General features: G+C 35.7%; 7 protein-coding genes, 2 long non-coding RNA genes and 1 pseudogene across 16 annotated transcripts; 5 read left to right on the forward strand and 5 right to left on the reverse strand.

Moving 5' to 3' along the window:
• Nucleotides 1–11782: 11782 nt before the first annotated feature.
• On the forward strand, nt 11783–13898 carry LOC147488309 (receptor-like protein kinase ANXUR2 pseudogene; annotated as a pseudogene).
• A 297-nt stretch (nt 13899–14195) lies between these two features.
• LOC147488310 (uncharacterized) lies at nt 14196–14706 on the reverse strand. The gene is made up of 3 exons (XR_015201357.1): nt 14604–14706; nt 14367–14517; nt 14196–14280 (listed from the first exon to the last, which is right to left on the reverse strand). It is a non-coding gene; the product is annotated as an uncharacterized LOC147488310 (long non-coding RNA).
• Nucleotides 14707–15094: 388 nt separating this feature from the next.
• On the reverse strand, nt 15095–15571 carry LOC147488311 (uncharacterized). The gene is made up of 3 exons (XR_015201853.1): nt 15446–15571; nt 15281–15362; nt 15095–15163 (listed from the first exon to the last, which is right to left on the reverse strand). It is a non-coding gene; the product is annotated as an uncharacterized LOC147488311 (long non-coding RNA).
• Nucleotides 15572–18433: 2862 nt separating this feature from the next.
• Nucleotides 18434–24804, reverse strand: LOC147488312 (uncharacterized). Of its 7 annotated transcripts, none has more exons than XM_086574908.1 (6): nt 24483–24793; nt 23562–23685; nt 23111–23224; nt 21785–21968; nt 21606–21702; nt 18434–18502 (listed from the first exon to the last, which is right to left on the reverse strand). In XM_086574908.1, the coding sequence occupies exons 3-6, from the start codon at nt 23126–23128 to the stop codon at nt 18499–18501; spliced, it is 303 nt and encodes a 100-aa protein (XP_086431034.1). In that variant the 5' UTR covers nt 23129–23224; nt 23562–23685; nt 24483–24793; the 3' UTR covers nt 18434–18498. The 7 variants fall into 7 exon arrangements, 6 of the variants coding, with proteins under 6 accessions (XP_086431034.1, XP_086431033.1, XP_086431030.1 ...); XM_086574907.1 differs by having other exon boundaries at nt 18443–18498; nt 24483–24795; XM_086574904.1 differs by lacking the exon at nt 18434–18502 and adding an exon at nt 18595–18694 and having other exon boundaries at nt 24483–24798.
• Nucleotides 24805–26563: 1759 nt separating this feature from the next.
• LOC147488313 (F-box protein SKIP23-like) lies at nt 26564–27382 on the reverse strand. The gene has a single exon (XM_086574342.1). The coding sequence runs from the start codon at nt 27380–27382 to the stop codon at nt 26564–26566; it is 819 nt and encodes a 272-aa protein (XP_086430468.1).
• A 1100-nt stretch (nt 27383–28482) lies between these two features.
• On the forward strand, nt 28483–32863 carry LOC147488314 (Nucleic acid-binding, OB-fold-like protein). The gene is made up of 4 exons (XM_086573240.1): nt 28483–28911; nt 29026–29252; nt 32014–32114; nt 32550–32863. The coding sequence occupies exons 1-4, from the start codon at nt 28639–28641 to the stop codon at nt 32627–32629; spliced, it is 681 nt and encodes a 226-aa protein (XP_086429366.1). The 5' UTR covers nt 28483–28638; the 3' UTR covers nt 32630–32863.
• Nucleotides 32864–33352: 489 nt separating this feature from the next.
• On the forward strand, nt 33353–34755 carry LOC147488315 (Cyclophilin-like peptidyl-prolyl cis-trans isomerase family protein). The gene is made up of 2 exons (XM_086572575.1): nt 33353–34356; nt 34461–34755. Exons 1-2 carry the CDS (start codon nt 33500–33502, stop codon nt 34561–34563), a joined length of 960 nt encoding a protein of 319 aa, XP_086428701.1. The 5' UTR covers nt 33353–33499; the 3' UTR covers nt 34564–34755.
• Nucleotides 34756–35538: 783 nt separating this feature from the next.
• Nucleotides 35539–44465, reverse strand: LOC147488316 (putative histone acetyltransferase HAC-like 1). Its single transcript, XM_086572576.1, has 16 exons — nt 44296–44465; nt 43727–43838; nt 43009–43103; nt 42773–42881; nt 42511–42628; nt 41465–42333; nt 40490–40783; nt 40125–40403; nt 39840–39968; nt 39553–39753; nt 39305–39447; nt 38849–39134; nt 37678–37814; nt 36667–36745; nt 36345–36537; nt 35539–36251 (listed from the first exon to the last, which is right to left on the reverse strand). Exons 2-16 carry the CDS (start codon nt 43823–43825, stop codon nt 36181–36183), a joined length of 3102 nt encoding a protein of 1033 aa, XP_086428702.1. The 5' UTR covers nt 43826–43838; nt 44296–44465; the 3' UTR covers nt 35539–36180.
• Nucleotides 44466–46875: 2410 nt separating this feature from the next.
• Nucleotides 46876–55303, forward strand: LOC147488317 (protein LEO1 homolog). Of its 2 annotated transcripts, XM_086572626.1 has the most exons (11): nt 46876–47126; nt 48432–48769; nt 49551–49686; nt 49792–49974; nt 52095–52271; nt 52658–52789; nt 53465–53644; nt 53933–54067; nt 54599–54709; nt 54797–54952; nt 55063–55303. In XM_086572626.1, the coding sequence occupies exons 1-11, from the start codon at nt 47013–47015 to the stop codon at nt 55129–55131; spliced, it is 1731 nt and encodes a 576-aa protein (XP_086428752.1). In that variant the 5' UTR covers nt 46876–47012; the 3' UTR covers nt 55132–55303. The 2 variants fall into 2 exon arrangements, with proteins under 2 accessions (XP_086428752.1, XP_086428753.1); XM_086572627.1 differs by lacking the exon at nt 52658–52789.
• On the forward strand, nt 55254–59466 carry LOC147488318 (uncharacterized). The gene is made up of 2 exons (XM_086572628.1): nt 55254–56100; nt 58620–59466. Exons 1-2 carry the CDS (start codon nt 55352–55354, stop codon nt 59275–59277), a joined length of 1407 nt encoding a protein of 468 aa, XP_086428754.1. The 5' UTR covers nt 55254–55351; the 3' UTR covers nt 59278–59466.
• The last annotated feature ends 10938 nt before the right edge of the window (nt 59467–70404 follow it).

Below are 70404 nucleotides of genomic sequence, written 5' to 3' on the forward strand. Positions count from 1 at the left end.
TTACGATGCAATCAACTAATTTTTTATTTTTAATTTTTTCTTTATCCCGCTAGTCAATGACTCTAATCATAGCTGATTGGGGTGGTTAGCTATCAACTGATAATGTTTTTTTAATAATAAATTTATTCTCATGTGATGTCGACATCTACATATGGGCTGATGTAAATTTAGGTCTCATCCGTACTAATACTGTGTATGGAAGAGTTGAGTGAACCCACTGTCACTATACAACCAACCAATTTGGTTTATTCTATTTTTTTTTTCTCCCCTACAATCTTTTCGTTGTCTTTTGGAATGAGTTAGCGAGGTTGGTTTGTATCAATTGTGTATGATATATATGGTCGACAATAATTTCATTTAATATAAAATAGCATTATTTAATGTGTTACGCACATCGATGTCTGTTTACGTTGTAGCGACTTTTTATAGTAAGTTTTTTGTAGTTGGTGTCAAAATTCAACTATTGCACATTATTGTAGTTATTTAATTTAAGTCTAATTTAGTCAATCTATAAAGGTCAGACGAATTATCGAGCTACTAATTTTAAGTGATACTAAAAAAAAATTAATAACTAACGGAGCTTTGTATCTTTTTAGGGCGTTTTAACTATTAGTAAATTCTAATTTGGTGATGTTAAGTTGTGAACATGTAGGAAATAAATCTACATTTGAATCACATTAACAATAATAACATCCACGTAAGAGCTATACTATACTCGACTGGTATTTTAACAACGCCAAAGTCGCATTTTATTTTTAAAACAAATATATAGTCAATATACATTATTATTTTTTTAAAAAATTAAGTCTAATTTGGTATACCCGTCAAGCGGAGCTTAAATGTCTTAATAAAAAGTAACCTTGAATAAAAAAACAATTAAATGTATAACGGATCTATGTATTTTTCTAACTCGTGTAAACTATTAGTCAATGCTCATTTGGCGATGTCAAAATTTGAACACGCATTTAAAGGAACCCAAAATGTGCCCCATAAAACAATAGTAAGGTGCGCGTAAAAGAGTATAATTCAACAAGTGTCTCACGTGAGCTCCGGTTTAATATTTTAACAAAAAATTACCTATAGCACAATTACTTGTGTGGCCTCATAGAATGGTGGAGTTGGTTTGGGCTAAGATGAGCATATATCGTAATTGTTGACATTTTACATAATCGACATTGATTTGCTTTATGAGGGTTTCAGGTTTGGGTAATCATTTTGACAACCTAATCCCTCAATCAGTTTAATTTAATTTCTTAAGGACTGTGATGTTTATGGATGATGTGTCTCCGATAGTTAAGCTTCAAAAGTTGAGAAATTGTCCAAGTTAAAAATAGCAAGAATATCTTATGAAATAAAGTTTTTACAATCTCCTTTTAGAATGTAGTCAAGTTAATTAGTCTAAGTTGCTCACCATGAAGAACATCATATGGATCAAACAAAACAAACCAACTTGTTTTTTTTCAGTGTTTTTGCTCATCTATACTATTATTGTTGGTTGTTACCATGAATGAGTGGGGAGCTGCTTTGGGTAACTTGTGCATGATAGAATTGATTGACACTAATTTTGTTTGATACTGTGCAAGCATTATGTAATGTGTTATTGACAGGGATGATGCCTTACAAATGTGGCAACTTTTTAACAATTTTTGTTGTCGAAAGTGGAAAATTAAGAAATTTACTTCATGTATGTAAAATTGACTCCTGCCGCCCGTCAAGAATATGTGGCTCGTGAGTCGCTTGGGCGTGTTCTTACGATGCAATCAACTAATTTTTATTTTTAATTTTTTTCGTTATCCCGCTAGTCAATGACTCTAATCATAGCTGAGTGGGGTGGTTAGCTATCAACTGATGATGTTTTTTTAATAATAATTTTATTCTCATGTGATGTCGACATCTACATATGGGCTGATGTAAATTTAGGTCTCATCTGTACTAAAACTGTATAGGGAAAAGTTGAGTGACCCCATTGTCACTATACCCAACCAATTTGGTTTATTCTACTTTTTTTTTTCCCCTACAATCTTTTCATTGTCTTTTGGCATGATTTAGCGGGGTTGGTTTGTATCAATTGTGTATGATATATATGGTCGACAATAATTTCATTTAATATAAAATAACATTATTTAATGTGTTACGCACACCATGTCTGTTTACGTTGTAGCGACTTTTTATGGTAAGTTTTTTGTAGCTGGTGTCAAAATTCAACTATTGTACATTATTGTAGTTATTTAATTTAAGTCTAATTTAGTCATTCTATAAAGATCAAACGAATTATCGAGCTAATAATTTTAAGTGGTACTAAAGAAAATTTAATAACTAACGGAGCTTTGTATCTTTTCAGGGAGTTTTAACTATTAGTAAATTCTAATTTAGTGATGTTAAGCTGTAAACATGTACGAAATAAATCTACATTTGAATCACATTCACAATAATAACATCCACGTAAGAGCTATACTATACTCGACTGGTATTTTAACTACGCCAAAGCCGTACTTTTTTAAAACAAATATATAGTCAATATACATTATTATTTTTTTCTTTTAATTTAAGTCTAATTTAGTATACCTGTCAAGCGGAGCTTAAATGTCTTAATAAAAAAGTAACCTTGAATAAAAAAAAACAATTAAATGTATAACGGATCTATGTATTTTTCTAACTCGTGTAAACTATTAGTCAATGCTCATTTGGCGATGTCAAAATTTGTACACGTACAAAAGAAACCCAAATGTGCGCCCCATAAGCAATAGTAAGGTGCGCAGTAAAAATATAATTCCACAGTGTCTACGTGACCAACCTGTTTAATATTTTAAAAAAATTTAACTATCTCACAATTATTGTGTGGCATAATAGGCTGGTGGAGTTGGTTTGGGCTAAGATGAGCATATATCAGAATTATTGACATTTTACATACTGACATTGATTTGCTTGCGTAGGCTTCAGTTTGGGTAATCATTTTGACAACCTGATCCCTCAATCAGTTTAATTTAATTTATTAAGGAATGTGCTGTTTATGAATGATGTCTCTCCGATAGTTAAACTTGAAAAGTTAAGAAATTGTCCAAGTTAAAAAATAGCAAGATATCTTATGAAAGCAAGTTTTTACAAACTCCTTTTAGAATGTAGCTGGTTAATTAGTTTAAGTTGCTCACTCATGAAGCACATCATATGAATCATACAAAGTATCATTCTAGGCCATTTCCAATTGTTGATAAGTTCTGAAAAGTAACTTAATTTTTTCGGAATCACTTTCAAAATATATTGCAAGGATAAAAGCGTTGTGGTAAATATAAAAGTTTCAAATCATATCTAGAGCAGGAAAAAAAAAATGTTTAATGCATGTAAAAAAATGAGTAAAATCATTAAACTTGGTTGTTGGATTTTTGACTGCTCTACGTACACAAGCAAAATAAAGTGATGTTTGGTAAAGGATGGTTCTTCTTTGGGTTTATATTGTATAATAATGAGACTTGGTCGCTATATAAATTAAACAATATACATAAATTAATATATGTGTATAAAAAAAGTAATATTTAAGTTGACAATAGTAAAACGACTTGTTACTAAACACCTGCAAGAAGCTAGGATGTCGATTGTAGACGACATTTCGAAAGTGTAAGTTCCGGAAAGACCCTTGATTGTCCCTTTTTAACTAAAACTTTTGTTGTCGCCCGTGATACTCCTCTTGATAAAGCAACATAGAGTCGACCGCGGCGAAAAACATGATCGGACAAATAGACCCCAACATTTGGAATGGTTTGACCCTGTGATTTGTTTATTGTCAGAGCAAAACTTAGCTTAATAGGAAATTGTTTCCTAGTCATTTCGAATGGCAACTTTGCATCCTGAGAGGGGCACAGTGGAATGCGAGGCAGGAAAATTCGATCACCAACGGAATTTCCAGTGACAATTTCTGCATCAATTACATGTGTGTCAAATCCTATGCATATTAGTCTTGTTCCATTACATAGGCCATTTTTAGGATTCAAATTTCTCGTCAGTATAATGGGAGCCCCCAACTTTAGCTTCAATTTGTGAGGAGGTATACCACTCGGACAGATTGAATTCAAGTATTCTTGCTGGTATAGACCACGAGAGTCATTCTGAACTGAATCAAAAGAGTAATATGTGACTTCTTCACCGGGAAATAGGTCAATTATTTCATCATTCAACAGTTGGACAGTATCATTCTTAGGAGTTACTATCGCCCTACTGATCATGTAGTCTTTGTTACCAGCATTTCTATCTAATCCTAGAAAGATTTCATTTATAAGCTTAAGACGTGAATGTTCATTCTCCCACGGAATGACAATATCTTTGGGCAGTTCAATGATGTCAACATCACAAATAATTGGCTGAATCCTATCGCCGATGGCCATGAGTAACTCTGCAAAGGTTCGGTCATTTTTAGCACGCATATTTTCCTGTAGACGTAACACACAAACTTGCTCCCAAAGTGGAGAACTTGTTATACATGCATCAATAGTCCGTTCCTTTGTACCACGAGGAACAATCGGCAACACCGACGAAAAAATCTCCACCCATTACAAAAACTTTCCCTCCAAATGGTAAATCACCGTCTATAATATCTCTTAAAATTTTCTCTAACACTTCAAACGATAACGATGTGCCATCGTAGCCTCATCCCATATCGGTATGCTCGCTGTCAGAACAAACTAAATAAATTTCCTTAAATTGCCAGTGGAAGCTTATTTTTTGTGCAAGTGGAAGTGGATGTAATTGAATTGGGATTTTGAACCTAGAGTGGTCGCATCGACCTCCGCATCATGATAGCAGCAATTCCCGAGGTAGGCTGTTGCAATAGCAATCATCCCGCTGCTACGAGAGTCTTGCTAAAATTGACTTATATAAGTATGTTTTACCCGCCCGGCCAGGCCATCAACAAAGTATAGACCACCATTCTTCTGCTGAACAGAACTAAGAATTTGGTCAAAAGCAATCTTTTGTTCTAGGTTAAGCTGACTTATAGAAGAAAGATCTTCTAAAGTAACGGGAATAGAAAGTTCCTCTGTGACCAAACTTGATATATCATCTTTGTCAACCTGATTAGAACGCATCTGGGGCAAATCATAATCTGAAATTGACTGTCCATATTGTTCCAACAACAACTTAAGCTCGCTTAGCAAACGATTTGTCACATAGGTTGTGTTAAAACTCCCTAACGCTTCGGCCATACAGCTATTAAATTCATTCCACAAATCACGTACTCCGATAGGATTACAATAAACCAGAATTGTAACAAATAATTGCCGTAGAGAACATGGCATCTGCGCAGCCGGATGCTTCAAGCAAACATTGACGAACGCCATCGTCTCTTTCTAGCAGCCCCAATGCCTCGCCAGCTTCTTTGAATGTAGGGTATAAATTAGATCCAACAAAGGCGCAAATGTTCATATGATGTTGGGCCTTTGACATGGTTCAACAAAGATCCTCAAGTAAAATCTTTCACCTTCCATAGGGAAACCGCAAATAGCCTTCCAATGACACGATTATGGCCAGCTTTGGTTGCCAATGCTTAGTTGACTTATCCCACACATAATGCTCAGGAATTTCATGATAAAGATATTGTCTAGCAGCAACGTCCACGCTATTCAGACGGAAAAAATCGGTTAACATCGTGCGAGAGTTCCTATCATCAGCCAAAACATCCTCAATCAGCTGGTTACCTTGATAGGTTATTTCATGCATATTTTCCATGTGGACTTGCAAAGAATATACTGACGGGTATATTTGACTTAGTGGAAATTCGAAGATTCTCCAAAGGGCTTCTTGCGGGCAAATCCAACGGCTATCTACAAACTGCTTTATTTCATCTTGTTCATTTCTATTTGTCGAGATAACTTCCATCGCTACTCGGTCTGACCCCTTGTAAATATACTTGTACAAATACTTGACGCTTTTAATACTCGAGCATATTTCGACATTGATATGGCAGTTGTACTTTTTCAATAACCATGGATTATAAAGAACAACCCAACGATTATCTACACGATAATGCCGACCATGATTCTTAACAATAGCAAAAGCGTTGTTGTCCCGCCTCATATATGTAGCATAAGAATCACTGCCTTGATTAGTTGCTGGAATGAATTGTTTTGGGAAATTTTTTGAACACTTTCGATCTCTCATGCATACACAATTAGGATTAACATTACCGCACGGACCATGCATCATGTGTTTAACAACAATCTCATATAGTTCCGCCTCAATAGCCGATCCGAATTTCTGCTCTAACAATCTTATCGTAAGCATCCGCAGAGTTAACTTGTCAGCCTCATCAAGGATTAGAAGGATGTGTGCATGCGGCAACCCTCTTTTTTGGAATTCGACTACATGAACATGTGCTACCACTTTTCCAAGGATTCCTTTAACGAACAGATCATTTTTCAACTCTTCCAGCTTGGCACGGAAAATCCTGACTATCAAATCTGGTCTATCATTTGGAACCTGGCCTTCTAACAACTCAGCTTCGATCTCTGACCACGATGGATTGCATGTCATTGTGATAAACAAATCTGGTCTCCCGTACTTTTGAACCAATGTCATAGCATCATGATATCGACGATGCATGTCACGGGGACAACCTACAAAAGTGGCAGGCAAAATTGTTTTGCAACCGACATTGCCTTCAATTTAAAATAAAAAATGAATTTAAGGTTTTCCATTTGACTAAATTTTAATAAGTTTTTAAATTCAAAGTGTACCTGAATGAAGTTCCCCCGAACTTAAAGAGTCTTGCAATCCTTGATAAAGTTCAGCCCTTATTTCTTGCTGGTGATCACGTATCCACCTCAATCTTAAAGTTGATATTTTAACATAGTTGTCGACTATGTATTGTTGTAGAAGACGACCACTACGGAGCAAAAGAGAAGGATCATCTGGGCGAATCTAATAAGGGAATTAGAAATTAGTGGCATCTAATTGGGTCAAAAAATATGTATATATAACATAATATTATAAAATGTTAGTAAGATGATTACTTGTAGCAAGTAACAATAAAATTGTTAACATGTAAGTCGGGCCTTATTGGAACGAAACATATGTAAATTTCATCCTGGACTGCCATGAGGGAGTAGAAGAGGGTACTGAAGTGGATCATAAAAGCCTGCCGTGTCTGGCACATTTTCAAATTCACCAGAAATCCTTTGGGCTATGATGTCGGGTTCATTAAGGTTACTTGGATCTTCACTACCAACTAAAATCGCAGCTACTTGAGAAGACGTAGGAATACTATATTGATGATTTCCGGTTGGGTTATCTTTAATAACCAGCCGAACATTTGGTGATGCTAATCGCTATGCACACCCGGCCGGAAAAATTTGGACGATGGATTCTCTTTTAAAACGTTATGGATGATAGCCAATACCCGTCGGTCTAGTACTCCATTTTCAGCCATCTGATAATCAAGTTCGTGATCTATGTCATATATATACATTTGTAGAAATCTGGGTCTATGTCCTGGACTTGGTAATAGGCCACCAATACGGTGATAAATAGCACCCCGAGCTTTATATGTGTAAATTCCTTCCCTACCATCAACGAGCGCATCATCAATGTCAACGCCCATAGAAGTGAAGGAAAAAACATGGTTGTACGCACATATGTTTTTCCTAAATTCAACGCCGATTGTTGATTGAGATGCATATAAATTAATCAAATCAGTTGGCGTTACTATAGGAGGTAAACTAATTGTCCCATTCGAGCAACATAAACTGGGTGGTTCAAGATTGAATAATTTTGCTCGACATTTAGAACAATTCCGAGGTGGTGGCAAACGATGTGTTGCTACAATAGAAGAGTCATCATAGCCTCGAGCACAGTTATGATTACGCCTTCTTCTAGTCACAAAGCATGTTTGTCGACTATTCTTAACGTCACATGAGGCAACATGCTTTCAATAGTTAATATACATATTACATAAACCAAGTAACTTAATGCAAGTAAATCGCTTATATAGATATTCTTAATTTAAGTAGTGAAGCCAACCTTGCACAGCGACAGAAGGTTCTCTTAAACACGCGTTGTCGCCTCCAATTCCATCAACATCTATTACAGCATAAGCATTTCTTAATGAATTAGTTGTAACCATGTCTCCATATTCGTGGTCAACATCTGTTTATACAAATAAATAAAAAAGTTATACGCGATACCATAAGTTTATCAACGCAACCATAAGTTTAGATGTATAACCTACGAAAGGCTCGCCATCACTGTCACTAATGTTATTAATGTTATTCCGATCTGGATTGATGGTATTGATATCATATTCGTCAGGAATTTCATCAGCATGGATTCCTATAACTTAACAAAGTTACATTTTATTTTGTAAGTACCACGGTATAAATGGAATAAATCTTTTATCAAGACATAATGAAATTGAAATTGCAGCGGAGTAGTTGGTAGAAGGGGGTTTAGCATTACCGTCATTGCTTGCACTTTGCGGCTGCAGTTGACGTTGCATCGATAACGCTGGAACCAATGCTTCCCAAGTTCTGAAAGCATATTGTCGATATGAGTCAACCTTCTTCATGTAGTAATGATCCACGATCCACCTGAGTAATTGATCGGAAATATTTCTAGGTTGAGGTTGCAGGCGAGTTACCCTCTGAGTAATGCACCTGTTGGAGCGTAATGATACATTATAATTACTGCTTGCACTACCTGATCTATTTGGTGCTGCTTCAATAAATTCTGAAACTTCGTTTACCAAGTTGCGAGCGTAACGCCTTATATGAGTTAAACGACTTCGTTGCGTAGGTCGACCATCACAAACCAACTGGTTTGACATATTTCTTGTTTGGTGTTGTACCTGAGTAACCATCTGAGGCATTAAATTGTTGGAGTGCAATGATTCCTCAGTGGGAATCAAGCGAATAGCTGCCCACGCTATACGCATGCGGTCTCTTTGAGCAGTTATTGCTTCATTTCTTTGTCGTTGCATTCGTTGGTAATAATTTCTTCATAAACGATTTCTTCTCTCGGCTACCTGTGTTGAATCCATATTAGCTCGCCTCTCTCGTTCCCTAATCTGCCGATTTCATTGTTGTTGTCGTTGAGCACTATCATAACTTTGGAGATCTAAATTCAAATTACTTCCATTCAAATCTATATGCTAATGCTAAACAAACGGCAATACAAAGTAGAATGATTCAAATTTCACCGTGTATCTATTTTGCTAATGTTTAAAAGTGGAATACGATTAGAAATACTTGTGTACCTGAAATTGCGTTGGAAACAAACTTCAAAGATTTGGTGACCCAAGCATATGAGTTCAGTTGTTTCTCGTTGAAAACAATCTCGCTCTGATTATCCACAGGACAGTGTATGACACTAACGTTGGCAATAAAAATCCTACAGGTAAAGGGCAACAAAAATTTCATTACGTACCATCTTAAAGCAAATTTCCCAGTTGTTAACGTAAAATAGTCATATGAAAATAATATAGCATATCCAACTAATAAATAAGTATATAAATAATTAATGTCTCATAATGCATTTGATTAAAAAAAATAAAGTCAAACTGTAACCAGTATGTAGAGTGGTTAAGGTGAACATGTTAGCTTTAGCTATTCATCATTTTTTTTGCGTGCAATCTGTATGTGATGTAGTGATACAATTTAATAACATGCCAATTTTAAGGTGCTACATAGTCAATAAGGCAAAATGCCAAAACAATATTGTTGCCAAAATTATTATTGAAAAATCCTTTTAAGCTATTGACTGAAATATTGTTAATGGCAAGTCAAAAAAAAAAAAAAAATCAATCTTCAAACAAAACCCAATATGCAAAGTAGCTAAGTTTGATATGATAGTTCATCAATTTGAAGCCACAAAATACAATTTATCAACGCCCACACTCTAATTTTTTTTTAGGAACAAAAAAAGCTATGGTCCTATAACACGTTACATAGTTCATTGTAACATAATAAACATTTTATTGTACCTGATTAATGCACTATGATCATATACAGTTTTTTTTGCCACAATATACTATAACGTTTTTTGTACCACCTTTGTATTGCTGGGTACCAAAATTCTGTTCAGTAAATTTGGGCAAACGAACCGAAAATTACTTGAAGACCACAGAGGTCAGTAGTTAGTTTAAAAAACAGTAAAAAAAATGTTAAAACAACAAATGTCAGGGATTAAGTCAAGTAATTTTCCGTTTCAGTTTACCTATCTCAATGGTTTTCAAAGTTGATGAATTAAATTTGGGTAGTTCAAATCGACGTCAAACTGTATTGAAATGGTGGTAAAAAGCGAACCAAAACTGCAAAAATGAATTCATTACAATTTAAATAACAAAAGAGCTAGGGAAAAAAAAACAAAATAAACAAATTAGTAGATACCTGGAGTGTTTGATGATTACAAACAAACATTGTATAGCATCAAAGGTTTTTTTTTTGCTCTGCATAAAGCAGTTTAACGATTTTCTTATCAAACACTTATTACGAATGCTGTGCTGAAGTGAGGCGGAGGCAAGTATTTAAAGAGGAAAGAAAATAATGGTGGGGATATTAGAAAAACTTTAAATGTAAAGCAGGTTTGTTGTTTAGTGATGGTGGGGATGAAAATAGTATGCTGAATGAGGTGCTTCAAATTTGGGGAGGTTAGATTAAACATTCTTTCCACAAGAGAAGTTATAGCCACAGAGTTATGCATTTAAACGGGTCCCACAGAAGACTTTTAGAAAATTAAATAGCCACTTATCGGAACAAACAAATAGACTAAATAGGAAAAGCAGGTAGGACTCAAACTCATGTCTAATTTGCACTGCTCAGATGCGTTAAACCCTGTGGAGTGGAGCCAAGCATAAAAGAGGCGTACATTTGATGATAACTTCGAAATACATAAAAGCCCTCTATATGCACTTAAATTTTACTAAAAGCACGGGCTAGAAATGGAAAGCAAAAATAAATTACAATGTTGTCCCTTTGTTCGCCAATGGATTTTTTTTTTCTCAACATTTAGTAAGGGCAGCACGCGGGTCTAAAAAGGCTGATTACTTTTAACGTGCCAGGTTATTTATAGTAGCAGTGATAGTGTTTCTTTTGAAGGGCATGTAATCATTGGGCAGTCACAGAAACAGTAAGTCTAACATCTTTGAATCGTCTTAATTTGCTTATTAATTTAAAATTTTCATGTTCATTCGATCATGGTTGTACTTGATAAACAGTCAACCAACTATTTTGTGGGTACAAGTGGTGGATGAATCCAATTATTTCAATGCTAGGGTGCGACGGATGTATGGTTTACAAACTGATTTCTATCTCTCGCTAACACGATATGCAGCACATGATCTGTCTTCTTCTTTCTCAATCTTTGTTGGATTCATTAATTCATTAATTCGTTTTCAAATTGTGTTGATTCAGAAATTCAAGGAGCGTTATTTGGTTAATTAAATATGGGGAATTTAAAACGCTTAGTTATGTATGTTCAATGTGATAAGGATGCTCAAATAGGACTTTGCCATCAATTAGTTGTAAAACTGTTCACAGTTCTTTCCATCTTGATTGACACCTTGCTACTTTGGCCGTGGAGTACTTGATCAGATTTCATATATACATGTAGGAAGAATCAAATGATGTTGTTGAGTTATTCACAAATATTTCTTTTTTCTTTTTATCTCAACTATATTTTAGTGAGGAACCATGTCATGTTATCAATTATATGAAAATCCATATTCATGTTGCCTTGCATTCTTTTGTGTCGAGAATGAAGAATTATGTATTAATGAAGTGAGTCAAATATTAACAAATAGAATATGGCAGGATGGCCTTTGCAGGGAAGAAAATATTGTTTGCAGCTGGGCTTGACTGAAGATATATACCATAACCAAGTTGAGGATAATTTGAAGCTTCCGGACTTGAGGGGAAGTTCATCTCTACATCTTCTTATGGTTAAATTAGACATAGAAACATTGCCTTGGCATTGGTTAGTGTGTAGCATGCATGCACCCAACACATGGTGCTAATGTGTGGAAACTTGGTTATAAATGTGCATCTACTTATCAAAAACAAGAGAACAAGGCAGGAAACTAGTGTTAAAGCTTTCTATGTTGCAAGCAAAAGCAGGGCCACTATAACATTTATATCAGAGAAGAGGAGGAAGGCAGACTCCTTGAGTTGCAAGATGTTATTACCAACAACTTTTCATTTCAAACTGGTAGTTATAGTATATATATATATATATATAGACAAGTTTTTTACTAGCCATCTTTAGAACCAAATAGTTACTTGATACTGTTTGAATATTCCTTGGAGTATAACTATCCATTTCAAATGTTTATATATCTCTGTCAATAGTTTTACTTTTATCCCTTCTGAAGTTTGTTATTATATATACTAGTGGAGGGCACGTGCTACGCACGTGAATGATAGCAAGTATATTGTAATTTGTTATGGTAAAGATCGCAATTTGATTATTATTATTGAAAGAACTAATGTCCAACACATTCGAAAGTATTTTTAATGCCACAAAGTTAGAGCACCATCAATCATACACTCTTTCACTGGTGCAGTTCTTTATTCCATTTCTCATATGACTTCTCCAAAGACTCACTACACTTTGAGATAATCTCGAACTTAATAAACAAATAAAATGGTTGGAAATCTAGTTTGAGTATCTATCTAGGTTCTATTACAATGGTATTGTAATATATGAATTGTATGCGTAATAGTTTCTAGGTTCCCTTCTTTGCTTTGCAACATCCGCGATTGAAATCATCGGCCTCTCGCAATGTATGTGAGATGCACCAAGACGCGGTAAAGTTTTTGGCTGCCCTCTTCCATCTTGCTGTTAAGGTCCATGGAATGGTAGTTTTTCTAAATAGGGAACTGCCGACATAGAGATGAGATTGAAATTGAGATCTTTGTCGAAGTTGAGACACCGCATTTGGTCTCTTTGATTGGGTTACGTGAAGAGAATGATGAGATGATCTTGGTGTATGATTACACGGGCAATGGCACTCTAAGGGAGCATATATATATAAGAGCAACAACCCTCAACTCTCATGGAAGCAAAGGTTGGGGATTTGCATTGGAGCCGCTAGAGGACTTTACTACCTTCATACAGGTGCCAAGTACACCATCATTAACTCGGATGTAAAGACCACCAATATTACGGTGGACTACATTTGGGTCGCCAAGGTATCAGATTTTTGGACTCTCAAAAACAGGTCAAAATCTCAACCGCACCCATGTTAGTACTGTGGGTGAAAGGGAGCTTTGGTTACTTGGATCCCGAAAGTATTTCCGACGGCAGGCCAGCTTGACGGACAAATCTGATGTATACTTTTTTCGTGTTGTCCGCTTTAAGGTCTTATGTGCAAGGACTGCACTAAACCCTACCCTTCCAAAGGAGCAAGTAAGTCTAGATGATTGGGCTCTGACCGCCAAAGGAAGGGAATTCTCGAGGACATTATCGATCCTCACTAAAGGGAAAGGTGAACCCCGAAAGTGCTTAAACAAATTTGCGAAAACAAATGAGAAATGATTATCCGATCAAGGGAAGGATCGCCCATCTATGGGTGACGTGTTGTGGAACCTTGAGTTTGCTCACCAGTTGCATGAAAATCCAAATGGTGCAAGCCTCATTGCAGATGAAAGGTCAAGTAGAACAACTGGAGCCATTAACAGTGGGACTAATGGAAGCAATGGAGGCAAGAGCTCAATAGATGAACAACATCACTTTTTATTGAAATAGTTTACATTACTGAACCAATTGACATCACATGACCACCAAGGGTTCTAGATGTCTGTTCAGACATTTATTGAAATAGAAAATATTTAGAGTCATCATCTCCTAAAATATATAATTAATTAAGTATATATTACAAAATCATTTCTTTTAATCTTCTTCCACTTAGCACGCACCAAGCTTGATTCCTGTAAAACAAAGCATAAATATTAATATCAGTTTCAAAGGGTAATAGATAAATATTTAAGGTTGCTATTTAATGCATTTAATGGATGTCGAAAACATGCAATACCTTAGTCATATTTCTTCCGCATTCTCTTATATTTATGGCGCTTTGGTGGTTAAACATTCTCAAGTATTATCCTCTTTTTTGTAGCAGGAAATTCCTATCATACGTTGTAATAAAATGTGAGTATAACAATATGTATACTAAATTTTTAAAAAGCATAGGTGGAATAGAAGTGTGACAGTGAACCTAACCTCACATTCAATTACTTCTATGTTTGAAGTACCACATTCCAATTGTGTACTAAGATCTTCATTTGCTTTCAATGTGTTTGTACCCTATATATACACAATAATGTATTTGTTTAAATATATCGATATCTTGATATGCACATTATAATACAAAATGTTAGAATATATTTTACCGTTTCAAATTGGTCTGGAAACACTCTAGTAGTTGTCAATGATTGCCTCACTTCACCCGAAAAGTCAGTATTCATTGACTTTTAGTTCAAACACAAATGAGCAGCCAATTAGCTTGTTCAATATGTCTTTAACAACTTGAGATCCATTTGGCTGTCCAAAAAAAAATGAGTTAAAAGGAATAGAGTTATTTTATTATGCAATACACTATGTGTTAAAAAGGATAAAATTTGATTTACCGATTGATTGATATCTTTCAACTCAGATGCAGATTGTTGCACTAACGACTCAGCCTCATTTCCAAATACAGTCATTTCTGAGGTATCCGTATGATCCTTAATTGCATTTAAATGAAAAACTCGATGCTTTTTTAGTAAGAAGATTGCACTAAAAAAGATTGACGCATTGAAATATGTTATTATTTATACCTTGGTATTGGAGATGAGACAAATTTATTGCATTTGTTGCACCATTGATCAACCAGTTTCTTCCGACATTTATTCTTATCGCACGAGTCGTAATAAGGTTCATATGCATGTATTACTTCACAAATTGTTGCTGCACATGTAAAGCTTCTTCCCTGCATATCGCAATTCTTATAACTCACACACACCAAGTTATTCTAATATTAATGTATACTAACCTTGAATATATTATAAATTATATATGTACGCATAACTTTTAGTGGTTTCAAAGCAAAGAATTTCTAAAGCGTCTTTCTATTCCTTACGATCTCTCTTCCACATTTGATTGAGTTGATGAAGAACCAATCAACAACTCAACTTTTCCATCGTCAGAACTGTATAATCATGAAAACCAATCATGAAAGGATTTCATGTATCAACAACAATACACTATCAATGTGAAGACCATGTCTAGAAATTCATCGAAAAAATAAAGAAATAAAAATGAGCACCTGTTCATGATACTTCTAACTTCTGGGATTTCCAAGTTAAATAACAATTGAGTTGAATTTGTCGATGAGAAATGGTATTCATCTGTATTAACAATAATTATTAAATTATAAGCAAGAAGGGGTAAATTTGTTATATTAAAAATAAATGATAAGCTTGAACATTACCAAAGAATTCCCTGATAATCAGTGAAGTGACAACCAAAACAGGACCACTTGTAGCAGTTTCAATCACATCTTTGTCTATTAAATTGACTGTATTTCCCCATAGGTTAACCTTAGCTTCGCTTTCGCTGGTTGTTATTGTAGTTGTTAGCATATAGGTATATTTAAGAAAATAGACAAAATATGCTAACAAATTATATAAGCAAGAAAGGAGAAATGAATACCGGCCGTTGTCCAAATAAATTTCTCTGAAAGTGTGCCACTGTGGTCTCCATTATTTCTGAAATTTTTGTTAATCTTCCATAGGCATCTGCAACGAAAAAGTTGTGTTAAAATAATGATCTAAACCGATAACTTTATAAATAGACAATGATTAAATACCGAAAGCAGTTTCTAATATCACCGAAACGAAGTCGCTAAATCGCCAAATTCGAGAAAAAAATCAAAGTCATACATTGGGATTTCGAATGTATTCCATTAATTGTCTTAACAATTGTGTCCCAATTGAAAAAAGCCTACACTTGTTTCAACAGACGATAGTCATTGAGAACTGATGTAACACTAAAGTTTTCAATGTGAAGAACCCGTCCTTCTTGTAGAAGAGGCGATAGTGATTGTGCATGCCGTTTCGAAACAGTAGCATGTAATTGAACTCCCTGTAATATTAATACAAAAAGATCATAAGGTTTAAGTTGTTTTATCATTATGTATTAAGAAATGATTAAAAATAATAGTTTAACTTTTCCTACTTACAGTTTCATCAATTAATATCATATCTATCCTCATGTTGCCTATTTGTTTGTCTAACGGAATGTTTTGATCAAGAAACATTCCATTTTCTAGATAGTCGAACCTTGATTTTGCAACTATCCATTCCAAATGATATGTCGATAAAGGATGGTATCGAAGTCTCTTCCATATCCATTTGAACCTCAAGAATAAGCGAGAAGCCGACGTCAATAAATTCATCAAACGATCATGGAGGCAAAGAGCATACAAAATTAATGTTGGAATTTTGAAATGAAAATATATATCTAAAGCAATATACCTTTTCCATAAAAAGTGATGTAGTTTCAAGGTTTATGAGGATAGTATAGGTTATTTTGTCGCTCTCCTCCTCATGAAAAAAGAGAGAGACAAAGCCGGATTAGGCTAAGAACGTAGGGATTTGAACTTAAGTAGAAGCCCATATTTATAGTGACAATCACATTTCTAATGAGAACAGTTATAAACAGTTTTTTTTTTGTAGCAACTGATTGGAAGTTGGCAACGTTTGGAAAGTTTGAACACATTTGAACTGACACATTTGAAACGGTTCCATGTGTCACCAATACACGGACATAGGAGAATGGGCTATTTGAAAGTGATACACTTGTTATTTGACAAATTTTCATTATGCCTATTTAGGAGGTTTTAAGTTTTGTACATATGTCGGTCAGGTTACAATACTTACGCCAAATTCCAAATTCTATTTGAGTAACCAATTTTTTTATTTGGAGAAGTAGAATTGCCAATTTAAAAGGTAGAGTAATATCCGGTGCTAAAAATTAAAGTGAATATAAATATTGTGAACCATGACTTTGAAGCGAAATTATCTAATAAAGCCTTTGAAATAATTGACAGAAAAACCATGCCGAAAATGAGAGGGTCTACAATGTTTCAAAGGCGATTAATACTTTTAATGGTAGCAGTAAGAATACAATTTTCATATGATGGATCATTTTTCAAACATGATTGTCATTTTGCATCTTGGAAATATTCTGAGAGTGTAAAATCTCGAGGAATTTATTCTTCACAGACTGCCAACATCAAAATTGCCACTATGGTAAATTTCCCAGAGTGCAAATGTGAAATTGCCAATTTTAATCTTATCAACGTGTCCGTGTCAGACATATATTGCATGTAATTTATCTCGAATTTTGATATTTTGCCGTGTCCGACAATTCTTATCCGTGTCCAATCCAATACGGAGTGTCAATGTAACCTAGTTTTATTTCTACTAAGAGGGATATTTGCAAGCGTAACACTTGATTGGTTGTGGCTCATAGGCAAATGGTGGTCTTCTCATACAGGATAGAATTGAAGCGTCTTCCACAATATTTGAGTTAGTATTAAAGCTACTCTTGCTGATTTACAATATAACTAAATGAAGTCTTCCACAATATTTGAGTTAGTATTAAAGCTACTCTTGCTGATTTACAATATAACTAAATGAAATGGTGCAGTCCTGTAGCCTTCAGTAAATTTCTTGAAGTACAGCATATGTAGTTACAACTTGTCAGAGTTATAGAGCCTTCTTTAATTAGTACAGAAAACCGTCATTGTTTTTCATTTTCTGTAGTCTTCTAACCATCTCTTCTAAGAAAATGATCATTTTGTTTGGGTGGTTTTGGTGTTGCTAATGCGAGTTACTTGCAACGCAATTGACCATGTCTCCGTTTACATTGCCCAGAGAGCAATGTTAGCAACATGTACGCTAATGTTGGACCATCATGCTTTATGATATCTAGAATCAGAAGATCACTCTGTTTTGATCACTGTGGAACAAAAGTTACTAACTGAAGTCAAAAGCTCAAGCTGAAGACATGGAGTCCCAAAATCTATTAGTTGTACACTTTTGTTTTTATACTTTTCCAATGAAACGAACGTATCGATTGGATCCCTATAAGAAAGTAACTTGTACATGCTTAGATCTTGAATAGATAAAGGTTGACATGTGTGGCATCAAACAAAAAGGCCACATAGTGTTTGATAAGCATGTACTTCCGATTCTGCTTTCTGGGTATTGAACTTGTAAAGTGCAGCTTTAAGTTCGGGTGACCTACATAGTGTCTGGTGAAGCTCTTCGAAAGGATTCCTGTACAGATTATAATGATAGTACAATAATGTCAGCTATAACCATAATAAAATGACAATACAAAAGGTACACTATACTCAAAGGGTTACATAAGAATCTGCTAAAATGCCCCTTTTACTATAAGTGTAACGCACCTAACCGAAAGTAATTTGGGTTTGGGTTGAGGAACTTGCAATGCAGAGGAGATTACATCAGCTGCCTAACTGATCAAAGATGTAAGTGAAAAAAAGATGATTAGCCAAAGAAAATAATAACATTAACAATAATAATAATCAAGAATAATAGTGAGAGAGACATTACCTTCTATCGATTATTGTGAATGAGATGATTCTTCATCACCATTTGAAAACAATATGTCCCAATACACTACATTTCTTGTATATGTTCCACTATGTCTAGGTAAGTTTCCATTTTTCACCAAAACTTTTGTGTTATTCCTTGAAACGCCCTCGATAATGCAACATATAGTTGTCCATGTGTAAAAACATGATCATCAAGATATATACCGACAAACCGGAATAGTTTGTCCTTGCGATTTGTTAATAGTCAAAGCAAAGCTAAGTTTAACTGAAACTGTTTTCTTGTGAAAGTGAAGGGCATCTGTTCATTTTCCTTTGGTTTGAGAGGTATAATGGGTATAAACTCTCGCTTACCTCTAAATTGTCCGGATGCAATTTCAAAGATATATAGAATTGTCATAAAACCGAAGACAAATTAATCTAGTACCATTACAAAATCCTATGCTTGGATTAATGTTCCTAAGAAGCATGATGGGACAACCTTTTTTAATACTAATTCATGGGGTGGCAATCCCCGAGCAATAAATTTAAGAATTCTTGTTGATATAAGCTACTGAACATCATCGAACGCTTATCAAATGAATAATATATTGTTTCTTCCCCGAAAAAGTCTAATTACTTTGTTGTTAAGTTTATCTACAACATCATTTCTTGGTGCTAATAACGCTTTGTTAACAACGTAGTCACTATTACATCCATTAAGACTTAGAGAGGGATAAACAAAATTTATTAACGCATCTATCGATTGTTCACCAGTCCATTGTATTATCATATCATCTGGCAATCTAATCATGTCATCAATCACATAAGGTTCTTCACCATTACCAATACGCAACAGAAATTCAGCAAACATTGGATCGTTTCTAGCACGCATATTTTGGTTTAAATGATTAATTTCAACTTTTGACCAAAACAAAGACTTGATTACAGATGCATCAATAGTTTGAGCTATAGTAGAACGAGGAACTACTGGAAGTGTTTGACGGAAATCACCTCCAAGAACTAAGACTTTCCCACCAAAAAAAAAGATCGAGTCTAGAAGTCTTTTAAGGATGTATCTACAACCTCAAAGGCATGTCGATGAGCCATAGTTGCCTCATCCCAAATAAGTATGTCCGCCAAGACACAAAAGCTTGGCAACATCGACTGTTTTGCTAAATCTACAACCGGATGAACCATCTATGTTAATTGGAATGCCAAATCTAGAATGTGCGGTTCGTCCCCCGTAACGATATTGCCGCAATTCGGATGTTGCGATTTGCAATTGCAATATGACCTTCATTCCTTAAGTAAGCAAGAATTACTCGATATAAGAAAGTTTTGCACAGGCCTCCCCGGTCCATCTATGAAAAAATAGAATTTCTTTTTTCTTTAACAGATGGAATGATCCTATCAAAAGCCAATCTTTGTTCAACATTTAGGTTTTGAATGGCCATGATATCTTCTTCTTACCTCGGATTTCCAAAGATATCTCTTCATTTATTAATTGTGATAAACCACTATCATGATTATTGTTCATAGTAATTTTGGGGAGGTCGTGTCGGAAATACCTTTACCGCTCTCAACTTGACCTAAAATATTATCAAGATCTTTAAGCAAGCGATTAACCGAATTATCAACATTAGCATTTCCATCGCTTGATGAGGCATAGTCCTCTATCATAAAAGGATGAAACTCATCTCATAAGTCTCGTTACACCATTTGGTCGGGTATAGACTAATATTGTAGCAAACAATTGTCTCAAAGCGGAAGGCATATGTGTAGTTGTTGTTGCCTCTCTCGGACAACTCTTAATGCTATCGTCGGTTTCAAGCAAGCCTCTTTTTTTCTCACGATTCTTTAAAAGTAGAACATGGTGTGCCATTCACTATTAACAAATAATCAAAAGATGTCGGACCTCGGACATGGAGCAATAATAGGCGTAAATAATAGCGTTCTCCCTCGGAGAGGAACATTCATTCATTCTTCCTATCGTGCGTCGATTGAGGCTGCGTCGTATCCACTCTTTTCTTTTGAGATCCCAATAAAATATTTTGGAAATTCCAAGTAAAGAAATTTCCGTGCTTCTTCAAAAATACTATTAGTTTTAAAAACTCGTAAGCATTGTCTTGGATCTATGCTCGTTATCTACTATATCTTTAACTTTCTCATGCCTATAGTAAGTAACTTGTTGTCTATTAGGCAAATGTAACTACAAAGCTACAAATGTAAGGAAATATTCCATTCAAAGGGAACTTATAAAGTCTCCAAAAGATTCATGTGGGCATCCATCTCGCATTAACAAATTCAGATATCTCGTCCTGACCTCCACATGACTTAGTACTAACCCCAAACGACACCCTATCTGGACCTTTATAGACATACTTATATAAATATTTAACAGAAGTTATACTGGAACAAATCTCGACATTTATATGACAATCATATTTTAAAAGCAAATAAGGATTGTATGGAATTACCCAACGATTATCTAGCGTATGTTTTCCTTTAGGGACATGCCTCCCATTATCACGTCTCATATATGCAGCATATGAATCCGTACCTAGTGAAGTCACGGAAGCAAATGCTTTTGGAAATCCACTTTTACAACGTCTATCTTTCATACAAACAAAGATTCATATTTTTAATTCCACATGCATTATGCATCATATGCTTTACAACTGCATTATACAAATCAGGCTCAGTCTCAGGATCAGGAATTTCAGCAGATACTATTTCATCTATATCTTGAGGATTTTTTATTTTGTCATTTTCATCAAGGATGAGCAATATATGAGCATGGGGCAGTCCTCTTTTTTGAAATTCTATAACATGAACTTGTGCAGTAACCCTGCCTAATATATGCTTGCGAAAAAGGTCATCTTTTAATTCTTCAAACAAAGAATGAAATAGTCTAGTGACTGCATCAGGTCTATCTTGTGTAAGCTGACCTAAATCTATCTCTCTAATAATTGAGGACCAAGATTGATTGCATGTAACAGTAATAAATAAATCAGGTTTTCCGTACCTCCTTACTAATCCCATAGCATCTTGATAACGGTGATGCATATCAAGTGGACTACCCGTATAAGAGGATGGAAGTATCGTTCTTCTACCAATATTGCCTAGTTATCACAATTAAATATATTAGGTAACTATAACATAACAAAACAAATCAATATGAAAACTGTACAAAAAGTGTCATACCTGCATTGGTTTCTCCAGAATTTAGAGCATCTTGTAAACCTTGATACAATTCAGCTCTAATGTTTGCCTGATTATCACGATAATATCTGAGTGCCATTGTTTCTATTTTTACACGGATGTCAACAACAAATTGTTGAAGAAGGCGACAACCAAGAAGAAACAAAGATACCTCGCAAGGACGAATCTGGAATATATAATGAAAGAATTATTTAAAATTATAAAAATGAATTTGATTTTAAAAAGGGAAGACAGTAGAATATCGCAAAAAGCAAAGAAGAAGTTTATATTTACTTGAAGAATATAAGAATAGTAAGCGCGACAACTAATTCTTCTCGTACTACTACGATGTACACTCAGGTCCCACCCATATTCACCGAATGGCAATAAAATAGGATATAGCAATGGATCGTAATATCCCGCGGTGTCTGGAATTGGACGAATATGGCCTGTTTGTGTTTGAACTATTATATCTCTTGGTTCCAATAGTTCTGGATCATTATCACCAATCAAGACAAATGCAACTTCTTGCGATTCATTGGCAATGTGTGTTCCCTACGATCAATTTTCAACTCTTTAATGATTAGTCTGCATTGTTGTAAGTCGTCCCTCTGTCCAATTTGTCTAAACACACCTACAAATGGATTATTGCAATTATCCAAGATAGATTTTATCTTAGAAATAATGTGTATATTTAAATTTTCATTTTCAGCATGACGATTTTCAATCTCATGATCAATGTCAAAGATATACAGTTGCAAAAATCTAGGTTTGCTACCAGGTGTTGGTAAGAGGCTCCCTATTTTATGATAAATAGAACCTCGTGCACGATATGAAAAAACACCATCCCTACCACTTGCAATTTTTTTATCCAGGTCAACACCCATCGAAGTAAATGAAAAAATATGATTGTAAGAACGTATGTTTTCTCTAAAATGTTGTCCACATTCACCTTGATCAAGAAACAACTCTTTTAGTTCATCCAAGTCATTGGCCTTGGAAGATTTATTCTACCTTTAGAACAACAAATTTATGGGGTTTCATGAATAAATCGTTTTGCTCCACAATATTGACAAATAGTCGGAGTGGGTATCATGTAAGGGGTGAAGTTATGATCCAGAATGAATCCTCTCGCGCATCTATAAAACCCTTTGCTAATCCTAGAAGTTTGTGTTGATGCTATACGCGTAGACAATGTATTTGAGCTTTGAATGTGGTGAACTAAATAACAAAACATAGATAGACTGTGTTAGCAAACTATAATGACCAACATGCATTAAATTATAATGTAGATAATTAATAGAGAAAAATTTGATGATAAATTTGTACCTCTAGTTGTAACGTCATGTAATATGTCTGTATCTTGAGAACTCCTATTCCTTGCTTGCCGGCGAATATGTAAAAGACGCATCCTGATAGGATTTGTAGAATTGTTGTTCAATCCTGCATGAGAGGGTTTTTTTTTTTAAATGTATATATCTATTATAACGAAAGTTATGGTTGTATTTGCACATGAGTTTTAAAAATGATGGGAAACATTAGAAAATTTCAATATTTATTTGAGACATGACTACATATAATATGGACTTCTTATTAGTGTCTTTATACTGTTTCACTAATTCAATTTTAACCCTAAAAAATATTTTCATTATGCTTACATAAAATTCAACATCGAAGCATAATGAATCCTTAAAAATAAAATGCATGTTAGAAAAAAGTAAAACTAAATAATTTTTTTTTTTTTAATAAGAAAGGCCATTACAGAGTAATAGAGTTGTACCTGCCGTTTGGTTTACACGCTGGTGATAGCGATTTCTATCCCTAATCATACGGGTATTTCGCCGCTGTTCATTCTCAGGGATCCATTGCTGGTGTCTACGAAGCCGTTCAACACTTTTCATTATCTGTTATCCATATTACTTAGAAAATCAGAGTACCATAAAACCGGGAAAAAATAATAATAAAAAAGAATAAGATTTAAGAAGCTAATGAGAAGAAAATAAGAAAATTCGGAGATCGATGTTACCCAAACATTGATAAACAGCAGAATCGAAAACCCGTGAGAAGACTATCTAAATTCTAGAAGTTAAGCATAGACAAAATTTATAGCCTAAGCATAAATAAATCAGAAAATTGAAATTAGGAATAGTAAAAATGTTAAAATTCACTGAACTCACCTCTTCCATTGCAATTGAATAGAGGTGATTTAGTTGAACATGATTTACTACTACTTAACCCAATGCAGCACGATAAAGGTAAATCACATGAAACAACTAAAAAAATTGGGGCCTTCATTAAAGATTAAGAAAAGCATATAAATATAATAATATAAACAGGAACAACTTTGTTTGTTACAACCACTAATGCCGACTTGGTGAATGACATCAAACAATGAGCGTACCATCACGCGGTGTATAAACATGCTTTTCAATCTACTAATCTTCGTAATTGATCACTGTTCAACATCACTGGCCGATAGATAGGAAAACAAAATAACGCTAAACTAATAGAAAAATAGCATGTAGAAGATCAGGGAATAATTGGGCATGGGTATTTATTTTTGCCATAAGCGAACATTAAAAGTAAAAACGTTTGATTACAAAAAAGCAAGCCGTTTTTGTTCAACAGCACTATCTCAAGAGCATGTGTTCAAAGTAAAAAATAGAAACTTAATTTAAGAGGAATGGGTAAAACAACATACCATTGCGCTCGAAACGGGAAGTTGTGAATCACAATTGATGAAATAGAAGTGCTCTGAAATCAGAATGATCCTTAAAATTGAAATGTAAATTTCAAAATTGACTTTCTCCTCTTTGATTTTCAGAACTCCAAGCGCGACAGGAAAGGGATTGGATTATTTTGAAGAACAGAAACAGATCGATTTTTCAGACGGTCGAATATGGGAAAAAGGAGATGGGATGGTCAGAAGAAACACTCTTAGAATTGAGAGAGAGAGAGAGAGAGAGAGCGCTTTCTGTGTGATAAGAAGAGTCGGGATTTTTGGAGCATAACTGTTTTTTTTTTGCAAACTACGGGAATGCCCCAATGTTTAAAGGGCATTAAGAGTTTGAGTGGTGAAAGTTTTCGGAACCCTTTTTTAAAGAAAGTTTGGGCTAACTAATTTTTTGGTCCAACTAATTGAAAGCCGGGACTTTCTAATTATATAGTAGAATAGATATAGAGAGAGATATATATAGTTTTACTTTTATTCCTTCTTCTTAAGTTTGTTATTATATATATAAGAGTTACTGATAAAACAGGCTTCCCAATCAAAAAACAAATAATAAACAGTTTTTTTTTTCAATATTAAATAAACAATCCCCACCATGGGCAGGGCAAAATGGCTAGTAAGTCAAGAAATTACAGATTACAAAAAAAAACATAAAGTAAAATTCAGATCTTGAGTTCCCTCTAAGTTGAATTCTAAGACAACCATCGATCAATTATTCTTCGTTCTTGCTTGCTTTCTTTCAATGTCTCTGTTCTGAATTCATTAGTTCTTTAGTTGGTCAGTTTCAAGAATTTCCTTTTTTTAGTAATACTTCTTCACTGATTTTCAGTAATCCTTCTTTGCAATTGAGAACCACCATCTTCCACATTCTTCTTCTTCTTCTCAGAACTGTTGAGGTTCGAACCACCATTTTCCACATTCTTCTTCTTCTTTCTATTTGTTGTGGGTTAACCCGAAACTGATTAAAAACCAAGTTTTGAACACCTGTAGATTTCATCCATATATAGTGACAGTACGTGGAATATGTACAACATTGTGGGAATAATGCTGGATCCGGAATCTCCTCAAATTTATTTGCTATAAGTCTAAAACAACGAATTTTCTTGTAGTTCTCCTTGACTAGTGCTACACTGCTTGAATCTGAATGAAGTTGTCTATGTTGGAAATGAATGGAGAACCTAGCACCGATGCGCGAAGAAATAAAACTTTACTTACCAAGAGAGTCAACTACAGTGATTCTTTGGAATTTGGATTCTATTAGTGTTCTTTTTCTACTATTTAACTTTGACACTTGATCCTAGGAAAATAGTTCACCAGGAAATGTTAACGTGTTCGTAAGTATACACGATAGGTTATAATATAACTAGTAAATTCGTGGACGGTAAAAATTCAAAATTCGGTACGGAAATTATTCATTAAAAATCCAAAAATTTGGATTCTTATTCGTTTAAAAATTCGGCCCAAACAAACGAAAAAAATGTCAAACATATAATTCATGTTTATACGGGTATAATACGAAAAAAAATCGGTCATATTTTGTTGCATTATAAATTTAGAAGGTAATATTTTGTCCAAATTGTAGTGTGTTTTTTTTTCATTTAAAAATACGAACCTTATTATTCGGCAATTATAAGCCTAGATCATAGAATTCGAATATTAATCCTTAGGTAGTTAGGTTTGAAACGTTCGCCTTATTATTCGTATTATATGAAAAAACGGGTATAAAACGGAGTATTACTAGCATATATACACTATTACGTAATAATCCTTGAATACAAGACCATATTAGTAACTTCAGTTATCCGTGTGTGTTCACAATATTATTTTTCATACAAAGCCCTTAAACCTGTTAATGTTTTTTTTTTTTTAATGCCAGTACAAAATAAGTAATTCATTAATTGAAAAAAGGTTTGAGAGTCTCTGGCCTCAAAGTAGCAAGAAACCCTCCCTTAAAATTTAGCATACATGATCAGCAAGAAACATTGAAAACCCTTCTAAAGTAACAGCAGCCATTGTGGCCAAAGTACTCCTATCCACAATAGGGACAAGTGTTAATTCACTCCTAAAGCTTGAACTTGCCTCGATGATGTGTTGGGTGTGATCCATATTGGGGGTGGCATAGCTAAGAGAGTTTCACTTGGATACAGAAATGGGAATTTGCTGAAACTACCATCTTCTAAATTGAATATGCCCGTATCATCGCCTCCAAATCCATGTCCACGAAAATAACCCCAAAAGTCGTCCGTGAAGTAGATACAGTTCGGCTTACACCCTGAGAAATTGCTAGACCGCAGCGAGAACGAGCTGTTGTATCCCAAGAATAGAGTACGATCGCAAAGGCTTTGAATTTCAAGCCACTTATTAGGACTTCCAAAATCCAACTTATAAACTTGGAACCCAATTGTTTTCTGAAGTAAAAGTTGCATGTTATCAGTTTTTCCATCTTTGTTCTGATGTAAAGGTTGAATATTATCAGTTTTTTTATCTTTGTCCCCAACAATATGCCTATGCACTACCAATAGGTCGCCTGATGATTCCAAAATATAAGACCGATTGCCCATCTTTCCCGGAGGTTCAGATATAATTTGTTCCGTATAGGTATAGTGAATAGTTTCAGGTGTTTCTAAACCACGAATAACAACCACATACCCATTGTGATGAATAGCATAGAAATTCCCTTGGTAATACGTGACATCACTAAAGTGACGAGACATATTGTCTAGGGTAACTGGAATCCATACTTGTTGATCCCCGCCAATCCTATAAAAAGCTAATGTGTCATCCCTAGGACCTTGTATAGCCATAATTATCGCACCACTAGTAACCAAAGACGATGACATTACAACCTTAGCTATGAACATATCTCGCATATAACTTAATGAAAAATAGTAGTTATCAAACGATCCAATCCAGTAACCTTGTAAACGAGATTCGGAACTTCACCTTCTTCTTCGCGCAGTAGTATTTCCTGAACACGAGGAAATTCTGTGAGAGGTGGAAGGTAGAGTAAAGATCTTGAGAAAGGGTTGAATAGTTGAACCTCAGAATTTTCGTGCAGTCATCAACCAACCTCCTTGAAAAGACCCACATATTCGTCTATTAGTGAGTTCCGGCATCTCTGCCTTGTAAATCTTTCCATCACAGTAACTAAAGAAACCTACGTCTTTGTCGTTAAAACCCATCGTGCCAGATTTACTAATGACGTAGTCCTGGCTAGGAACAATGAGCCATGGAAGATGATTTCGAAACTGTAGAGGCCCGCATATGATTTTCAACTCTCTGCAGACGTAACCGAATCTAATTATATCTGGGAGGCTCAAACGTTCTACAATCATATCTAACAGATGCTGTGGTAGTGTTAGCAAGTGATCCATCCTCAAATCTCTCTCAATTATCTCACACATACATACACTCCGTATAATTAATTATAAGATACTTAACAGAATTCCTAGTATCCAGTTTATTCAGTTTCAGAATTACTCAGACATCCAAGTTTCCAATCCAGATCCAAAGGCAACATTATATATAAAAAGAAGCCGCCAACATTCTTTCATCAAAATAGAAACCGACAATTCTGAAAACGAAAATATACTACAGTAGAATTATCCCGACTTGGGTTAGTGGACTAAATTAATAATTTCGCTAAATTTATAAGATAATAGATTTCAAAACAATCTATATAGGGTTTAGTGGATCTCATTTATTACATAAATTAATAAAAAAATACAAATGAGGTGAAATATTATGCATTCTTAAAATTTCTTAAAATATGAGTCAAGTGCTGTTTGTCTTGTGGTGAAATTTAAGTCAAATTGGATCTCATCTCTAATCTTTCATAATGGCGCTAAGAAATACATATGAAGATAATATAATATGATCTTTAACACCATAGAAAAATATTTCTAGAATAAACTTCAAAAATTCATAAACATTTAGATAACTATTAATTTACGGATTAATTAAAACCCCACTTAATTAATAGAATTTGTCAGGTCCTAAGGGTATTAAATTTGCAGGCCTCACTGTTAAGCCCAGGCCCACACACACTGTCTCTCCCCAGCTTGGGGGTTTTGGGGAGGTTTAAGCTCAAAATCACAAAAACATTTCCTTTCATTTTATTTGAACAATGGCGTCTTCAATGTCAATTTTCTCAAGAAGGCTAATAACAACTCCTTCCTTTCTTCTCTCCACTACAAAACCATCACCACCACTACTCTCCATGCATTTCTCCACCACTTCTAAAGAAGATTCCGATTTCGATGACTTAGGACTTGGACCAGAACTTAACTTAGAAGACTCATCATCATCATCATCATCATCATCTCGAAATAACACAAATGAACAAAGACCCACTTTTCAAAGACCATTAGAAAATGGTTTGGACACTGGGGTTTATAAGGTAACATTTTCATAATTAGTTCAAATTTGACTTCTTTTTTAGATTCTTTGTCGAGTTTATTGAAATTGGTTATTGTAAATGTTGATTAATTTCTGAAATGGGTGTTTTTGTTAGGCAATTTTGGTGGGGCAAGTAGGGCAACTACCATTTCAGAAGAGATTGAAGAGTGGTCGACCTGTAACTTTGTTTTCACTTGGGACTGGTGGAATTAGAAACAACCGGAGGCCGTTGGATAATGAAGAGCCGAGGGAATATGCGGATCGTTGTTCTGTTCAGTGGCATAGGGTTTGTGTATATCCTGAAAGGTTGGGTGCACTTGCGCTGAATCATATCAAGCCTGGGTAAGATACTATTCACTTTATTTTAGTTTTTAGTTTAATGAGAATGCGTTTTTTCATTTCATTTCACTTTAGTAATAGTTACGTTTTTGGTTGTTAATAGAAAAGAGCTAGCTTGAGTCATATCATACCCATGGTTCTTGCCATCTTAAGCGCATGTGATACTTCTCCCTAAATGACAATATTTTTTCGCAAGTGCTACAATCATGACTATACTTGTGGACATCAACCTCATTATGTACTAAATGTCATGAATCAGCTTCTCAGTGGGGTCAAAAGTTGATCTGCTTCTTTGGATTAATTACTGGCTTTTCAAAATTGGACCATGGCTAACCATTTTATTTGTGGATGCCATATGAGTTTGGTATCTATTTTGCTTTAAGTGGAAGAACAAAATAGACGATAAGGAAGGTCAGTGACCCACAACATATTGCAGTCTTGAGGACTTTTGAGACGTCTATTGCTTCATATAAATGGAGCTTTCGTAGCCATTGAGTTCCTTAGTAAGCAAGTAACTCCACACAAGAATGTCTAAAAAATTTCAATCTGTAATATTTTCTGACCTGAAGTAATAGATACCTGAGATCACATTTGAATGTGTCTATGTACTTAAACGTTCTAGTATAATATGCAAAGTAACGTGGACATTCATAATTTCATATTCTTTAAAATATTCGTGTCTCTGATGACACTCATGTCCGACATGCGGACACGTTGTGCATATGATTTCAAACTAGGATTTTTTTCTTTACCCTAAAGGACTTAGAAAATAAGCTATTAACATAGCTACAACTCCATTGTATTCATAGTTATTTATTTGTAAGGACTAAGGAGGTATTTTGTAAGGTCTCGAGACTGAGAATTCGTTGTGTAACTTTTTTTGATACGTAACGATTAATATACTAACATAATAAAAGATATAGTTATCGTTTTCTTTTTTTATTAGTTGTGTGCCCGTGTCCTACTTCATATAGGTCATCGTGTCGGACACCGACAAGCATATTCGTGTCAATGTGACTTAGAGCATCTTTAGGAGAGCTACCAAAAAAACACCAAAATTTTGAACTAAAAAAACACCAAACCAAAAAAACACTAAGCAACTTTAAGAGTAACATCAAATTTTCGACATCAAACTACGCGGTTTTGGATAAACCGCGCCATATAGCCCACGCGGTTTTTCCAAAACCGCGCCACTAAAGCCCAACTGACAGGCCCAAGCCTACGCGGTTTTGAAAAAACAACACCATATATCGCACATAAACTTTTTTCTTTTTTTTCTTTCCCAATCTTTGGCGCAGTTTTGTGAAAACCGCGCCATATAAGCCCAATTAGAAGCCCAAGCCCACGCGGTGTTGGCAAAACCGCACGGTTTTGGCAAAACCGCGTAAGTGATTTGATATAGCACCAAACCTGGAACCAAATATTGGCCGATTTGGTGTTTGATTTGGTGTTTTTTTGGTGTTTTCATCAACATGTGACTCTCCTGAAGTTGAAAAAACACCAAATTTTTATGCTAGGTTGATATCACTCCTAAAGATGCTCTTAGATAACATGTTCTGTGTAACACTTTAACTTTAACCGCATGTTGTGATTTGTCACATTCAAGTCTCTTGTTAAGTCAAATTCACTTATATTCTAAGATTGAGAGCATCCATATTAAAATTTAGGATGCAAATGTGTTTGTGCCTTGACAACCTGATGTGGGCATTTGTGTGTGTCTGTATGTGTTATTGCATTAACCCATTAACACATGATCAGCTTCCAAAGGGGAACAACCTTTCATTCTTATTGCGTGTTAAGGAACCTTGTATTCTTATTGCATGGTAAATGTGTCTGTGTGTGTGTTAGCGCTCTTGGAACAACCACCAAGACTGAACCTTGAAAGCTTACCCTCTGGCCACTGTAAGGGTGTGCTTGATACTTTGATTGCATAAAATAATCTTTACTTTCCCATCCTCGAATATCAACCTTCTTCTCAAATTCATACTTTGAATAAGGGTGTTTTTGCTATGATCATCATCAGTTTCTTCAAACCTTTGTGTGATCATTCTAAAGATTCAATTTTTCATGGATAAACTTTTTCTGCCACTGCCAACAAGTTTTGTAATGGTTAAATGGGGTTATTAACAACTATAATTAGGTTTTATTAGATGTTTATTACCTTTTAGTATTAAATCATTCTGGACGAAATTTCTCAATTGCACCGTTTTGACTCTCTTAACCCTTTGATCTGACAAGAATGCTTTAGCCTTTAGCTTACGTAATTTGTTATTTGTTATTTGTTATTACAACCACGTTGTATGTGATATAACCCATTAGGACTGCACACCTTCCTATGTCAGTTTTTATTGCAATTTACTGTTTAGCGTCTCTATTGATAAAACAAATAAGTGAATTAAGGAAAGTTTAAATAATCAATGTGGGTACAATAGGAGTGGGATAGAGGTGTTCTAGATGGATGTACAAAGTATTGTGTGTCAATATTGGTGTCATATCCTGTGGATACTGATAGTTTGGGCACATTTAAGTATCCAGGTATCATAGGATTCATAGATCGCATGTTATGGTAATTTAATCAACACTGAGGGGATTTGCCAATGATAACACTTCATTTCAGCATACAAATGTGTTTCTTGCCTTTTGTTTCAGTCATAGGTATCTCTTTTTTCCATATGGTTGAGATCTATTGTATGCTAATTCCTGACTAGTGTAATATGTTTGCACTCTTAATCTAAATTTCTTGCTTTATTAACTGGTTTTGTAGGTCTACTATGTATCTGGAGGGAAACCTGGAGACGAAAATCTTTAATGATCCCATAAGTGGTCTTGTTAGGCGTATAAGGGAGATTGCTATACGTCGAGATGGTACGTTAAGCATTATACTCCTCTTATTTAAATGTGCCAAGAATCGATGCAATTATTCTCTGATCTGGATGTTAGAAAATATGACTTTGATACAGAGCAAGGATTTCATATAATTACTTTTTGATGTGTTCATACATTTCGTATCTTAGCCTTTATCATAAAATTTAGTTCTGAAGGGATTCTAAGTGAATATCATCAGAGAGTGAATTTGATTTGGTTTTAGACTTTTAGTAGAAGCTCTATACACTCTGTAGTTCATCCAATGTAACAGAATCTTCTGCATTTGATCATGCAGACTAGGCCACTTAACTGTTCCTGATCAGCGATGATCATCTAAGTGAAGCTTTCAATATGACGAAAGATATTGAAAGTATATGGCCTAGGCACAACCATTCTTAAGGTTCTTATTGTTGTTCTTAAACGTATCATGTGCAGGTCGGCTTGTATTTCTCAGTAAAGATGGTGATACTGGAGAATCAAATCGAGCAGACATGAAGGGTGTTGGCTATTTCTAATTGCAGAGTTGAACAGTCTTGGATGACAGGATGAGGCACCAATGTACAAACTAAAGAAATGGCAGATCTCATATTGAGAAGTAGCCAAAAGGCCAAACTCTATCTCTGTAATATTTTCTAACTGTCAGTTTTCACTTTGAGAAAGTTACCATTGGCATTGGATCATAACATTAAACCTTTTTGCTCAATGAGTTACTGCAGAATTTTCTTTACCAGAAACCAACATTATGTTCAGTTGTTTTTTTTTCAATTTTCAATGTAGTTTCTGTATGATCTCTTTGATATCTTCTAGAGTTCTATCCATTCCGTTAAATGGGGAAAATAAAAGAAATAGGAAACACTTATTTCAGTTGCCCCATGCCTTTTTTGCTGCATATTAAGCTAGTATATATGTTTGTATACAAAGTAATTTGATATCCTTCACGCAAGGAGGGCGAGTCGAATATGGAATCACAATCTCAACCTTACATTCCAGATTCCTGTGATGCAATGGCTTGGTACTGGATGCTTTCTGAAGATGGCACAATGTACAAAATCTACTTGTAATAATGGTTCTTGGTCCTGACTCCTTTAGGACTTGATAGGATTAACCATTTTGGTCAGACTATTTGTGACTTTTTTTTTTTTTTTTAAAGAAGAGGGGGGCGGTGAGTAATAATTCTTAATGCAGATAAGGGCATTACGTATTTAAAGTTGAATACCATATCACCAAAAACATTCAGCATTGGCAAATAAAACGTATGGATCGGCTTTTTTCATCTCTCTTATCCACATGCTGTCCGAGACCAAAGAGAAAATCAGTTTGCTAAAACTAGAGTCTTCAGGGAAGTAATGGAAGATTCACTATAGAAACATCCTTAACGTCTAGAAATGAGGCTCCAGCTCGCAGAAACATTGCAACTGCTTGCCCCTATTGTTGAGCCTCCTTCATTACCTCGGTTGCAGACGCAAATAGTCACCTCTCATCCTTCACCATCCATCCCTACAGCCTCTTCATCAGCTCTCAAAATCTCCCGCCGAGATCTTGCTGTATGCATTGCATCTTCACCAGTCATACTCTTTGGGAGCCACATTGTTGACCCATTTCATATTTCTGAAGCTCAAGCTGAAGAAGCTAATCCAGAGCCAATTACTTGCACAGAAAAAATTCTGACAAAGCGAGCCTTCCTTGATGTCTCCATAGATGGGGAGCCAGCAGGTAGAATAGTCATAGGGCTATATGGAGCTGATGCGCCTTCTGGAACTGCCAGGTTTTCCAACCTTGTAAGTGGAGCAGCTGGTATTAGTTACAGAAGAAAAGAGTTTACAAAGATTACTCCTAATTACGTCCAACATGGAGGAGTGAGGTCATATGGAGTAGATGCTGAGCTTGCAAGGCAGACCGGTGGGAACTTAGCTGCAGACAGTTTGATTGAAGAACTGGAAAGGTTGAATGAGAAGTGTCCAGGGACCAAAAATAAGGCGGCATCAGTAAGCATTGTCGTACGGGATCCAAATAAAGCACCTCCAAAGTTGAAGCTGGTTGCCCGGAAAGGGAAGTTGGAGATAGATGAAGAGGAAGTTGGGACCTCCCCTAATGGGACTGAGTTTGTGATCAGCACCAGAGACTCTCCACAGCTTGATGCCTCATCCTTGGTGGTTGGTACAGTTTTGGATGGGCTGGATGTGGTGGAAAAAATAGCACAAGTGAAAACTGTGCAGGAGAACTCAAGTTCTGGTTATTTCAGGTGAATTGTTAAAATTGGAGTCAGTCTCAAATATTAACATCTTTCCATAATCCCGTTCCTTCCTGTTTAAAATTGTTTTATTCTTTTTATTATTTGGCGAGCAGGGTGGCAAAGTTAATCGGAGACAAGAGAGCTGTTGTTGCAGAGAGGGGATTTAACCGTCCATATTCCAAGGTTCTTATCACTAATTGTGGTTTGATTAATTAGAGGCCAATCTTTGGCCACTTTTTTTTTTTTTTTTTTCTATATTGTTATAGTGTTATATGATTTCAATTGGGTGAATATCCATATGTCTTCTATACTGCTATAATGATATATCCACCCATATATCCCCAGCATTGTTGGGGAAACAGTTCAGGAATATGAGAGATTCTTAGTTTTAGGATGTTGTTAAACAAATCAAGAGTTGCATTTTGACGTATTTCAGACTATTAGTACATTGACATTTGACGAAATTCTTTAAATGCGCTTTAAGTGGTTTTTGGCGTAATGCGTGTGTGGCATTATCTGATTATCTGATCTCCTATTTTGTGGTCTCATTGGATCGATTGTGTGAAGTGAGACATCCAACACGATAGAATGCTCAGCAGCATAGCGTTGCCTCACTGTGAGCCCGGGATCAGCTGAAAACAAGGCCCAACAGGGTCCTGCGTAATCATGATGGCTGATATCACGACTCTATTCAGTGTACCTGTAAACCAGGGGATATCTGTTGATATGGGGATAGATACGAATTAGTCATACTCTTCATCCCTTTAGGTATGTAGGCAGCCACTGAATACAAAAAGTGGTTCAGTCTCAATTTCTAAACAAACCAGTTCATCATTACTTTGATCATTCTGTGCGTCATTATGTGGGTTTTTGGCCCCCGACACTGAGTAATAGCAAAACTTGGGTGCTGAAGATGTTGCTTATGCACTCTTCAAAACATAGCTTGTCACAAAACCGAAGCGTAATGATAATCAACATTTCAAAATGTTTTGTTCTAGCATGATATAATGGATTTGAAGCAGTTGCAATAACAGGTGTGATTTCACAATTTGAAGCGGATGCTTTTGAAGAAAGACATGAAGATCATTAAGAAAGAGCAAAGTTATTTCAGCTATGGCGTAGGAAAGGGAGTGACACTAATTTCGTTAAACTTCCAGAGACTCAAATATATCTCTCACCATATACAAAAACTTTTAAAATGTTCTTATTACTCTAGTTTATTGATGTGCAATCTTTCCCTGATTGAAACCATTAACTCGAACAAACTACAATGTACAAGTAAACTTTGCATCTTTATTATGGCATAAACCGTAATAAAGGGTACAAACTTTTGGAGCCTCTTACGGTTGCATTTACATCTGAAGAATGTGAACTTCGAAGAGATTTCTTCCCCTTTTCACAAGTTGCTTCTGCTATCCCCCCTACAATCTTTTCGTTTCTCTTAAGAACTACTTCTAAAGCATCTTGTACCCGGCCTTCCTTTTTGGTACTTAATACAATCTTCCTTATAGCCTATACAATCTCCTTCTACAGCTTTCAGTTATGCAGTATTTTCTTCCTCTTAAGTGTAATGTAATTCATTTGTACCTCTTTAAATGTAATTCATTTGTACCTTTTTCAGTTAGTACAAGCACCTGTACATTCTCATATCCTATCACCTAGCATGTGTTAGTTCTCCACTTCAGTTAAATGCTTATCAATCTTTAAAATCACTTTCCAACTCCAACTAACAATCTTCATTCTCTTCTAACTGTGAAATAATGAGTCGGAGACAAGCCGAATTATATTCTCATTTGCTCCAAATACCTTATCAATGCCAAAGCACCTGAAGACTCAATGGTGGGAGCAGGTGCCAGGAGACCTCTGTATTTCTTTTTCAATATTCTCAAGAACATTCTTCCATTCTGGCATTCGGAGGAAAATAGAAAATCAGCAATTTATTCGAAAACAAATTTCAACTTTAATACATATACCTAAATCTATGTCAAGTATAATACCTGAAGCTGCTTCTGCTGGATTGTGAAGATAATAGAGGATCATCATTGAGGAGTGCTTTGCTCTACGAAGCATGTCATGCTGATAATATTTCTCTTGACAGAAACGCAAGAAAGTTTGCCTATCTTCAAAAATCTTATTATATATATGCTCATTCTTATACTCAGGATCCACAATCACATCAATAGCCTCCACCTGAAAAAGGATTTCCTATTAGAATTGCTATACAGCGCAGCCACTTCAAATGGGAGAAAGTATAATAAGACTGAAGAGCTGAGATTTCAAAACGTTTTAACAATTGAAACATATAGTCAAAGTAAACACCTTAGAGAAGTTGTGTTTGGCCTTTTTAGAACTTGGATGCTTGTTTCTTTCTTCAAGATTCTGATCATCGACATAACACCTGCACAAAGCAAATGAGTTAACAACCTAATACCAGAAAAGCATTTGAAAGTTCTCCCAAATTAGATTGGTATACCTAACTATGAATCTATAAAGCAGAAGTGAAAGTAGTTGACAAAGGAATAGTTACTATTTTATCTTCATCGGGGATAAGGGAAATTAAAGAATTACGGAAAAAATTTCTAAGTATCCACACAAAATCACTTTTCTATAATATATAGTTTTTAAAAAATATAGACTTTCTAAAGAGGGTGTATCAGTGTATGTATATTTAAAGATGGTTGTTGGAGTTCTGAGAGGACATCTCCCGAGGGGCAGACTTTTGAAAGTAATTATTCCTTTGTCAATTAGATTTGAAGTAGTTGACAGTCCACTGCTCGCCCGCTCGGGAGATGTCATTGAGAAATTCATTTAAGGGCGGACTTTTGAAAGTAATTATTCCTTTGTCAATTACATTGAAGTAGTTGACAGTCCGCCGCTCGCCTGCTCAGGAGATGTCATTGAGAAATTCATTTAAGCCCTGTACCAAATATGCCAAGTCAATGTGTCTTTGGTCGAAGAACAAAGATAATATCATATTGTTTTTATGTTTTTCTTTGCGAAAATTGTAATTTCAATATCCGACTTCCACTCTTTTCATTCGTTTTCTGGTATCTTGCCAATTGACTAGATCCTCTCTGTTTTATGGTCGGGGAAACTTTTATTTCAATTAAATTGTTTATTTTGATTAATTCCAGTAGTTGAGAGGCTATAAAAACATAAAATTTTGAGTGGGCACACCCAGAGTTTGTTAAGATAAGAATATCTGCATTTACAAAATGACCAGTCGGGATTTTCAAAAACAACTAAACTAAATTACGGTGTGACACATTGACATGAAATAAAAGAAGTATAATACAGGAAAAAAACCATGGCAATTGGATCATGCTTTACCTTTCACAGAGCTGGAAATCTTTGCATTGATTGCAAACCCACCTGCCAGATAATATTGGCTGGGAGCAGTGTCCGCAGAAATATTGCAACTGGACCATGATGAAGTTTTCCTTTCTTTGGGAGATGTGATCGCTAATCTAAAAGGAAAAAATTAAAAGAAAAGTATAAGCTACTGTAGAAGAGTATCTCCAGATAGAAACATAATAGTATTTACCTATGTTACATGGACACGCCATATTTCAAAAATCGACGTGTCCGTGTCGGACTCACACGGACACATATTGTGTGTGATATTCTTCAGTTTTTCATATTTTGCTGTGTCAGACACTCCGTATCCGTGTCCGTGTCAATGTAACTTAGGTATTTACTTTGAGTACACCTGCTGAGACAGGGAGCTATATGGAATATACTTTGGCAATATTTTCAGTTAAAATGACAAAGAAATAAAGCAATTCACTTTTATGTTAGTGCCTCAGATATTCATTTCATTCAGAAGAATAAAACATTTTCCATAGGATGCTTTGTAAGGTCAATCATGGATCAAATGTCAATAACCATCAAGTGCGTACATCTCAAATCATGAGAAAACTGAATAGAAGCCTAGAAAAGAAGTGCACTACATGGGCAGGTATTTTTTTTAAACTAATGTGACAGGAAAACTTGCAATCAACCTGAGGAAAAGGAAAAAAACATATAATATATATATATATATATATAAAGTTGCATCTTATAAATGCTCTTTATCAGCAAGCACACATAGTTCATATCTTGAGTATGTTACAGGGGAAACACGCATTAAATAGTTGATTTAATCACATATATCAAATACCAATAAACAACACGTGTTAACTTGTGCATGATAGAATCTATAAAAAAAAAAATGGATCGATTAAGATTCATTCTGTTTCATTACCAAAGCAGTATTTACAATATACTGAAAGACAAATGGTAAAAGTAGCGAGGCGGTACCTAACCCCCGCTAAAGCTCCAAAAGACATGAGTAAATTATCAAAATGCATGAACATCTGAATCACATTCGAAAATTACAAAGTTGACGTTTTAAAATGAAGGACGAGCGTTTGCTCAATTGAAAAGCGTCTCCTTGACCACCACCATGATGACAATACTCTAATGGTGGAAAAAGAAAGAAAAGGGGGTTAGTTAGAAGTACCTTATCCATCAATACATTGCGTATGACACTGCTCTCAGAAAGTTTATTGCATCCTCTGGCTTTCAAAGCTGTTCTAGATTTCCTCTTTAGAATTTCTCCATTTTCTTCTACTTGGATCCGATGTATTGTTTCCTCAGCAAGAGCTGGCCAGTAGTCCTCATAGAAATATGGCAAGTGGGTCACCTTTAACTTGCATTCATGGCGACGAAAAAAGAAGCCGTCATATAAATTAGTGACAGCCACCACAACATTTTCCTTGGTTGCCTTTTTTAGCATTGACAGGTACCTGCACAATGTCCACATTATTAGATACCTGTACATGCACGCGCACACACATACAAACACAGAGGTCTGCTTAAGTGCTTTGGCATTGTTATCTTTCTCTCTGGAGACACTCTATAATTAAAAAAATCATTTTTATTTGAAAACACATCTGAGGGAGAGAGAGAGAGAGACCACTTCCTCAGCTTATCCGTGTTGGGAGCCTTCTGAACTTCTGGATGACGATACAGAACATAGTTGTCTCCTTTCATAGGAGGACATGTCCATATATAGCATGTTGAAAACCCCTGCTTCTTGCAGTAGTCTAGGTAGCCAATCTGATTAGGACAAGCAAAAAAAAAAGTCAGTCATCTCTTAAGAACTTCTGAGGATACTAGATTTTGATAGTGAATCAAATAAGTACATAAAAAATAGTCCATTACCAATATTTCATGGTAGACAAATGTTCGAAGAGCTTCTCCATTCACCGTTTGTATTTCAGGCCTGAAATACTTGACCGAATCAAGGTATGAAAGATAAATACAGCGGTTATTTGGATCAGGGCATTCTGAACCATATTCTTGCACGTACATGCCAAACAGACATACGTCCACCCCCTCAATCTTCTGGAACAACAGGATGACCTGACATGAAAAACGTTTTGGGATTAGCATAATTTGAAATTCTATTTGCAAATAAGCTTTATAATAACGCATGGAATATTTCCCACCTTTGATCTGTAAGGGAATTCTTTAGGATATTTATCCTTGGCAAACACATCAAAAAATTTCTGCTTTACTTTTGCTTTCTTCTCAATTGATAAGACTACTCTGACAACAAGATCTTCCGCTCCTGGAACCTTTAAAATGGTAAAAGCATGACAGTCACTTGTTAACGAAATAGCAATAATTCAGAAGCATGACACCAGTTCTGTACTTTTTGTAATCATATTTTCCATAGCTAGATAAATAATTTAAATTCATCATTATAGTATAGTATCATGTGGAAACCTTACCTCATCGAAATTCCTTCCAACAGATTTTGCCCTTTCTTCTCTTTCTTTATTAAGTCGTGCAATAAGTCGATTCTCTATGTGGTCACTTAGACTGGTTCTTGGCAAATCTTTAGCACCGGGAGAAGCATCCTGTGGTAAGGGTGTGTGCTCACCACTCTTTATATCTTTTATGTAGCATTCGGGGCAAATGTATTTAGCACTGCCGTTCTCATTCTTTTTATCATTAAAGAGAGAGCATATTTCATGTTGCCAAAGCTCACATTTGCGACATTCAACCCACTATAAGAGCATAGATAATAGTAAATGAAATATCCTATTTTATTTTATCAATTTAAGGAAAGTATACTTGTGAAAACAATACTTACTGGTTCTATAGCATCCTCTTTGTTTGTAATCTTCTCCATGCTTGACTTGTAAATGCAATGCCCGTCAAGTGTGACACTCTTACCCCCAATCTTTCTGTAGCATGAGCTACAGACACAATACTTAAGGCCCGTTTCCTCTGTACTATAATACGTTCCAAGGAGCTTTATTGGAGCACTGCAGGATGAACAAAACTTTAAAGGTGCAAAAGAAAGAGAGTGTATAGCGCACAAATTGCATGGCCTCTTATCCGGAGTTTCTGAGTTTGCTTCATTTCTTTCTGAGTCTTCTCTGTTCTGTTCAAAATAAGAAGACAAATCTAAAGGGCTATAGCAACTCATAATTTATTTGCATTTCACAAAAAAAGGAGCAATAAAGTAAATTAACAAGCAATATTATTGATGTGATTTGGGGATTGAAGTTCTTTGATTAATACTTTTTCTTCAAAAAGCAATCCAGCCTTTGTTATGTGACCCTCCACACTCTTAGTTCCAAGACATCAAGAGATACACTAGAAATATAATCAAAGGTGTTGTGGAATGTCACAGTTGGTTTTAAAAGAAGTGTTCTTAAGATAGCACTCTCAAATGATAATGATTTTAAATAAAAAAAAAAAAAATCCGAATAAAAATATTTTAGCACTAGAAAGTTTGTACTTATGTTGCTTTTCCTCCAATCACTAAATCATGCAAGTGCAGTTCATTTAATTTGGAAGCAAGAATCAGTAAGTACATATTCTAGATGAAACAAGGCTACTTTGCGATTCTTTATTCCCTAGTGTGTCAATGTAATTACATATTCTATAGCACATGATTGTTACATTTCTTTTTCTTGATCGGCAATGCGCCAATGCCCATAAATAAGGCTCAAGGTTGAGGTCATATCCAACTATCCAAGTAATATACATGACTAATGTTTAAATTGAAAGTTAAAAAACTAAATTAGTATGACCAATGAACTAGGACCAGGGGACTAACCTGCATAACACACAGCCTCAGACTAGTGATATGCTGTTTAATTTGCTCTGGAGCAAACATTTCAATCAAAGAACAATTTATCTTCTTCTTTCTCACATATGCTCCAGCCAGATTATCAACTGTTGGTGCTGTAGGATTTTCGATCAAAGAACAATGTATCTTTTGTTTTTCAACATATGCTCCAGCCAGATGATCAACAGTAGGTGCTGTAGGATTTTCAGTCAAAGAACAATCTATCTTTTGCTTTCCCAAACATGTTCCAGCCAGATGATCAACTGTTGGTGCTGTAGAATTATCGATGTTCCATACTGTCGGGGCTGTAGAATTAGGGACCAGATGTTCCATACTCTCACTTTCAAAATCATAAGAATGGTGCCAACCATCCATATGAGGAGAAGCTTTTAGCATATTCTTTAATTCTTTGATATTAACCCAATCTTGAGAGCAGTCTTTATCAAATGAATGAGGGTCTGGCGGGTGTGATGTATATCCACACAATTCTTGAGAATTACAAGGAAAGTTGTCAGATTGTTTATCTGTAAATGAGAATTCTTGTGAAGGATGCGGCTGATTAATGTGATCATCCCATAGTTGTGAAGTTCTATAATCATGCATCTTCCTAAATTTAGGAGGAGGCAGTACAATATCCTCTAACAATCCAGTTCCCTTCCAACCAAAATCTCCAATAAAAGCGCTTCTGTTGTCACCCACTACTTTGGATGGGTAAGTCCAATCCCGAACAAATTCCGGGAGTATTAAAGCACCATGCTGAGGTAATCTGTTGGAGTTTGATGTATACTGGAAGTCCGATAAATATACGTTTCCAAAAGTCACTTCAGGACCAAAAAGGTGCATCGCATTCAATTTATCTGTCATGTTGAAGCAAGTTATAATTTACAAGCAAGGAAATATTAAGTTTCTCTCCTAGGAACAAATCTGATTAACGAGATGGCTATATGCATTTTTCACATGGTTTGACATGGTATAGTACAGTGTGGACTATGAAAGCTAGCTGTTGAGACTATAGAGTCAAGTGTAGAGCATACCTGATGCACCCATACTCAATGAGCTCATCATTGTCGATGGTGTCTTCACAGCAGCTGCTTCGTGTCTGATTATGGCCTCCACTCGATCTTTCAAAGTCCCTTGATTCATATATTCCTCCTGGACTCATAGAAAGACATAAGTCACAGCCATATTAGTTAAATATGCATAATTGCTTCCGGCTGTCCTGATTTATATAAAGTACCTAATTTGATGAAAAAAGTCGAGTGCTAAACCATTCTGTCAAATACTGAAACAACATACCATTGACGGAGCCTGAGAATATAGAGTCTGCTCTATGTGAACCACCATGCCATTTAAAGTTTGCTCGCATGTCGGAAGACCTTGCCGCATGTGCCGCAACATGTTGCTACTGCAGAAACAGTGTCCAAAGCGGTTAAAAACATAACACCAATGAAATATCAGTTACCAACAGTATTCGAAACTTAAATGATGTAGTATATACATATAGACCAGAGAACATTTTATATGTAACTTACATTTTCTGTCGGGTATGTAACCGTGCATTGCAGGTATCATCAACACGATCTTCAAACTGAATATGATGTTCTATACTTGGATACATTGCGAAGCACTGCAGAAATAGTAATTAGAGATCTAAGTACCATATTGGATGTGCATTACCGATCATACAAGATAAATAGTATGATGTAAACAATGTGCAACTTCATAGGTTGATCAAACAATTAATATATACTGGGCGCTGTCTAAAAAGGAACTAGAAGGTGACAAGGTGCAGTTACAGGTTGGTCAATCATGGTATACTTTCCTTCATAAACAGAAAGAATCAAAACTAGTAGACGCATTCTTATAAAACATGTAAGCGACAATACAAATACTTATGTTGGTCAGCATTGACATATACTACATTATAACAAGTCTTGGCCCCTACTACAGTTATTCTCAAAATGACCTCATGGTGGTGATTCTTTTCTGTTTTCCATTTCTTTCCAACATATATCTATTCTCTTTAGTGTTGAGTACCAAATATGAATTCTAGACTTCAAATTGGTATGAAAATGCAGGCAATTGGCCAGTACTGTACTGCTATAATTAAAGATACCTGACATTTTTTTTTACAAGACCATTAATTGACACGTGTAATCAACGATAACGAAAATTCATGCATGTCTAATCAAGAACGCCAGTTCAAAAGGAAAAACATGCTCATCTCTTTAGGCTAGAAACAAAGATCACCTGCTGCAAATTACTATTGGGTTGCAACATTGATGCTCCTAGATTTTCAAAACCAGATTTCTGTGAACCATATCCGTAACTTGACTGCCATTGTTCCATACTTCCTGTAAAACTGCATGGGGCAATAGTAATCTAATACCTCAATTCAATTTCACAAATGTTTAGTTATAATTACAAAAATATCCACACAACTGAGTTAGAAAAAAAAAGGTTTCATAAAATCCAGTTTGTCCAAAAGAGTACTACTACTAGCTATACAACACTATCAGAGTATCAGTAGTGTCTGCTCAGTAAAGCAGTACACAATGTAGAAGGTTGCGCGCGCTTAAGAGTACACACTCTGAGTACTCCCAAGCGCGCGAACTTTACGTGGGAAATAATTTTCCCACAAACATAAAATCACACAGTTTGTATTACTACTGTATATACATAAACATGCATGAAATATAGATTCTTGCAAAACCCTATTTTTTTTTTTTTGCAAAACCCTAGTTAGTGTAGTGGGGCTACATAAAATTTGGTACATAAAGAAACAGTAGAATATATAACGTTAAAGAGAAGTTACGTACCGAAGTGAGACGAGAGACGGAGAAGGAAAGTGTTTGATGAAAGACTTGTTTTAAGACTAAGACTACTAATTAAGACACAAAAAAAAAATCTCTCTCGATTGTCTCGTAAAACCGTACTGTTTTTATAGGACGGAAGGGGACAGATTACACGAGTTGTTGGATTTCGGCACAGTTTGTTTTTTTAATGTACTCGAAATAGGTGGAGTTTATATAGGGTAATAAGGCTTTGTTTTGTTGTTCGAAGCAGACTAGAAAACGAAAAGGGTAGTTATGTCACTTATTAGCCACGTATTAATTTTCAGTTTTATAACGGAATTATTCTTTTTAATTTAAATTTTATATATAAGAATTATTTTGATATAAGAAGATGCTCATACATAACCCATGCCACGAGTGTCAGTTGTGAAAGCTATTTGTCACTTAAGTACTCGGTGAGTTGCTCCAAAGACAGGCTGGAATAGCTTGTATCATTTTCACTAGGGCTGCAGTGTCTTCTTGCCCTTTCTGAATTGAATTTGTTGAATTTGTATCTATGTGATCAGAAATTGTGGGGCTTTGGATAGTGTTGGTCATCCAAATGTTTTCCAACAAAAATCAAAACCATGATTTGTGAGCCCATAATTATAACATGGTGGTCAACCACCCATACCACTTCCGCGTCCACTCCCTGGCTACGACTTCCTCTACGTCCACAACTAGTTTTGCCAAACCTATCTCCACTACCTCGACCAAAGGAGAAATTATTGTTGTTACTAGGAGAAACTAATAAGGTTGCACTGTCATTGGTTTTCGAAAGAGGAGTAATACGAGAGATACGATAATAAACTTCATACAAAGTTGGGAGTTTTGTTTTGGTTTGCACTTAAGTTTTCGCATTAGCAAACTCAATACATAGACCAGATAGAAATTTAGATACGCAAAATTCCTATTTTTTTTTTTCAACTAAGTGATATTTGTAGTCAACGGACGGTAAATATTTAATTCTTTCCACTTACTGTGAAGATAGTTATAATATTCAAAAATAGACATATATCCTTAATTCCTATAAAATATATCTTCATACAACTGAAAGATACGAGATGTATTTTGAGATTGAGAATACAATTCTTGTAGACACTCCCAGATTTTATTAGAAGTCTTAAAAAAACAAACATTATTGCATACATATTTTCCCATAGTATTCCATGTAAAGTTCTTAACCAATTAAAAGCATCATCTTTTGTCCAAATTGTATTTGATTTGTCATTTGTGGAGATAGATGGATCTGTAAGATGTGTTTTATTACTTTTGCCAGTAAGGTATACCGGTAACTGTTTCTGCCCATGCATTGACGGTAATTTCCAACACCTTCCAATTTCACATAAGTCATACCAATAGAGAAAACAAATGTGTTTCTAAACTCATCGGGCTTTGGAACAATTGTCACTTCAACTATTGTAAAACAAACTTGAATACGAAGATATAGATAATTGTGCGGAAACGAGACAATGAGTTTGAAAGGAAACAATACTCGAGTTTTAAATTTTAAATTTGGTTTTTCATAGGTCGCTCTTTTGATAAGTCTATAACTTGATGCTCCAATACCATGTTGTGAGATGCTAGCAGAGTCATAACAACATTATAGTATCAAGAATAAAGAAGGTGTTAGTGGATGGGATAAAAAAGAATAATAATGGCCGGAAGGAAAATTAGGGTTAGAGTTCATTACATACTCTCCCCGAGATACATCTATACATAGTCATTGTTAGAATTGTTCAACCCTGAGTGTGAAGTTACACCGATTGTTGTTGCTGCAAAAATATTAGCAAACAAATTCAAAATTGTATAATGTTCAAACTACATAAGAGAATGCCATAAGGAAAACGATTAAGAAAATAATTGAACTCTTTTACACTAGTTAAACTCAAATTTAGCTTTTCCAAATCTTTGTTCAAGACCAAATACCGAGAAAGTTGGCAACTTCAATTATATTATTGGGCTGACCTAGAACAGGCCCATAAGAGCATCTTCAACGGTGTTTTATAATCCTACATGTCGAGTGATCGAGTAGCTCAAATGTTACACACCAACCCATGTTTTATATCAAGTGGACAATACCACACTCTATTTTGGGAGTCAAATATAGAGTTTAATTTGTCTTATGAAGTGTCACTTTATACTAGCTGCTCATATTGCCCATCTAACCCATGTTTGCTACATATGCAAATAATAAATTTAATTACTTTTTTGAGTAATTTTTTAAATTCAACTATGGCGTCTATTTAATAAATTTTAATATTAAACAATATTATAAAGTGTGATGCATTGGTGTAGATAAATTTTTCATACTTCAAATAACGAAAATCTTTTAAGTGAATGATATCATTACCAAATACTCTAAATCAAGTTATTGTATTGAAGATGCCTCTTAAGAGAATTGGGTTGGGTACCACTTAAAAGTGTGAGAAACAGTCCAAATAAAATCCCATGTTAATATTGTCGCATGTATGTACTTGTTGCTGACAAGCCAATCCACTCCGTTTACTAGGCATCGAATCAACTTTTCAACCAAGTAAATACTACTCCGAGATGTAACGTTGTAAATCTCAATGCATTAGAATCAACTTTACATTTCTGAACACACACTCAAAATCAACGGTGTGCATTAAAGTGTGACTAAATAGGTGACCGTGGTCATTCCTGTCACCCACCTTCAACACAACACAAGGCTCTTGCAAATGGCACAAGAGAAGAGACAACAAATGATGCACAACTTATTTGGTGAACAATCTGATGATGAACTAGAAGTTGATTCTGGTCATGGTTCTTCCTGTGAACCTGGTTACCTCTCTGTAAGTTTTCTTGTTTCTTGTGACTTGTCAGCTGTTTGGTTGATTAGAAGAAATTTATGGAATACATTTTCATCTTGCTTTTAAGCTGGTTTAGTGTTAAGTAAAAATGTGTACTTTAAGCTGGTTTTTGTAGCTTTAAGTATTTAGGCTAGTCTTACTTCAATATATAGAGGTACATTGTAGTTTTGCTGATTAGTATATACAGGGTCTAGCTTTTTTAGATATATTAAGTCCCCTGTATCTGTTTATACCTAAGTTTTCCAGCTTTTCATAGTGATTGGTAGAAATGGAATTTTACTATATAAGCGAAAGAGAATTTTATGGAAAATTTATTTCATTTTTTTTTAAAAAAAAATTTGAGAGTTTCGATCCGCCCACCGTTACTTCCATTAATTTTTTATTACCACCATGAGGTTGAAATTTAAAAATTACTGCCATGAAGATTTCTTCTTGTGAGTCCCATGGTGGGGTAGAAGAAGTTACCCTGCAGATGGAGAAGTTATGGTGGGGTTTAAGAGACTCTTAAGGAAATACACAATTTTCCATGGAAATTTCTTCCTCCCTAACAAACAGACACCTTGATACTATCGTCATGATTGTGAGTATTGGATTGTTATTTTGTAAGGCTTTTGTGTACTTCACCAATTATGTATATACGGTAATATTTTGTATTGTCTGTGATGTGATTTGGATGCTTAGTATGAATGGCATTTTTTAATTTGACACACGATTTGCCACTAAATATATTGTTCGTGTTCAAGTACGTGTGAGTTTTAGCTATGCATCAGTTTTTCAAATTTAATAATTTAATCTGGCAAGTAAAAGTAGTATTTTTTTTTCCTGCTCGTCTTTTTAGAATCAGAATAGTTGCATATCAAAAGTTTAGAAAGATTGGAAATTTAAGATTCCTTTTGCTTGTGTTTCAATAGCATTTTTTTTATTGGTAAGCCTGCTTTAAATGAGATCAGTAACTCTTTGATGTTGGCGGGGTTTGAGCCCCAGACCTTTGGTATCATCACCCAAAGGTTTTACCGACTTTGCTAGTCGGCACCTGCTTTCAATAGCATTTCGGGAACAGAGATTCCTCTTGAGAGGCTCGACACTATATCCGTTCTTTGATTCTTGCTTATATTGGTTATGTTATTGTTCCATGGGGTATTGTCGTTTTTGTTTTTGTTTCAGAGGATCCCACTTGAAAGATTATATGTTCCCCACTTAGAGTGGTGAGACACATATGTGTACCTAGCTCTTAAGTTCATATGCATATACTTGTCTCTGCATTATTTCTTATGGCTCCATATGCAGGAAGAAGTTGAAGGTGCTGTGGAGCCTGATAAAAAAGTTGCAGTTTGTGTTGAGGGAAAGGGGAAACTAGAAGAGGAGAGCGAAGCCAAACTAGGTGAAGGTCCTGCTCAAGTAGAAAGTGAGGATGGATCTGAAAAAAGTTCAGTACAAGGAGAAGTTACAAAGCAAAAGGCAAAAAATAAAGTAAAAGAAGCTGAAAGTAACGAACACCATGAATATGGCCAAGGGGGTGTAAGAAGAAGGGGAAAAGAATTACGTGATAGTAAATCAAAGAAGTCTGATAAAAACCATGATGTTGATAATGAAGACAATGAAGCTGATCAGGGTAGAAATCATAGGTAACATGCAATGTTATTCTCTCAATTATTTTCATAAATGCGTGCTTCTGTTTATTATACCTGGTCAAGTGGTCATCTCTTCTTCCACTTACTAAAATTTTGAAACAAAGAGAGATGGGTTTTGGAGTTGTTAGAATTTGTTTAGCGCATGCACATGATCACAAGTTGAACCATCAGAAGAGGTTTTGCGTAAGATTTAGGAAGTTCTGATTTTCTCGTTAACCTGGGGGAGTGTTTCAGAAAATGTTTATCAATGACTTCAGGAACTGTTATAAGCAACTAGAAGGCGTTATTTGAAAAAACCGCGCTATTTAGAAAAAACACTTCTGCAATAACCCACCTTCCTATAGAACATGCTCAATCAGCATTTATCAGTTAGGAGTATCTCTTTCATTATGACTATTGTTGCAAGAATTGTGTATTCGGTGCTATTGCCCTGGAATTTTTCATTTTCTAGAAGAAAAGTAGCTTGTTCCCCAATGCAATCACCAGATTTGAACCTATCCATGCTGCAGGTTCATAGTCCCAAATTGGCTGCGTAACTCGAGATTATCATTTTTTTTAAAATTTTAATATCTTTCAGTGGGCTTGTTGTGTACCTTATCTTTGCTTGAATGACCATTATTTTGTTTTGTTTCTTTTCTTCTCCTCTTCTTAGTATAGCGGACATTTATTACCAAGAATTTGATATTTTAAGATTTCTTCCTCTGAAGTAAATTGTGTACTAGACAAGTGACTTCATATGATAAAGAGTAAGCAACTTGAGTTCTCCTGCATGCAGCAAGTCACCTGGTGAAGAGAAAGATCAGACCCGCATTTCACACTTGGTGCCAGAGACAAGTGATGTTTTTGGTGATTCCGAGAAGGATGAATCAGAAGAGAAAGGAGATCAGAACGAATTTGGGCAAGAATCACATGTAAGCTTAAAGCTTTGTTTTATTGTAAAACTTTCATCCATGTATTTCTCTAGTGTAATTTGCTGCTTTCTTGATCGAGATAAAATTCATGTATTCTTTATATAGAGATCTCTCATGGAAGTGGAAGGAAGTGATGAGAGGGATGCCACAGATGATGATATAGTTCCTGATGAAGATTCTGAATATGGATCCAATGAGAACTATGAGCGAAAACCGAAAGTGGAATCACTTGGACCTCCATTGGAACTAGAATTTCCTTTGCACCCACCACCTGGTCGGAAAGACAAGGTTCGTCTCTATTCTCCTTTGCTTGATTGGGACTTGAAGAATTTCGACCAAAGCACTCTCTTGTTTTATCTTTAATTCTTTAATTTCATAATTTTATTGTTATCTCTAGGTTGCTTACTTTTGGTGTTTCCATGGCCTTCTTGGTTCTTTATCGTTGTACTTCTATCAATTATTTGTGTTGCGGTACTATGGCTCCGAGCTTTGGAATTTGACATGAGTATGAATTGTTGGCAACTTTACGAAAGCCTAGAAACAGATCATGGCAATAAACTTTGTTTTCATAACATCTTTCAGAAAGTTACAACCGTACCTATGAATTCACAGTAGGAATATTCTGTATCATGCCCTTGAGGCAGGAGAATGTATGCTACAATTTACTAACAGAATATTTCATTGCAAAATTTAGAATTTTGTTAGATGCGGTTACTATGTGCTGACTTAGTTACTAGCTGTCACTCCCACTCCCGCTCTAAAGATAAGTTATATGGAGTACAGAGGACAGGCATACAAAACCTTTAATCTTCTTGTCACCACTTTGAAAATGTCTGTGCCAACTTACTCAGCAGGAGCCAAATACCTGGCCATCTTTGTGAAACTTACTGAAAGTACTACTCCCGTACATCACCTGGACAGGGCAAGTAGTCTTCTAGGGTGGAATCTCTTCTTCTCTCTGTCCCTTTTGTGTTTCTCTTCAAGGGATTCCCCAAACTTTTTACGGCAGAGATCAGAACTCCACATCCCAATTTGTTCCTCAAATTTGCTCAAATTGTGATGATTAAGTCTTACAGAAATTTCGAATTCTTGATTGGTTTGACATCATTCTAAGTTATCGAGAAGTTAAAGTCGAAGGAGGATGTTCTAACTACAGAGTTGGATAGATTGGGCTCAACCCTTGATCGACAAAGGTACTGTAAATGCAGGACGTCTGTGCTATTTCGTAGTTTTTTCCAACCTACCTCAAGATGGTTAGTGCCTGTCTTATATTACAACAAACACTCGTTTAATCAACGTATGAGCTCCATTCAAGTGGTCAAATACTGCAATGAGCCCAAGTCCATTGTAAAGGTTATATTTCATTTAACCTTACTGATGTAGGCAATTAGGGGGAGAAAGGATTGCTTGATTGGGTTTGACCGAGTTCGTTTGGACGAATTGTCTACGTATCAAGTTCTCTCTGCTGGGGGGAGACTTGAATCAGGTTAGGAGTAGTTCCTCCTCTTCTTTATATAGGCAAAGGTGACCACTCCTCCTCTCTCGCTTCAGGCCAAGTTCTAGACTTGATGACATTTAATGAGCCATGGAGGCGTCCTGCGGTGGAGTAATGGTGTGTGCATCTGAAGCTCCGGTCTTGAAGATGCCAGCTGTGGCATATGTTATTAGTCATTGGGGTGCTGGCTTATGTTTGCGTTCTGGACGAGGATGTTTTGGGTGATGATGAGGTGGGTGATGATGAGGTCGTTTAACCTGTATGAACTGATCATCAACGACCTGGACGTGTGGATGAGTGTGATCGTCTTGGTGTGCTAGACACGTGGTTAATATTCAATGGAAGTGTATATTACTCCCTCACATCCATTTTAGTAGGTCCGGTTCATAAATTTATCTAATTGCAAAAACTCACAATGTTTTCAATGGATACTATATTTCATCTGATGGCCTGCAAAAAATTTCACATGATAATTCCTCTAATCTTACTACCAACATTTGTTCTTCCCCTCAGAAACCATGATCACAAACCATTACATCCCATTACACAGAGTGACCAGATTTAGAACACAATTGACTCCGATATGCCAATACCAGTCCTTTATTAATTAGGCTGGTGACACCCTTTCCTTTTTGCAGCATTTGGTAAAAGTTGCATCTATTTTGAGTACACCAAGTGTTTATCTTTCCTATATCAATCAGTTTAGAACACGTTATGGATTATTAAGTTTAATTGCCCCTGTCACTATCTCATTACTTGTCGTGCTACAGAATATCGACGAGACTGGTTCTTTTCAATAGTAGTTGTTGCTTTCCAATAGGTATATTCATGTTTTGGTTTAGAGTTATATTGTATTGATTATTATAGGTTGAAGCATGGTACAAGAAAATAAAAATACATAATTCTGCTGCAGATGAACATGGTCAAAGTTTCTAACATCATGGGCGTTGAACCAAAACCTTTTGCTCGTAAGACGTATGTGGAAGATGATATAGTTGTAACTGACAAATCTGGATCAAAGAGACGTATACGGTTGGAAAACAACGTTGTTCGTTGGAGGAGAGTTCAGAGTCCAGATGGCATGATGAATGTAAGTGCAAAACATTACTTGTAGATGATGAAATTCCCTTTCCCGAGTAGACATAATAATAAATGTATATTAGGAATCATATGTCCATATTTTGTTTGAAGCTCTTTTGAGTTTCCTTATTATAATTACGGTTCACAAATTTACAAAGAACATAAATTGTGGAAAGGACGACAATCTGCTTGGCTCATGTTTCTAGTACGGACAACAACTTTCTTAATTACATGATTAAAAATTTACCTCGTAAATAAAGAAAAAAACAATTTCAGTAAAGGTAGAATTCTTCTTTGTATTTCTTGCCCTGAGTGCAATGTATGGCTGGAACACTATTTCTTATTTTTTTTTTTTTTATTTTTTTATTTTTTAAAAGTAGCTCCCTGTCTTGGCAGGTTGAAAGCAATGCAAGATTTGTGAGGTGGTCAGATGGAAGTTTACAGTTGTTAATTGGGAATGAAATTCTTGACATATCAGTGCAAGAGGCGCGATATGATCAAGCACACCTTTTCCTTCGACATGGAAACGTAACTACTTACATCTATTTGCTCTACAGACTGCTGAGCATGGACAATAGATAGTTTAACATTTTAGTGAGTTAATATGGCTTTTCCGTCAAGATTTCTCCTCATGAAAAGTTTTGAGATTTAGCCTTATCATCTAAGAACACTCCATGTCAAAGTTGCATTTTAATTTTCCCAGTGCCAATTACAAATATTGTATACTTTAGTGGTGGTTTGGCTATTATGCTGCTGAAGAATTGCTAACTTGTGGGTGTGACCTAGTTTGCATGCGATTGTTTATACAATTTTAGTTAGTTGGGTATGACATTCTTCCTAACCTTCTATTTATTTCTGATAGTTGATGTCCACCAACAGTTTTGCTCTCTGGATAGCCAATTAAGACAGACAGGTTGACAAATGCTAGTGCCTAGTAGTTTGAGAGTTGGATGAAAATATTTGCAAATTGAATTCAAAATATAGTCTTATCCGTAGTTTGATAGAACACTGTACTGGTGAGATCTGTATTATTGCTTTTCTTGTTTTTGAAGTTTGGGACCACTAAAAACATGATTACATGTGCAGATAAACCTTCTGTTAAGATAAGTTTATTTCGTGAACTCCGCAAGACTTTCGCAAAATTCTTTTCTTTTGGGAACTAGACGTGATTACTAATCTTCAATCTTTTTGCTGAAAATGAAGGGCACACTCCAATCTCAAGGTCGACTTCTAAGGAAAATGAGGTTTATGCCATCGTCGTTGTCATCAAATTCTCATCGGTTATTGACCGCTCTTGTAGATTCAAGGCATAAGAAAGTTTACAAGGTCAAGAACTGCATTGCTGACAAGGATCCAGAGAGAGAGAAAGAGGAGAAAGAGAAGGTAAATAATGATCTAAGTAAAACAAAGTCATACACTCATACCTAGTTCAAGGTGAAAATGTTTGAAGTGGCATATGACATATGTTGCTTATCACCATAAAGTGTGAGGCTGTTGAATGATTGTTTTGGGCATCTTTCTGTTCAGTTGGCATCAGCCTGTGGGTCTAAGCATCTAGCAGGCTTAGATCGATTTATGTCAGACTTGCAATACATATGATAGTCTCCAGAAATTTGAGTCTTCATTTTTTGAATCGGTCTACCTACATCTCAGTATTCTTGCTCATTTTAGGCTGAGAGTCAGACAATAAGAGCTACTGAACTTCTTCAACGGAAGCGTGAGAAGCTGAAAAGGAAGTACGCACACAGAGTGGACAAGGTGTTTTATCATCCTTCATATGGGTCCTTGGCGGAAGGCCTTGATGAGGTACAATTTTGCCCATTTTCCTATATGATCACCCTCGATGATTGATATTGGACAGTTATAAAGTTTGTCTCCTCCAGTTTGTTTTTGCTAGGCAAGCTCAAAAATATATTAATGAAAAAGAAAAAGGAAGAAAGAATGTACACAGTTAATCTCATTGGTGTTGCTATGGACACCAGCCAATTTTAAGCTCATACTTGGCTCTGGGGAGACATGCAAGACATATAACATGTTCTTGTTATATCAGAGATTTCCATACATTTTTTGCTTTGTTTCATTCATGGTAAAGAGTGTTGGAGCAAGTGAAAATAGTGCAAATTTTTTTTTATGTTGTTTGATATGCAAGGAAAGAAGGACATGGGAGTTTACCATTTGGAACAAAACCAATGCAATTTAAAATTACGTTCAGTGTTTACTTTTTTCTCTGTTTGGGTGCTGTTTTGAACAGTGGGCTTTCTTGGAATAAAAATAGTTCCTGATTTTTCTGTCTGCTTAAATGAACTCAATCATATGTTAGTTTCTTCCTGTTGTTAGGATGAAGAGGCTGGGTATAACAGATCTCCTCGTTTAGCAGCACGTCCACACCTTGAAGAATATTTGGAAGCAGAAGCTCAGATGGAGAGGCGCCTCATCAACGCAAAAAGGGTATAGACTATATTAACTAAGTTTCCATTGGCAAAACTTTTCAGTCTTGCATGCATGCATGTGTTTAATTACTTGATGTTACTGCAGGTAAAACGGGAGATCCTACGTAAGGCAGTAGAGTTTTCTGTAGGTGAGAATGAGGATTCTGAGTATGAAAGTGAGAGAAACAGTGAATATGGAGATGATGAGCAGGAGGCAGTTATAGCAAATGAAGCATTTATTAAGGACAAATCAGAAAACAAGGTCTCGTTCAAATATTATACGTGCATGGTCATATATTTTGTTGTACTTGCACCAGGGCACCACTATTTATTTATGGCTAAGAATCTAAAATCTATCTGATCATCATGCAGGATCCAAGGGATAACCACTCGAAAACTCATCGCAGATTGGCAGTTGTTTATGAAAGTGATGAAGAATGATGATTCTTCTTTTCTTCCAACCCGAGTTTACTACTACACACATGTGGATCGAGGACAGATAAAAAGTAGACAATATTTCATTCATACTATGCCGATATTTAACATTATATCTCGTCACAGAGTCTCTGCCGAAAATATAGTGACTCGAAATTAAAAAAACCGATATTTATCTTCTTCTTCTTCTCCCCTGCATCCTTTCAAGGGTTTAGGGGTTTAGGCAATGGCGGAGCTAAAACTTTCAGAAACGCGTGACTTGACACGAATAGAAAGAATAGGAGCACACTCACACATACGTGGCTTAGGTCTAGACTCATCGTTAGAACCCAGACTCGTTTCAGAAGGAATGGTTGGTCAAAAAACAGCAAGAAAAGCAGCAGGAGTAATATTGCAAATGATTAAACAAGGCAAAATAGCAGGCCGGGCTATTTTACTAGCGGGTCAACCCGGTACTGGTAAAACAGCTATAGCAATGGGTATGGCTAAATCATTAGGACTAGAAACACCATTTGCTATGATGGCTGGTAGTGAGTTGTTTTCCTTGGAAATGTCCAAGACGGAAGCTTTGAAACAAGCTTTTAGGAAGGCTATTGGGGTTAGAATTAAGGAAGAGACTGAGATTATTCAAGGGGAAGTTGTGGAAGTGCAGATAGATAGGCCGGCTAGTAATGGGTCGGTGTCCAAGACTGGGAAGCTCACTTTGAAAAGTACGGATATGGAGACGGTTTATGATTTGGGTAGTAAGATGATTGAGGCGTTAGGGAAGCAGAAGATACAGAGTGGGGATGTGATTGCCATTGATAAGGTGAGTGGGAAGATTAGTAAACTTGGGAGGTCGTTTGCTAGGAGTAGAGATTATGATGCTATGGGTCCACAGACTAAGTTTGTTCAGTGTCCTGAAGGGGAGTTGCAGAAGAGGAAGGAGGTTGTTCATTGTGTTACTCTTCATGAGATTGATGTCATTAATAGCAGGTACACGCCTTTTAGTTACTTTATTAATAGCAAGTTTCATTTCTTTTGTGCTTACACATAAGTATGCTGAAAAAATGTGGTTTATTCATCAGTACTGATATATTTTAGTAGAATATTCAACCAAAATTTCATTACTTTTTTTTTTCTTGGTTTTTATCCAAGATTGTTTGCTTTTATTCCCTTAGAATTAAGGGTGGAATTCAAGCCGAGTGGCTTAGGCTCGGCTCGTTTAACTATATGAGCCGAGTTTGAGCTCAAATTAAAGCTCGTGTAACAAATGAGCTTGATGAAGCTCGGTTCATTTAAATCAAATAACATACTTGTAGTGTAAAATAACCGAGCCACTCGGACTCGGCTCGAGCTCGCTCGTTTAACTATATGAGCCGAGTTTGAGCTCAATTTAAAGCTCGTGTAATTAATGAGCCGAGCTTGAGCATGGTAAAGCTCGGCTCGTTTAGCTCGAATTCCACCCTTAGTTAGAATAGAAGTAAAAAACTAAAAACAAATGCTCTCTTTTACCATTCTCTAGACACCAGAGATTTTACAGAGGATTTCATAAGAGAATTTGATGTATTAAGCATTCGTTATTTGTAAAAGATCTCGCTAATAAAGAGTCCATAGGCTAACTGACCCTAAACACTCTCCACTAATAGTGTCAACTTTGTTTTATAAAAAAAAAGTGAAATTCTTTTTAGGACATAGATTCTAACAGGGTGAGGAGGGTGGGTAGTTTGTTTTACCGAGTTAAGCAGTCTCTTCTAGTCGACCTATTTGTTTGCTTAGAAAGGTAAGAGTTCATATTCATTGTCTAGAAGCAGATGGTACAGGACAGGCTTCTTGACTCTGCCTCTCCTGAAGCACAAAGAGCTCCACCTTCATTTGATCATTTCTTTGCATGCCCACTTCTTGGGTTCCTACTAGTTTCCATTGATCAATTGGTTTGAAATTTGATCAAATCAATAATGTGGAGCCACTGTTGTATGACTGCCAAATTTTTATGGATTCCTCGTGCAAAGAAAGAAATTCCTTTTGTAATGTGCTTTGAAGTGCATCATACCTATTTCCCATTGGCATTTTTTATCTGACATCTTCCTCTGAAATTGGGATGCTGATTACAGATCCTGCAAGTGGATCCATGAGCATCAGGTTCATAAAATGGAACTAATCAATGCACTCCCTGATACCCGATGTCTCTTAGAAGCCTGCTCCTGCTTCTTCTAATCATACTTGAGGCTAAAGAAATTTACTATATATTTGGAGTAGTTTATTTTATATTGGGAGGAATTTATTATATATTATAGAAGCATAGGGTAGAGATATCATAGGTCATCCACTTTCTACCGAAGCTAAATGACTAGCGGCACATATTCCAAAAACAATTGTATATCTGTGGGCACGACCTTTTTGTTTTCTGACATAAAACAGGGTCATTATCGTCTTACCGATTATATTAGTTCTTAGTGTTTTGCCAGAAAGAAACTCGCAGTCCTCGTTAGGAGAGAAGCTTGTTCGGAAAAACATCAATGACCAAATACAAGTGAGCTTTGTCTAAGATGTGCCGGTAGTCCTGTACACAAAAGCATACCCAAACATTTAAGCATGTTTAGACTTTTGCCATAATAACATATCATCTGATAGATTTATCGGTTTTAATACAATTAAAATGTAAGATATCATCAATTGCACCCCTTCACTCCCTAGCAAATGTGCAGTAGATCTTTTCAAAGCCCAGTTACAGTCAAGTTGTGTCATATCAATCCTAGCCATTTGACTACCTAGAAAACCATAAGAACATATCGATACCATTAAGAAGTAAAATTTTGTCAATACACTATTATGTACATCTTCATCACGTAATACTTCACAAGACATCCCTTAGTCATACTATTTGTTTTCCAAAAGACATGGAAGAGATCTTTGTAAGAGTCTATATGCAGTGTCTTGACGCTTATGCGACAACCCCTTCAAAAATAGTTGCATCTCAGCTTAAAACATCCATCAGTTTGAAATTTGACCAAACTAATAGTGGGAATCAGTTTGAAGAAGTAGGTTATTTTACTACTAGTGTGACATGGATTATTCATGAAATAAAGAAGTCCATGCTTGATTGTTTCAACTGCATCATACATGTTTACCTTTGGCTTTTGTTCAATTAACATATCCCTGTGAAACATAGATATGGATATGGTTCATAAAAGAGGTTCCTGTAGTTAGTTCAGCAGGTTTACTATGCTGTCCATAATCCTATATATGACCTACTTCTCTTACTAGACATCTCGAGAGCTTTGCTTCTTCTTCTTGTATTGTGTAGTTCAGGCTTAAGAGAGGTTTTTTTGGCGTCTCCAGTCACACTCTTCGTTAGTTTTGCTAGCATCCTTGATTCCGTGTGGACAGTAATGATTTAATTGATGGCCTGATCCTTGGAAAAGTTTGTTACTTGGGCTATTTTTGTTTTTCTCTCTCTTTTTCTGTAACCATAAATCTTGATATCTTTGATGCAAATTTATCTTAATTTTCAGGACTCAGGGCTTTCTAGCACTCTTTACTGGTGATACGGGTGAGATACGTGCAGAAGTGAGGGAGCAGATCGACACAAAGGTGGCTGAGTGGAGGGAGGAAGGAAAAGCAGAGATCGTGCCTGGTGTCTTGTTCATTGACGAGGTTCACATGCTTGACATTGAGTGTTTCTCATTCCTGAATCGTGCATTAGAGAATGAAATGTCACCCATCTTAATTGTAGCTACAAACAGAGGGATCACAACTATCCGTGGTACAAACTACAAGTCTCCACATGGTATACCAATTGACCTCCTAGACCGCTTGCTCATCATCACAACCCAACCATATACGGAAGAGGAGATCCGAAAGATTCTTGATATCAGGTCCCAGGAGGAAGATGTTGAGATGAATGAGGAAGCAAAGTTATTGCTGACAAAAATTGGGGTGGGCACATCTCTGAGGTATGCCATCCACCTCATTACAGCTGCTGCTTTGGCTTGCCAAAAGCGCAAGGGAAAGGTTGTAGAATTGGACGATGTCAAGCGGGTGTATGCCTTGTTCCAGGACGTGAAGAGATCGACAGAGTACTTGATGGAGTATCAGAGTGAGTATATGTTCAGCGAAATGCCATCTAAAGAAGGGGATGGTGATGAAGAATCCGATGCCTTGCATTCTTGAATTTGGTTTCCTTAAAGTTGAAGGAGCTTGCTATTTCAAATGCCATTAACAAAAGTTAGATAAGTGTGTTTTCTTGATCCTAATTTTGAGAGGTCTCCTGCGCCTCATCAGGGTGCATATGCTATCGTCTGTAATTAGTGTCTGATAGAAATCAACGGATTTAAGCGTTTTTATTTTGTTTTTACCTCACGCCTTGGAATTGTATCCTTCCCAACCCCTACGTTACATTGCCCAGGAATTCTGATTGCTGGTGCAGATCTTCAGAATGCTTTGTAGGGGTTGACACAACACTACAAGTCTACAACAGACTAGAGAGAAAACAGTCGTACGAATTTTATCATCACATCCCTCTATATTGGCTGTAGTCTCATGATGTCATAATACCTATTTCAGTTGATCAACAATTCATGTAGTGTTTTTTAACACTACTGAAAGATCCGGAACCAATTAGCTAGACACTCACGAATCCCTTAGTAAGAGTGCGTATTTATTTTCGATAATTAGGAGTGCAAATGACCTGGCCTAAGGGGATGTCCACTGTGGGGGCGTAAACCGTGTACCCAGTATGATAACTGAGTAAGAGTGCATGGCCTGGCCTGGGGAGTGGGTGGGGTGTAACCCGTGTAAGGTGTAAAGTTAACAACCCCAATTTCAGAATTACCCTCCCAATGGGGAATGCAATAGGTAATAGTTATTGAATTCTAAACCGAGCGTATACAATTTTAGTAAAAGGCTCGGGCATCACTTAAGAGTCTGACACTTCACTCCCTGTGGCAGATTAAAAGAACGAGATAAGCTCACTTGAGACAAATAGTATGTTCAGATTACCTGTCATGACACAATGAAACAATTTACAACTAGGAATACTGAGATAGACGATGAAGTGAGTTGTTAAATAGATTTGATGTAGACGATGAAGTGGAGTTGTTAAATAGATTTGAGCGTAACAAACCCAACTATTCTCGGCAACTAACTTTGCGAGAATTTCCCAAAATTTTATTCCCGTTTCTCACGCAAATGGGTGTGACTTCGAGTACCGCAGAGGCGCAGAATGTGGTAGTCCTATTCTCACGGTAATTCTAATTCACATCGTTATTTTTACCAAACAGCCCATAAGAATGGTAATACCCACAAATATCAGTTAAGGTGAGAATTCCCAGGGTTGCCAAACGTACCCTAAGTGATAGGCGTAAGTGACGCCCTCTTTAGTTTTCCATTGGGCCCTCAAATTCGGGAGTCACTCTTCAATTATAAGAGGGACGTCACTCCAATGTAACATTTCTCCACTGGGAATTGTCAAGTGTGGATATCTTCATTCTATACATTATTGTGTAGTGAGAGTTGTAAAATCTTAATGACACCTATGTGGAGGTGTAATTTTACACCCCGCGTTGGAGAGTTGTAATGGGCCAAATAATAGACAATGTGTTAAATATATACGCTTGCCTCTTTGCCAAAATTATAATGTGTAGTTTATATGGTTAAGTGTTAACTGATTCTGCTGTTCAATAAGGGTCCTGTATTGGGCGCCACTAAAATTAGATTGGGCAGCAGCCCAAGCCCAAACAAAAGCCCAATACACCTCCCCACCAAATCGCGAAACTGGGAATACCTATTCTAACCGGTCATCTCTCTCGCGAAAAACCCTTCGAAAAACCTAACAAAAAATACTCAAAAACAAACCTTTTAAACCCTAATTTGAAGGGAGATATCTTAAAACCAAACCAAACCTTTTAAACACACTAGAGATATCTTGCATTCATTTCCAATTTGAAGGTAAGAACTTCTTTTTTATCTTTGTTGCATTTTGTTATGTGTCGATATTTATTTGTTAGATAAACTTTTGTTGCGAGTTGGACATTGATGAGATAATTGATTTTGGCAGATTTAGTTGTTACATTGGTGAGTTTGTGTGTTTGTGTGTGTGTGTGTTGTGAGTTGTGAGTTGCAGTTGAGATAATTGCGAGTTGCGAGTTTGTGTGTTTGTGTGTGTGTTACTCAAACAATAAGTCCATCTGTTGAATTTGAACAATTAACATGTCCTTCGATACATTTCGTTCTTTGTTCGCTCTTTGTTCAGATACATTTCGTTACATTTGATATTTGTTTTGGCTGGTTCGTTTTAATTCGAGTTTTATTTTGGCTGGGTCGTTTTAATTTGAGTTTCATTTCGATTCAAGGACAACGCACATTTGGATATTGGATCTGCATTTAGATTGTGGCACCGATTTTAATCCGCATTTGGATCTGCATTTTCAAGGTATGCAGGATGCACATAACAAGTTCTTAAGTGATAAAATTGAGCATTGCTAATAGCCTAATACAACATTAACCCTTTAGGATGTATGTATGTTAATACCACAATGGACGATGATGTTGTGTATTTCAGTGCTAGTTACTCCTGTTATAGAACACTCTTCTAAAAATTAATGGTCACAATTTCAGAGGAGTTTTCTTCCACCTCAAAACACCTATCAAATCTTGGCATGCCAAGAATATTAAAAATGGTTCATTAGTGTTGGTGATATATGTTTTACTTTACAGTAGATCCTTATGTAAGATATATTATCAAAATTTTGCAAATAATTGCCGCTTTATTCAATGTGCTTTCTTTGAATCTTAGTTTGGTCCTTCATGAATTTGGGTTTAGGTTTGTGACTGTTTTGCAAACGTATCAATGTGTAGTGTTGAAAAGTCCAAATCATACAAAATAGTGATGCATGTAAAAAAAAACCTTATTGTTCCCATTCAAGTTTCTAAGATCATTGATGTCCTTGACTCGTGGGAGATGCTCCATCAAAGGATACAACATTATCAATATATTATCAGGCACGACATGAAACATTATATACAGTAGCAATAGGACATTGTGGCGATTGACACCCCTTAGTGTACACTCTTTTGAGTTATCATGTTGAGTTTGGGTTGGGTATGTCAGGCTTGCGGTTGTCTTTGAGTTTTTGGGTAGGACTTTAGTTCTGCTGATTGATTAGTTAGCTTTTCCCACGACTCATTTGCGTGAGCCCTTTAAGGTTTAAGGATCCGAATAGTGTCAGGGATCGTTTTTTGTTCAACTTGATACTGATAGGTGCTGCATTTGTTGGCGACTCAGTTGGCATTTAAATTGTATTGGAGTGAGGACAGGGAAATGGTGGAGATAATATTTGAATTTTTTTGCTTCCAAGTTTCTTAAATGAAAACTGCAAGGTCTTCAAGGACAATGGAGCATGTAGGTATGGGCAGTTGACTCATCTAAGTTGGAATTGCAGAAGAAGTGATTCCTATCTACTTCTCAAGTGCTCGGAGATGTATGACACTTTGGCTAACCGCCAATAGGTACTTAATGGACGGACCATGATTGTATGCATAGGACAGAGAATGTTTACAACAGGTTGCTTGACCTTTTTCTTATTTTTTCTGCATATTAGTTTTTACACAGTGCAAGCTTGTCTGAAAGGACATTGTATGTGCATTATTTTATGTCTTTTTTCAGTCTTTCTTCATCTTGCCAATTAAATGCAGCTCAATATATAATTTATGCAGAATATAGTTAGTGTTGATCTTGAACACAATTCAGGGCTGGGTATGGCTACTTGGTTGTAATGTTGTATTACTCAAAGCGTGGCATTTGAGCTTTTATGCTTGCTTGTTCAATGTGTAGTTTCAATCATACTTCTCAAAGGTAGCTTTAATCTCGGATATCTAGATCTCTAGAATCGGGTGGATTAAGCTAAACATACTCAAAAAATCATGACAGTTTGCATTTCCTAGTACACGCTTCACCTGAGCATGAGACCCTTCAACTCTATTGGTCGTTGTACTCCCAAAGTGAATGTGTTGGTCAGTCCAACAACATACGAATTGATCCCTTCTGTGAGAAAACCAAGTCTCTGATCGCAAATAACTAACAAAATTGGAGTACTCAACCCTGTCATATTTTTCCAAGGCATCCCATCTACGCTGGAAAATAACCTCTGTCTTCGATTTGACTACAGTGTTCCACGAGAACTGGGCCTTCTCTACAAGTTCTGTAGTTGGAAAAATATCGTAACATTTTGAAATGACGCACGTAGCGATATGTCATCTACATAGATGCTTGTGTGCGTTAGAGAAAACTTTGTCAACGGCACTCATCAGGGCCAAGTCCCTGTCAACACGATCACGGATGGGCTTATGTCACCAAGCAAGCCACTAAAATGATGGAGGGCCCACTCATAATCGATTGTTGTTTCAGACTGAAGCAGCACCTGACACACAGTGAAAGACTTCTACGTTGAACTCACCCCAACAAATTGTACGAAAGGCCACCGATACCTGTTAATTTTGTAGGTAGCATCTAACATGAAAACTGTTGGAAAAGTCTGAGCCAACTTAACACCTTCTGGATTGGCCCATAACAACCCCGTTATCTCCTCAGTATTCTCATCCTATCTCAACTCCTCAAAATAATGTTCTTTTGCTAACAACTTACGCAATCTCTGCAATTGTGTGAGACCGTTCATATCCAATTTCCTCACCTTCTGCCTTGTAGTGTATACTTGGGATATACTAGATATGTTTTCATGATACCTATTCTTGATGGAATTCAAAATTTGTTTAGGCTTTATTCCACACTTACTCATCTCTGACAAGTACTCGAACTCTGAAACGGTCACGAGTAGCAAATACATGTCCTTCAAGGGTCTTCGCCAATACATGGTTGTGAATACCATTTCTAACTTCTATTTTCCAACTATTGACAGTGCCGCGTTGGAAAACACCTTTTAACTTCAATGGACATCCCGATTTCTTGGTTCATGACCTTCTCTTATTAGCCCTCCCTTCGCCTTCCTTCTTGTGTGACAGATACACACTCGAGCACTCGTAAGCCAAATTCAATCTCGCTACTCGGTTTCCCTTGGCACACTCCGACTTTTCAATGACCATAATAACATTAACTTGTTTTCCTCTAGCAGTTACCCAACCGATTGCCTCGCTACGTGTATGGAAGACCTAAACACATAAAAAATAACAACTATTATTAATACACTAATAAAATTACATCTAGAAAATTTAAAAAAAAAATGAAATCAATGCCTACTCAATCATACCTCTTCCGTAGTAAAAATTTCTATTGTAACACTTAAAATCGGTTGACAATCTACATCATTTGAGTTTGTAGAGGATCGGTTCCCGGATAGCGGCAAAGAATCCTACATATAGAAGAATAAAACAAGAGTCTCAAACAATTTGCATTTAGGTAATGAGGGATTTCAAAGTCACAAAAAAAAATGAACTTCTAACTAAATTTAGTCCAAACGACCCAACCATGTCGTTCTATAGTGTCTCCAAACGACCCAGCCATGTCGTTCCATAGTGTCTCCAAACGACCCAGCCATGTCGTTTGGCCTAGGGTTTTGTATTCATTCAATCAATCAAGTGTTTTGTATTCATTCTAATAAAGTGTTACCTTATTATTTAGGTTTGCACTTTGTCGTCGACAATTTCTTGGCATCTCATTTACTCGACTAGTCACATCTTCAAATTCTTCACCTTCACCTTCAATATTTTGTTCAACTTCTTCACTTTCAACATATCTTCTATTTTCTCATTCTCGAATTTGTTGTTGCACCTCAAACATTACCTCAAATGCTTCTTCTTCATCTTCATGTTCCATTTAGAGAAACTTGAGTATTCTAATATGTAGATAAACTTGAGTATGTAGAGAAACTTGAGTATTATATTCTATATATAAGAGGAATTTTGAAAAAAAAGGATATATTTCAAATTATTGAGTTTGAAATATGTTTATTTCAAATTATAACTTTTAAACCCCAAACCCCAAACCCTAAACTCTAAACCCCAAACCCCAAACTATTTTATTATTCACAATTGAAAAAAATATAAAATAACAAGTTTAGATATAAAACAAATTATTATTTTAGATTTGGATAATTTAGTGAAATATGTTTGAAATTAATTTTTTTTTATGTCGGTACGAAATTTGTAAACACAAACACTAAACCCTAAACCCCAAACCCCTAAACTAGTTTATAATTCACAATTTGAAAAAGAAAATAAAAAATAACAAGTTTAGATATAAAACAAATTATTATTTCGAATAATTAAGTGAAATATATTAGTACGAAATTTGTAAACCCTAAACCTTGAACCCAAAACCCCAAACTGGTTTATGATTCATAATTAGAAAAAAAAATGAAAAATAACAAGTTTAGATATAAAACAAATTATTATTTTAGATTTTGACATGTTTGATTACATTATTTTAGATTTTGGCATGTTTGATTACATGTTTTAACTTGGTTATATAGATATTATGTCATAACAGATAAATAGTGCAGAGTACATATAATTGTGTTTTTCCTAATTCAATTGGGATGTGTTGATAATTGATAATTACTAATTCAATTTTGCAGATAATTGTTTAAATAAATTATTGTACAATTACAATCGATTAATGATTTGTATTATAAGAAAAGTGTAATTAGTGTTTATGTAATCAATTTTTATTGGTTAATCGGGCTAATCATTGGTTAATCATGAATTTCCTTGGTTTTTATAACTTCTCAATTATTTTAGTCAAAACGACTTCACTACATCGGTCCATAGAATCCCCAAACGATATGTACAAGCCGTTTAAATACATACTCAAACGATGTAACCAAGCCATTTGAGTGCACACTCAAACGATGTGGTCATGCCGTTTGAGTGTGACCGTTCCATGGAATTCCAAAGAGCCAAGTTTTAAACGACAGTCTCAGACCGTGTGCGTGTACTCTTAAACGATATGGTGGAGTCATTTTTATGCACACTCAAACAATGTGGTCAAGCCGTTTGAGTGTATACTCAAATGACATGGCGGAATCGTTTGAGCGTACACTCAAACGACATGACGAGATCGTTTGAGTGCACACTCAAATGGCCTGAGGGATTCGTTTTGGAGAGACCGGTTGAATTGATTGCTAAGCTTGGGCTTTGATGACAAACTTGTAATATGGTAAATTTGTAATTTTTTTTTTTTTTTTTTTTTTTGAGAGGTTGCCCAATCCAATTTGATGAGTGCCCGATGGAATGAACTTCAACAATGCAATACTTCAGAGTTGTCTAGGTGATGTTTTCAGGATAGCAAGGCGGTAATGTGAACTGTGAAGTTGGTGGCAGAAGGGTTAGTTGACTTAGTTCTCCTATCTTTGTTTAATTAATCCGGAGAAATTTATGGGCCTGAATTAGATCTTAAAAAAAACAATATATCCGTTCAATTTCATTTGACATTGGTCTGTTTATCCAGGTTCTGACTGCACGAGATGTCCTATGAGATATGGTGTTTTGTAGAACTGCAGAAACACTTAGCAAATTCTTTTAATTTAGACAGATTTTCTACGTAAAATGACACAAAATTCTATGTTCTTAAGCTGTTATTGGCCAATAGATATCTGGTTCACTCAAAGCGAACGACTACTACTAAGGGCATCTCTAATGGGGGTGTAAACCGTATAGAATGGAAATTTTACTCTCAAAATATAAAAAAACTCTTTCCAATAGAGGTGTTATACCGTAGGTAATAGAGTATTAGTTGATAGAGAGGGTGGGAAATTCCCCTTCTCGCTATCAGCTAATCAAAAGCTTACGACTTTCGACACAGACAGCGTCGAAAGAAAAAAAACATTTGGACGTCACTTGGAGTGTCGTCCCTATTTATTTCTAAAATCACAATTTGAAAATTTTAAACTTGGACGTCACTGTGACGTCCAAATTTAAAATTGACTTTTTTTTACATTTCTCTATTGGGAACAATAGAGAGTGGATATTTATGGACTCTACAATAATTTATAATTGAAGTTATAAAATCCTAATGGCACCTAGGTGGCGCCTATGTGGAGGTGTAATTCGTAGGCACTTTTTTTTTTTGGGTCATCTTTAATTCTTTATCAGGTAGACAATTGGTCTTTGACAAATCGGCTAGGTGTCTCCCAAATGCCTCTCAAGCAACTTGCTCCAGCAATCCATGCTAAAATGCCAATGCCAATATGGCTGTTGTCTTAGGCTCTTATTGGAGACGCTCGTTATAAGCTCTCTCAACTGTTTTGTGTATCTTTAGAATTATCACATCCAACAGTTCGTCTATTCATCAAATGCCCGATATATATTAGTGTATAAATCATATTGTGGATTGAGATCTGAGTTAACTGTCAATTTCAAGGAAATGAGCATAGGCAAATACACGTAAGTAGTCAAAAAATCTCATACATTTCACTCAACCGGATTTCTGTCAAATATATTGAAAATTCGTTAGTCCAAAGAATTGATTTACCTAATTAAGGTCAAATTTTTATGGGCAATGAAAAGAAAAATATGTCTCTTGGTCTCCACTTGACTCCATTAGTACTCTTTGACTCTTTGTACAAGTGCATTATTTTTAACTGAATCTGAGTCTCATATGAAATAGGTACAAAGCTGGATCAGTGTTGTGGTTTTAGATTTGTATTTTTTACGAGGTTTGATATTCTCTTCATAGTCTTCATGGAGATCATTCTTGGAGTAAAAATCATGCAAAATTTCTTTGGGATCTCCATGTGTTTTGGAAAAAAAAGAGTTAAGTATAGAAATCTCAGAGGGATTTAAAAGTCAGAAAGCAATAGATAATTATATTTTCTTTTGATGGAAAGTTCTTACAAGAAAAATATGGCCTCTTAAAACATATATAATTCCTTAAAAGGTTGCTAAGAACAGAATAACACAAAATAAAACTCCAACTTGATTACATTGCTGCACTGTAAATACGTTCCGGTCAAATTATTTTGAAATGTTTGGTGAGCAACAGGGAGTATACAATACAGATAATGTTACTTAGAGTGAAGAGAGCACTAGACACCCATGTTATTTATTTTCTTTGCCAAGGTCAACCCTTTTCTGGTAATTTGCCATGAAGCTCAGCTGATAGGGTGTCAGCGACGACCAGTGATCTGTATATCTTCTCCGGATAGATATCATTTGAAATTAAATATGATTAAACCAGTTGTAAAACTTATGAATCATGATTAGTAAATTGGTATCAAGTGCTACATAAAACTAGAGGAATATACGTAGAATATAATTAAGGTGTCATGGGCATTAAAAGCAGTGTAGCATTATGTGAATTTCAAATTGTGGGAAAAGGATGATAGGGCGATATCTACTTGTGGCGCTCTGGGCTCAGTGGTTCGCAAAAAAGAAGCACAATGCCATGTTTTAATTAATGCGAATGAAACATCATTTTGAGTAAGTGTTGGCTACTTGGCTTCCTCTATGGCTCTGTTTAGGCAATATAGTCTTATAGTTCCCATTTTTCAGCAGTTACGTGATCCATTTTTCAGCAGTTAAGTGATTTATTTCCGTCTCAAATGCTTTAAAGACCAAAAGGTCTATAACTTCACTTTCATCTGTCTTCCTCAGAGTGGACGCGCTTTGAAGTTGTACTCAACTAATTGAGTAATTGAAGGATTGAACGTAGGCAGAGTCCCAGATACAAGGTCAATGGTCAGTTGGTCACAGTTTACAAAAGAGCTAGACTAAGGATTGAAAAGGGGTGGGTCAGCAATCAAACCAGACCCATTGCAGTTGTATGAGAACTTAGAAGATGTAGGCTCCATTGCTTCCAAATTATACCAAAAGTCCACACGTATATTTGTTGACCACTCTCAACATTATTGCTTACAATGCAAGTTGCATTGTTGAGTAGTACGGAAGTCGAAAATGTAGCAAAGAAAGAACCTACACAAACAACACAACAGTCATCAAGTGGACATATGAAATCAAATTTCATAAAAGTTTGCAAGACTGTGGGTGCAATGTCGGCAATACCAGTAGTTGCTTGTTTTCATGTAAGCTTTACATACTGGGGCACCTAGGGCCTAGGGGAGGAGGCAAGGAAGAAAAAAAAAATCCAATGTCATTTTTCAACAAGAAAATCTTCATGTTAATAGCATCAAGAATTTTCTTTTGTAATGCAATCGATAACTCTAGTAGTGTCTTATATACGTCAATGGTTCCAGTGAAAGAATGTTATATACATTTTGTTATTGAAGAAACAATTTATAATCGTTTGAATCACATAATGTTATATGCATGTGTAGTTTCAAAATTAAAATAATAACGTCAAATATTTAGAAGATAAATAAATCTTTTAATTTCAACATACACAGTGTCGCAAACACACCAAGATATACATATGAAACATATTTAACTTTAAAAAGGGAAAAAAAATAAAAATGAAAAAGTTGACTCATGTATTTAATATCAACTTGTAAAATTAAGATGGGTAGTCAATAAATTGGAATTGGTATGGCCATCCAGATGTGATTTGGGCTGACCAAATATTGTTTTCAAATTAATTAGTATGTGCGTGATACATTTTTTTTTTCAAAAAAAAACCCTTAAAAAGAAAAAGCATTCGATTAGTATACATGAATATCTAGAAATGTATCACATTCACATAATAAATTGATTTGGGAATATTTTATTCTAATAAAAATATCACAGTTTTCAATCTAGATCTGTGTCGACAGATTGCAACCATGAGATCACGAACCATGCATCTCTTAGACCATAGAGATCCAAAAAAAGAGAAACATAAAATAATTTGAGAATTGTCAATGTAAAATAAAATAGAGTAGATTATCAAAAATAAAATAAAATAGAGTATAAAATAATGACAAAACGACAAATAAACTCAAAAGGAAAAAACAAAGAGGATGTTTAGGTGACTTGGTATTGGCTGGAGATGTATAATGCATGGAAGCAAAGCTGCATGGGCAACATTCCTTTGAACATCTCCAATAAAAACAGAGATCAAAATATATGAGACATAAGTCACATAACCAATAATAACAACACCCAGATAAGACATAGAATTGTGGGATAGTAAGCCAATTAAATCTATCTATCCTTCCAGCAAATGTGGACCCATAGCCCAATCCTAGTTGAAGATCCTTCCTTTGACAGTTTCCTCTGTGAACTCATCTGATATGATGTTTATCTTGAAATTCAATTGGTGCATATATCAACAACAATATTCATCATCTGTTGGCATCTGATGCTAGAAAAGTTTGGAGTTTAAAAGTCTTTTTAGCATGTCACGTGTCACCTTCT

Source organism: Coptis chinensis, chromosome 7, assembly GCF_015680905.1.
Source record: "Coptis chinensis isolate HL-2020 chromosome 7, ASM1568090v1, whole genome shotgun sequence".
NCBI lineage: Eukaryota > Viridiplantae > Streptophyta > Magnoliopsida > Ranunculales > Ranunculaceae > Coptis > Coptis chinensis.

Coding starts and splice junctions, on each gene's coding strand:
- LOC147488318 (XM_086572628.1), top strand. CDS start 55,352: ATGGCGGAGCTAAAACTTTCAGAAACGCGTGACTTGACACGAATAGAA. Junction 56,101..58,619: donor ATTGATGTCATTAATAGCAG/GTACACGCCTTT, acceptor CTTAATTTTCAG/GACTCAGGGCTTTCTAGCAC.
- LOC147488317 (XM_086572626.1), top strand. CDS start 47,013: ATGGCACAAGAGAAGAGACAACAAATGATGCACAACTTATTTGGTGAA. Junction 47,127..48,431: donor GTGAACCTGGTTACCTCTCT/GTAAGTTTTCTT, acceptor CTCCATATGCAG/GAAGAAGTTGAAGGTGCTGT. Junction 49,975..52,094: donor CACCTGGTCGGAAAGACAAG/GTTCGTCTCTAT, acceptor ATTCTGCTGCAG/ATGAACATGGTCAAAGTTTC.
- LOC147488315 (XM_086572575.1), top strand. CDS start 33,500: ATGAGGCTCCAGCTCGCAGAAACATTGCAACTGCTTGCCCCTATTGTT. Junction 34,357..34,460: donor TCAAGTTCTGGTTATTTCAG/GTGAATTGTTAA, acceptor TTTGGCGAGCAG/GGTGGCAAAGTTAATCGGAG.
- LOC147488312 (XM_086574902.1), bottom strand. Junction 21,703..21,784: donor TTCTGGAGAAACCAATGCAG/GTATGACACTTT, acceptor TGTGATAACTAG/GCAATATTGGTAGAAGAACG.
- LOC147488313 (XM_086574342.1), bottom strand. CDS start 27,382: ATGCGAGATATGTTCATAGCTAAGGTTGTAATGTCATCGTCTTTGGTT.
- LOC147488316 (XM_086572576.1), bottom strand. CDS start 43,825: ATGGAACAATGGCAGTCAAGTTACGGATATGGTTCACAGAAATCTGGT. Junction 40,404..40,489: donor AAGAGGATGCTATAGAACCA/GTAAGTATTGTT, acceptor ATGCTCTTATAG/TGGGTTGAATGTCGCAAATG. Junction 39,969..40,124: donor TTGGAAGGAATTTCGATGAG/GTAAGGTTTCCA, acceptor ACCATTTTAAAG/GTTCCAGGAGCGGAAGATCT.
- LOC147488314 (XM_086573240.1), top strand. CDS start 28,639: ATGGCGTCTTCAATGTCAATTTTCTCAAGAAGGCTAATAACAACTCCT. Junction 28,912..29,025: donor TGGACACTGGGGTTTATAAG/GTAACATTTTCA, acceptor TGTTTTTGTTAG/GCAATTTTGGTGGGGCAAGT. Junction 32,115..32,549: donor GATTGCTATACGTCGAGATG/GTACGTTAAGCA, acceptor TATCATGTGCAG/GTCGGCTTGTATTTCTCAGT.